We start from the raw sequence: 72089 nt of genomic DNA, 5'->3' as shown, positions 1-72089 counted from the left end.
GCCATTCGGTTGTTATGTACTAAAATTCAAGCGCCCACCAGACGTGTGCTCATTTGGTTTCCTAAAATCAAAGAAGAGCGCGATACAAAAATTGGATATGGGACGGTAGTAAGAATCGAACCCGAGCCACAGGCAAAACAGTCTCGTGCGCTGACACGTACGCTATGATAACAGCTGACACTAACTGTACATGGGGGGCCGCTCGAATTTGCTCACACAACGTCCCGATTGGCTAATTTCATTCCCAATTAACTCGAAAACGGCGAATCGTATCGAATTTTTTTCTCAACAATTATTTCTTAGGGCAGCTTACCCTGCAACACCCTTACAGGCTTTTCAGGCTGTTTCTGAGCACCCTGTATAACGACCCCAAAAAGGTACAATAATTTGAATAATAGAAAATAGCAGCATTTAGGAAAAAGTGCAGCCCTTTCAGTATTTATCTAATAAGATCAATGGAAGAAGCCAATTAAAGGAAGTAACCTGACGTGCACACCCCCTTAAAACAATCTCTCTTTCCAAGCATTAATTCGGGGTCTGCTGGTTAATCAGATGTGGCATGTTAATTTTAAGGCGTGGGTGGATGCCCTTCCTGTTGTCACCCCGTAACCCGTGGAAGGAATTAGTGTACTCCAACTGTCTGCGTCTAGTGTAATCCATGGAACAGTGTGAATGTCTTTAGAAGTCTGAAGCGGAATGTGGGGATCATCCCGGCATTCATCTAGCGGCATGTGGAAAACCTCCTATAAACTACATCCAGGCTGGCTGGCACACCGGCCCACGTTGTTAATCCGCCAGATGGATTCGATCCGGTGCTGGCAAGCTTACCCGAGTCCAGGAAGCAGACAGAGCGTTAGCGCTCTCAGCTACCCTGGCAGGTACCCCCTTAATACATTACATAATTCTCCGACACACTGTAAACTTCAAGTTGGAAATTACACATATAAACTTCAAATCGGCCCCACGTCGAACGTAATAGAAACTCACTAGTATGAGGACTTTTTCACTAGAATAAATTTTCATGTTGAGTCACATTATTGTATTTCTCCAGTGTTGATCTTACGTAATTGTAATCTGTAACGAAATATTTTCTTATAGTTACCAGGTCTTCAGTGGTGAAATATCTTAAACGAAATACTGTTAAGAAATTATTTTGGATAAATTTTTGGTATATTGTTTCTCGAGAAAAATTTGTGTCTGGAGAGAAACAGATTATCACACGTCATTATAAAACACCCATTAAATGGTGAACATTCTATTTTATGAGAGACAAATGTGGCGAGAACAAAATTTGCTTTGCATATATTTGAAAATCGCATTGCACTACCGCGATTCGCTGCAGATAGTAGTAGCTCAGAAATTGAGATACTCATTTTCTAGGTTTCTACGAGACCAATTGGAAGGCATTTTCCATTGCGACACAAGTTAGTAAATACAGGAGATAAGAGACTTAGATTTCATACGATCTATCAACAATTATCATTGTTGGAATTAATTCATTAATTCTCTTTGAAGCTCAGGTTAAAGAAACGAAACAGAAAGTTTCCGTATTACATGTACATTCTCGCAGGCAAATTGGCCCCTACATTCTAGCAGACAAATTTAGTTCTTCACTGAGGTTAGCTCACGAACTTACTTCGTTTCTATGAATATGTATGCAATAGCTTACATTCATACAGAGACTATACTGGGTGTTTGTGTTGTCTTCATCACTTCATCATCATCATCATCATCATCATCATCATCGTCATGATAGTGGCTACATTAGACTAGGTAAAAACTGGAACTCTGAACGGGCGCTGATGACCCAGCAGCTGAGCGCCCTACAAACCAAACATCGTCATCAACATCGTAAAGAGACTATACACTCGCAAAGAAACAGTCCGGAATGTCCAGAAGTTAGGCAGACAGATACACATTCACAAATCTTCTTTATGTTCTATATTTATTAAGATAACTTTCAATATCCGGGCAGTATGATCCGTTAACGATTCCCAATTCGCGTCAGTTCGACACATCCAGCAGGACGTGTCCGTGCATTCCAAGTTGTCTCTGTGGTCTTCACTTGTTTACCACCACACAGGAATTGAGAGCACAGTGCTGAAGCGGCCTCGGTACACCATCCCGGCAGGTTCAAATGTGTGTGATTTCCTAAGGGACCAAACTGCTGAGGTCATCGGTCCCTAGGCTTACACACTACTTAATCTAACTTACGCAAAGGACAACACACACACCCAGGCCCGAGGGAGGACTCGAACCTCCGATGGGAGGGGCCGCGCAATCCGTGACAGGACGCCTCAAACCGTGCGGCCACTTAGCACGGCTTCCGGCAGGTATGGCCCACGTAGGCAGTTGTCTGGTGTCGCGAGCTGGCCACGACGGAGCGTCTGGGCCGGCGTTCAGATCTGCTTGCGAGCAGAGGAACATGGACAGGGCTGCGGATAGGTGGCGCTCGATGGGAATGTGAATCGGCCGTGAGGCATGCCGAGATACTCTGCGCAGTTGTGATAAACAGTATGTTCCGGATGGCGCAGTGGTTGACGCACCTGTCTACTAAAAAGGAAATCCCGGCTTCGAATACTCGTCGCCGCTGATACCGCAAATGTCCAGATGCAGCTGGCAGGAGTGACCCCCTTCTCTTACCATTCCTTTCTTTCCCTCTTCACCCTCAATTTACTTGTAATGTCTAACAGCGTGGATTTTGCATGTCGGCCATTCTTTCAGACATGTCCGAAAGAATAGACACCACGCATTCATATAACATTATAACGTTACACACATATGTTTCGGGACATTGAATTTCCACATACGCGGAATATTGTAACTCATATCCTTTAATTTTGTTAGCAATAAGGATTTTATGTCCGATGAGCTGTCCGGAAAATGGAATATTACTCGGCACAATTTATTCCCCCCCCCCCCCCCCCAAGTCATGACAACATAGCGACATGAAGTCTAACACAGGTAAAGAAGACTTAAATTAATCTTTCACGAAGCTGTGCTGACCTAGAGGTTCCCTACTACACACTTTTACAACTTTAATACATAGTGTACTTGTACAGTTTTGTTACTTTTGTTTTATCCTTATGTAGAAAACTATTTGTCTCCAAATTCGCCAGTTTTTCGGCATTTATTCTGCAGACCATCTTAAAATTCAAATAAGTGCTGGCCTGTACTCATTAAAACAAAATCTAACTGACATGAATGAAGCAAGGCAATTAAACGAAACTGTTACAGACTTGCAATTTTGTCATGTGATGACATGAAGGAGACCGTGGCTGTTGTTTGAAGACAAATGTTGATGGCGTTAGGACTGCAACCAGCCACAAATTTACTTTCAGTTCCTTTATTCAAAGGGTACCGTTACCGGTTTCGAACCGTTGTTATTCATCCTCAGACGGTTTACACGCTTTCTTTATCACATGTGGTGTGTTTTTATCAGATTAATTGTCCTAAAATATAAATAATAATGCCGTGTGACGAGGGCCTCCCGTCTGGTAAACCGTTCGCCTGGTGCAAGTCTTTCGATTTGACGCCACTGCTGCTACTTGCGCGTCGATGGGGATGAAATGATGATGATTAGGACAACACAACACCCAGTCCCTGAGTGGAGAAAATCTCCGACCCAGCCGGGAATCGAACCCAGGCCCTGAGGATTTACAGTCTGTCGCGCTGACCAGTCAGCTACCGGGGGCGGACAAAATACAAATTATATATAACTATAAACACGCCACATACAGATGGTTGCGTTTCAGATTTTCGTTGCATCTGACTTACGTGAAACGTCGGTTTGGTGTGTTTGTTTTCATAACATTCGTCCAACAGATGTAAATGCATTCCCACTGTATTCTTATTGTTGCACACGCAAATTCTCACTGAACACTTTAGATTTGTAATTGAGAAGATTTCTACCACACACCACATGTTTTGATACATACAAAGAGCTTAAAAACATATGAGTATCACAGATGCTATGATATATCGTAACATTTGACGATCATGTCCTATGTTTGGAAAGTATCATATATTCATTTACGCAACTGTACTGCCTTTTATACTAGTACAGAGACATTGAATTTTTGAGTTGATATTGTTAAATTAATTATAAAGTATATATATATATATATATATATATATATATATATATATATATTCTTTCTTTGTGTGTGAGGAAACATTCGTCACACAAAGAAAGAAAATATATTATGTGGACATGTGTCCGGAAACGCTTACTTTCCATGTTAGAGCTCATTTTATTACTTCTCTTAAAATCACATTAATCATGTAATGGAAACACACAGCAACAGAACGTACCAGCGTGACTTCAAACACTTTGTTACAGGAAATTTTCAAAATGTCCTCCGTTAGCGAGGATACATGCATCCACCCTCCGTCGCATGGAATCCCTGATGTGCTGATGCAGCCCTGAAGAATGGCGTATTGTACCACAGCCGTCCACAATACGAGCACGAAGAGTCTCTAAATTTGGTACCGGGGTTGCGTAGAAAAGAGCTTTCAAATGCCCCCATAAATGAAAGTCACGGGGGTTGAGGTCAGGAGAGCGTGGAGGCCATGGAATTGGTCCGCCTCTACCAATCCATCGGTCACCGAATCTGTTGTTGAGAAGCGTATGAACACTTCGACTGAAATGTGCAGGAGCTCCATCGTGCATGAACCACATGTTGTGTCGTACTCGTCAAGGCACATATTCTAGCAGCACAGATAGAGTATCCCGTATGAAATCATGATGACGTGCTCCATTGAGCGTAGGTGGAAGAACATACTGACGAAACTAAAATGAGCTCTAACATGGAAATTAAGCGTTACCGGACACATGTCCTCAAAACATCCTTTCTTTATTTGTGTGTGAGGAATGTTTCCTGAAAGTTTGGCCGTACCTTTTTGTAACACCTATATATATATATATATATATATATATATATATATATATATATATATATATATATATATAGGTGTTACAAAAAGGTATATATATATATATATATATATATATATATATATATATATATATACTGTTTTGGCCGTACCTTTTTGTAACACCTATATATATATATATATATATATATATATATATATATATATATATATATATACTGTATAGGTAAAACAGTATATTATTTAATTACATTTAGCATCATGAGAATTATAGTAACATATAAATTTGCTACTAGGTCTGCAGATACGTGTACTAATATTATGTGCTTTGGAGGCTGGAAAACAATTTTTGAAAATTTTTCAGGAAAGGGGTGTTAGCTAACTCTGTTTGTTCGCTAGGGATATAGCCTGGGGCGCTGTTTATGTGTGTGCGTATTTCTAATTCTTCTAATATATTCATAGTGGCTCCTTTTTCTGCTAGATGCAAAATTTTTAAGTAATGAAAACAATCACACCAAACCGACGTTTCACGTAAGTCACATGCAACGAAAATCTGTAACGCAACCATCTGTATGTGGAGTGTTTATAATTATATACTATTTATATTTTAGAACAATTAATCTGTAAAACATCACACCACATGTCATAAAGAATGCGTGTAAACCCTCTGAGGATGAATAACAACGATTCGAAACCCCTTCGAATAAAGGAACTGAAAGTAAGTTTGTGGCTGGTTGCTGTCCTAACACCATCAACATTTGTTACAGACTTATTTATGTATCTCTACAGTGGAATCATATGCGAAAAGAAACCAAATCACAACACATTTGAAACAATATTTTCCAAGATATGCAATTACATCAAACTGTTAAGACACTTACTTACACGTTTAGTGGTATGAGAGAAAACAAAATCGTGACATATTTAACGCAATATCCTGAGGAATTGTATACCATATTTAGAAACAAAATTATGACAGTTAAAACATTGTATTTCTGATAAACAACTGACAAATTGTCTCTAATTTCATTAATGAGACTTGTCTTCTACAACTTCAATTACTATTACATTTGTTTCTGCAGGTGTCTGTATTATCACAAAGTTACCCCTTTGATCTACTTAAATACTCTCTATCGCTTTCTACAGGCTGAAAAAATGTTAGTAATATTTAACTCTTTTACAGAATAGTCAGCACATGTAACTCATTTGTAAAAACGTACCGCCATTCAGTCGGCTCTTCGGACTTATAGGCAGCAGAAGAAAGCTTCCAAAACACCAACAAACACGTTTTTCCACTTACGAACACAGAAAAAAAAACTTCGTAATCAGCCAACACCTACTTCTAACTTCCACCACAAAACGTAGTACCATGCAAGAACACACCATCGCAGAGCTATTTGCTTCATGTTAATCCAGATGACAGCATTTAAGAACAAAAAACTACAATTTTCTGTTGTCACAAAGTAATACATTATTCACCAAGTTGCCCACTTTACTTGAATACTTTACACAAGACTCCTTTCTGCGTTTACCATCACCATATCACCACAATATCATATACAGGGCGCTTGTGGAGGAAATGTCAATATTTTAAACAGTGATAGCATAACTAATTCGGAACAAAAATGTTATATGAACATAGGTCCGCAAGTGCTTCGTTAGGGAGGTATGGGTATTCAAGGAACTTTAATTCTGCAAAATTGATGTGCACAGCGTGAACGTATACGCAATACAACTGGACCGTAACGTTATTTTCTTGCAAACAATGCACTGGTATATGCCATGTTTACGCTGTGCAACCTACCACGTATTATAGTCATGCGACGTAGGTAGTGTAATCACTCGTTCTTGGCGCAGCTGTGCCGTGTATGCCACATTGTATAGTGTACCGGCGACGGATCGGTTGGCTGTGTAGTGTATGGTATTAACTGTGTTCATACATACCTGCTAACAATGCCACACTTCTACAGTAATGAGGAATACGCAGATATGGTGTATGCTTATGGCTTCTGCGACGGTAGTGCTACCGGAGCAAGAGAAGAATACCACAGGCGCTTTCCGACTCGACGATTACCTGATCGCAGAGTGTTTACCAAAGTTTTTATCACTTTACGTGCAACAGGCTCTCTTCCAAGTAGACATTGTTCGTCAGAGCGTGCACGTCAACAGGAAGAATTTATCAAAATGGTACAAATGGCTCTGAGCACTATGGGACTTAACTGCTGAGGTTATCAGTCCCTTGGAACTTACAACTACTTAAACCTAACTAACCTAAGGACATCACACACATCCATGCCCGAGGCAGGATTCGAACTTGCGACCGTATCGGTCGCGCGGTTCCAGATTGTATCGCCTAGAACCGCTCGGCCACTCCGGCCGGCACGCAATAATCATCGATGGTCACGGGAAAATACACACGCTACAGTGGATAGTAATTTCCAAGTTCGTTTTGGCATAAATGTTTGGTGCGGCATGATCGGTAACTTTTTGATAGGTCCATTTATTATCAATCAGCGATTGACAGAAGAGAGGTACCTGCATTTTTTGGAAAATTCATTTGTGGAACTGTTGGAAGACGTTCCTTTAGCCAAGCGAACTGGAATGTATTTTCAACATGACGGTGCCCCTCCACATGTTTCCTTACGTGTGACGAACCATCTAAACCGCACCTGCCCTAACCGCTGGATTGGCCGTGTGGGTGCTATTAACTGGCCTCCAAGATCACCTTTAGATTTCTTTTTATGGGGTTAGATGAAATCAGAGGTGCACATAGTGAAGGTAAAGACACGAGATGAACAGCTTCGTCGTATCATGGACGCTGCTGAATTGATTAGGAACTAATCATAGGCAGCTGAACAAGTAAGACAAAATGTTGTCGCTATTGCGCAAAAGTGCATTGACGTTTGTGGTGGGATATTGGTATCTGTTCTGTGAACTGTACACCATCTACACAATAAGTGTTAAAGCCGTTTGTAAAAGATTTTGTAGGTCTTTTTCAACTGAATACATGTAACATGCATGTTGAAATGCATTATGTACTAGATGCAAAGAAAATAAACATTATGTAACAATGTGTAACATAATTGTACTTCTCTGTAACAATCTATTCAAAAAAATCACGTTACGGTCCAGTTGTATTGCGTATACGTTGACGTTGTGCACATCTATTTTGCAGGATTAAAATTCCTTTCAATACCCATACCTCTCAAACGAAGTATTTGCGGACCTATGTTCATATAACATTTTTCTGTTCATAATTGCTTCTACACTCAATGTGTAAAATATTAATCATTCCTCCCTAAACAGCCTGTATTTGATAAGTTACAACGTATCCCGTCGTCATAATCTGCTGCAATAATAGCTACAGCCAAGTTCTTCCGTTCAGTTTTTTTTTTCATAAAAAACACAAATCAGACAGGAAAGACAAACAAAAGTATAAGACCCTCCTTCATACGTAATCTAGCTTCATTTAAACTTCAGTAAAGTTAAGGATCCTTAGCATTCATTAGTCGTTTACTAACGTCTCATTTTATAAGCTCACTGCCAACAGTATTTTGATTCTGTATAGGAGAGGAACTAATTACCTCGAATTTTGTTCCATGAACTTCAAAAACAGCAGTACCTTCACAAGTTGTCCTTAGAACTCACTTAAGGCAATTTTAACTGGCTAATTAATAAACAAATCGACTTATCTCTACGATATTATTCATAAGCACCTCTCGGGTTTTCAAAAGGCGACCGCGCAAAAATTACAAGACGTATACTTCACAGAGCGTCTCTCGAATTTTTAAATTCACATTGTAGGTGCTTAAGATGGGCACTGGAAGGCTGGTTAAAATATTGGGGATGGGGGGGACGTGGCAAACTCCAGCACCTGTATATGCAGGCGCGAATAATTCGATGTGACAACATGGACCAGATGATTTGTCTACATGTTCTGACAGGGCTGCCAGTTAGTGGCGCGCTCTTCAAATACACCACGGCTCTTATTATGAATCGAATCTTGGTATGATTTCTTGTCGCTTTCGCCTAATTTTCTTCTGAAACCCCATCGGCCCTTGTGAATAATTTTGTAGAAATTGGTACTGCACGATTCTGGTGCGTGAAAAAGTTTTTTTCCTACCAGAAACATTTTTAGTTTGCTCATGTCGAATTCCTGTGGCAGTCCACAGAACTCAGATTTAACTTGCCAGAGGAAAGGAACATTAAGCTTTAACGAGTCGTCAGCCACAAGATCATTCGAGGTGGCTAAGGACAGACAACTAATGTAAGTAATTTTTGGGCGAAATCACTGAAAACGTAAATCTGGATTGTCAGAGGGACGTTTGAACCAAATCCCTTGCGAATGTGTGTCTACCTCGCTTGGTAATTGCACACGATGTATTCAAGACATAATTAAAGGAAACTTAATTATAGAGGTAAATTTTTGTTTATCAGCTCATAATACGTCTGATTAGAATGTCATTTTAGTGAAATACGAATAATATGATGAAAGAATGAAGTCGCCAGTCTTAAGGCGGTCAACTTGCTTTTGAACTAATTAGTTATGATTAAAAATACTTTTACATAAAATTGAGTTGCACTAGTTAGAATGACAGCGACATTACTCGGACAGAAGTAAATTTTTCCAAATGGGATCGTAAAATTTAACTACGCCAAAATTAGGAACATAAAATTTAGAATTACTGAATTATCGAGATTAACATTAATTAATTTATAACTGTTGTTCGATAAACGGCAAGAATTATACCGTGTGCCTGTTGTTGCTACCCACTGCAATATACAATTGCAATTTTCGAAGTCTCGTTAGTAACATTCCTTGATTGACAGACTTTCCCTAAAATAATATTTTACAGTCCTGGAGTTCGACGGTCAAGACATCAACAAAATCGCAGTTATGTAAAAAAAAAGTTATCTGATTCATCAAAATATTACAAAAAAAAATTTGTCAGACTTCGTTCTTTTCTATAGTTGTTGCAAACAGTAAGTACAAATTTCATTTACTATTACGTTATTCGAATTTGGATTGAGATGGTTAAGCACTTCGAAGTAACGTTAAAATCAACATATAAAGTAACCATAATTTTGGTTTGTCCATGCCTAAGCTTTATATCCACAACCCCCCCCTCCCCCTAGCTCAACGTGTGGTTGCCATTTCAGGGGATCGAGTCGAGTATATTGGGGTCAAGAAAGGGAACCATCCTAATGGACTTCTTACGGGAAGTCGGAAAAGCAGCTGAAAATCGAGTAATCAGGTGGATGAGACGGGCCATACTGTTCTTGAATGTGCTAGAATATTTCAGAGATAATGTTATAGAATCTTCCAAAAGTATCGAGACTGTTGTAGAATGTTTCAGAATGTTCGAGGATGTTCTAGAACGTTTCAAGTCGTTAGAGAATATTCTCGAATGTACGATTAACCTCTTGTGATGGGGATACTATTAAGTTCAAAAGGTTATACACTGAAGCTTATAACGATATGTTTACATAATGTGTATACATAAACATACAGTTATAAATGTCCCCGTTCGTCGTCTGATCAGTCGGAAGTTGCATTGCATAGGAGAGTAAATGCCTATTCAAAATATAATTATTTTTGGATAGCTCAACATGAATTTCCTAAGGGACCGTAGTTTATCATGCATTTACCAGTAGAATATGGCGCGGAGAAAGTATTTCGCCGCATGCAACTTCCGTCCGAACTCGACGAAAGAATTCGTGACTGTGAACTCTCTATTTGGCAGAAACATAAAGAAAATTAAATAACTCCATGAAGGAGTGAGACATAGATTCTATATTAAATAAATAGTCCATACACCAGTTCCATTTAAGTCTGAATTTATGGCAATTAATAGACGAACTTACACTGCAATGAAGGATTTAACATGGATGCCGTTTTGACTGGCACTTCTCTTAATGAAAACAATTCCTTCGACGTTTTCACATACACGTCGCACAATAAATCTACTGCTAGGCACTTTTAGTATTACACATTCACTTTTCACTAAAACAATACTATTTTTAACGATAATAATACGGCGGCAAGACATGCGCGTCCGACACAAGAGACAAGAGAAGAATGAGTAACTGTTCATCGAGAATATCTCGTACCTCAAAAAAAATGGAATAAAAGTGTTCTTCTTCTGTCCGTTTTTCGCGCCGCGGTTTTCAAAGTCAATAACTCACTGCATCTCTGACGGCGCTTCGACAATAAGCAAGTTACGTCACAGGTCGTTCACCTTTTACATTCTCGCAACATTATTTGCTAACTGTAGCTGTTGCCGAGCGACTGCTCGATTAGTGAATGATTTAAAATGATAAGACAATCACATAATGTTACAAGCTCCAAAGAAACTGGTATAGGTATGCGTACTCAAATACAGAGATATGTAAACAGGCAGAATACGGCGCTGCTGTCGCAACACCTATATAAGACAACACATGTCTGGCGCAGTTGTTAAATTGTCAGACCGTTTACTGCTGCTACAGTGTAAGGTTATCAAGATTTAAATGAGTTTGAACGATGCACGAGCGATGGGGCACAGCATCTCTGAGGTGAAAATGTTCCCGTACGACCAGTTCACGAATGTACCGTACTCAAGGAACCCGGTAAGACATCAAATGTGCGACATCTCTGCGACCGGAAAAAGATCTTGCAAGAACGGGATCAACGACGACTGAAGAGAATCGTTCAACATGACAAAAGTGTAACACTTCCGCAAATTGCCGCAGGTTTCAATGCTTGCCATCAACAAGTGTCAGCGTGCGAACCGTTCAACGAAACACCACCGACCTTGGCTTTCGGAGCAGAAGCCCCACTCGTGTTCCTTGAGGACTGCACGACACAAAGCGTTACGCCTCGCCTGCGCCCGTCAACACAGACATTCGACTGTTGATGACTGGTCGGACGAGTCTCGATTTAAATCGAATCGAACGGATGAACGTGTACGCATGAGAGACAACCTCATGAATCCATGGACGCTGCATATACGCAGGGGACTGTTCAAGCTGGTGGATGTGTTGTGATGGTGTGGAGCGTGAGCAGTTGGAGTAATATGGGATCCCTGATACGTCTACATACGACTCTGATAGGTGACACGCACGTAAGCATCCTGTCTGATCACCTACATCCATTCATGTCCATTGTGCGTTCTGACGGACTTTGGCAATTCCAGCAGGATAATGCGACGCCCACACGTCCAGAAATGCTACATAGCGACTCCAGGAACACTCCTCTGAGTTAAAACACTTCCGATGGCTACCAAACTCCCCAGACATGAACATTATTGAGCATATTTGGGATGACTTGCAACATGCTGTTCAGGAGAGATCTCCACCCCCGTCTTACTCTTACGGATTTATGGACAGCTCTGCACGATTCATGGTGTCGGTTCCCTCTAGCACTACGTCAGACATTAGTCGAGTCCATGCCACGTCGTGTTGGGTCACTTCTGCGTACTCGTGGGGCCCTTCAGGATATTAGGCAGGTGTGCCAGTTTCTTTGGCTCTTCATTGTATGTGGGCAATGGCGAGATGCAAGATATTGTATACTTTTGGAAATCGATTGTATACGATCCTGGAAAAGTTAATGTCGTATACAGTGTAATCAAATTAAATATGTTTGTTGAGCAACATTAGCATTTAATGGGATACCAACATTTTCACAGTCTTTCGGTAATTATTATTACGATGTTCTCGAGTTATCGGGATTTTTCTCAGGAAGCATATGAAACTAAGATCAATCGAAGTGGTCTTTTTCAGTTAGTTTGGTCAGGATCTGTGAAAACTAACATTCAAAGCATGACACTCGAAATACAGAACAATAGGAACAGGAATCTGTTGCAGGTAACCATGATATAGAAAAGGATTACCACTCTCTGCATATACAAATACTATACTTCTAGTATTATTCAAAACCCGGTAATCTTTTAACGCACTTAAAAGTCTGTAGCGCTTTAATGCGACAAACCCGAAGCAGTCTCCCGACAGCAACAATGTTCCAATCTTCCTCAGTGTGATAACTCGCTTCCTGATGCTAGTCGTCACTTGCACTGCCCAAATGATTGCTGTTATTCGGCAGTGCTCTTCTTTCTGTGGATATCGGAGACTTACAATTAGCGTGCAACTTACTGTGGCTCTTATGTCGCAATGAAATTCACAATTTCATGAACTTGCTGCTCGTACCCATTTCGCGCCACCACTAACACTATTTCATAATTTTAATATAACAATAAGACCTTGGCACTGTCATTGTTCCCACTACATCGTGTGTCTGCTTTACCGTGTATTCACTACATCGTTCCACAAATTACATCTCGTTTCCCATAAAATATTTCAGTTACAAAAAATGGTTCAAATGGCTCTGAGCACTATGGGACTTAACATCTATGGTCATCAGTCCCCTAGAACTTAGAACTACTTAAACCTAACTAACCTAAGGACATCACACAACACCCAGTCATCACGAGGCAGAGAAACCCTGACCCCGCCGGGAATCGAACCCGGGAACCAGGGCGTGGGAATTCAGTTACAACAAACACAGCTCACTGTTACTTAAAAATGTTAGACTTTATCAGTCATAGTTAAAAACAAACCTTATTACATATATGAATTTAAAGGAAAAAATTAGTGTTTCAGCAGCTAAAACTGTGTTGGAGCATCATAGAAATATGTGATGTCTAGCTGACGTGGAAATTTGGTCGTATAAGTTTACTGTGTGCTTCCTGGTAGTTGGTGCATGAGGGTTATATATTAGTTTATGATCAAAGCATAGCCTCGGATATTGTAGTGTATTAGCAAGATGTGATGGTTGTGGATGGCGAGTGTAAATAAAATTGTCTGAAACGATATCTTCTCAGTTCAATAATTGTGGCATGTAAGAATACAGCCAAGTGCCAAGAAACTGATTTACAGATAATTTACAAAACTTGTAAAACAATTACACAAAAGCAGTGTAAAACTATGGGATCACGATATAGATACAAAAGCTATACAGATTTCATGTCATATACGTGTTTTTATTCTACATTAATAGGTTTAAGAACAAAATGATACACAATTCGAAGAAAATGAAACGTTAGAGAACGGCTGTAACATAAATGATGATACAAGTGCCAACATGGCTATTTTCAGTCATTTAACATGATTCTCGAAACACCACTTGGTCTCCTTGTTGGAAGCATTGTAGATAAATCCCTTCTCTTTCCTTCAGACTACCTAGTTTCACAGTGTAGTGTTTTCAGCTGCACCTGCTAAACGTCAGTTCCTCTCCATAACGTAACTCTTCAATTGGACTGATAGCTGACTGAAATTGCAGTACCCCTAGCCACTGTGCTTTTTAAATACTTGTGATAGGGTGAAATTCATATTTTTTCAGGAGCTGACTTAAAGTCTTAAAAATCTCTTTCTCGGATAATAGTCAATGTTAGTGGTATTGTGTAGATTCAGTGATGATATCAACTAAATCTTCACACTCTGCTAGCCTTGTCTGATTCTCAATATGAGCAAAATTGCGATCGTGAGACAAACAAGAGCATCCTTTCACCAAAAACTTGTCTTTTGTTTCCGTTTTCTGTTAGATAAGTAAAACATTCCATACAGGTAGTTGCGTATAATATAATAATCAAGACAATGATTTTTCTCGATACGAAATTTCTGCCACTAATAAATTAAACGCATTGAAATACTTTAACATTTCTCACGTTAATTCCAAGCCTAATAACACATGTGAATATGATTGTCAACGTCTGACTGGTGCTTACAAGGCTTTTTGCTGGAACGACAGTATTGACTTTTCCAGTATATTGCTTTCTTTTCTTCGCATCCTAGTTATCTTCCATTCAGATTGAGCACAACCTCCACACCTCGTCCTCTGTTTTGGTAATCATTACTTGAGCAATGCTCTGTTGTTGTAAATAAACGACAGAACTCCATCAATTGTCAGCACTTCACACAAGTGCGCACCCAGACAATAACAGTGTTGACACATGACAGACACGAGTTCCATCTTTAGGTAGCTGTAACCACTGCTTTCTCGCATTCTGACGCTCGTGTCAGAATATAATTATGTTATTCGTCTTTATATTTACAGTGGAATTTCACCAACAACTCTAATTTCCCTTTTTTGGCACTTGGTTCAAAATAGCTCAAATGGCTCTGAGCACTATGGGACTTAACTGCTGTGATCATCAGTCCCCTAGAACTTAGAACTACTTAAACCTAAGGACATCACACACATCCATGCCCGAGGCAGGATTCGAACCTGCGACCGTAGCGGTAGCGCGGTTCCAGACTGTAGCGCCTAAAACCGCTCGGCCACTCCGGCCGGCTTTGGCACTGGACCTGTTATTTACTTGCATGCCACAGTTATGCTTTAATATGCCTCTATTGCGGAGAATTCAAGGATGCACAAAATAAGTTCTTCGTTTAATCTGATTCAGTGTAGTCGAGGACTCTATTCAGCGTAACAGTTAATTTGGTGCCTTAAACCTGCAAGCTTCGGCGAAAGACCATTTGATCACTGTACGAGTTTTAGAAGGATGACATTTCAAATCCCCTTCCGAATCGAGATTTTTGTTTTTATATCGTTAAAGCATTCGCCAGGACTATTAACTTGAAAAGGGAACCTCAAATTTTCTTTCTCATCTTTTCCCAATCGAAACTTGGGGTCCATCTATAAAGGCCTCGACAGTGACGGAATGTTGCATTGATAAAACGTATACAGGGTGGTCCATTGATCGTGACCAGGCCAAATATCTCACGAAATGAGCGTCAAACGAAAAAACTTCAAAGAACGAAACTTGTCTAGCTTGGGGGGAAACCAGATGGCGCTATGGTTGGCCCGCTAGATGGCGCTGCCATAGGTCAAACGGATATCAACTGCGTTTTTTCAAATGGGAACCCCCATTTTTTGCTACATGTTCGTGTAGTACGTGCAGAAATATGAATGTTTTAGTTGGACCATTTTTTTCGCTTTGTGATAGATGCCGCTGTACTAGTCACAAACATATGGCTCACAATTTTAGACGAACATTTGGTAACAGATACGTTTTTTAATTAAAATGCAGACCGTAGGTACATTTGAACATTTTCTTTCGGTTGTTCCAATGTGATACATGTACCTTTATGAACTTATCATTTTTGAGAACGCATGCTGTTACAGCGTGTTTACCTATAACTACCACATTAATGCAATAAATGCTAAAAATGATGGCCTTCAACCTCAATGCATTTGGCAATACGTGTAACGACATTCCTCTCAACAGCGAGTAGTTCGCCTTCCGTAATGTTCGCACATGCATTGGCAATGCGCTGACGCATGTTGTCAGGCGTTGTCGGCTGATCACGGTAGCCAATATCCTTCAACTGTCCGCACAGAAAGAAATCCAGGGACGTCAGATCCAGTGAACGTGCGGGCCATGGTATGGTGCTTCGACGACCAATCCACCTGTCATGCAATATTCAATACCGCTTCAACCGCACGCGAGCTATGTACCGGACATCCATCATGTTGAAACTCCATCGCCATTCTGTCATGCAGTGAAACGTCTTGTAGTAACGTCGGTAGAACATTACTTAGGAAATCAGCATACATTGCACCATTTAGATTGCCATCCATAAAATGGGGGCGAATTATCCTTCTTCCCATAATGCCGCACCATACATTAACCCGCCGAGGTCGCTGATGTTCCACTTGTCGCAGCCCTCGTGGGTTTTCCGTTGCCCAATAGTGCATACTATGCCGGTTTACGTTACCGCTCTTGGTGAATGACGCTTCGTCGCTAAATAGAACGCGTGCAAAAAATCTGTCATCGTCCCGTAACTTCTCTTGTGCCCAGTGGCAGAACTGTACACGACGTTCAAAGTCATCACCATGCAATTCCTGGTGCATAGAAATATGGTACCGGTGCAATTGATGTTGATGTAGCATTCTCAACACCGACGTTTTTAAGATTTCCGATTCTCGCACAATTTGTCTGCTACTGATGTGCAGAATAGCCGCTACAGAAGCTAAAACACCTACTTGGGCATCATCATTTGTTGTAGGTCGTGGTTGACGTTTCACATGTGGCTGAACACTTCCTATTTCCTTAAATAACGCAACTATCCGGCGAACGGTCCGGACACTTGGAAGGTGTCTTCCAGGATACCGAGCAGTATACATAGCACACGCCCGATGCGCATTTTGATCACAATAGCCATACATCAACACAATATCGACCTTTTCCGCAATTGGTAAACGGTCCATTTTAACATGGGTTATGTATCACGAAGCAAATGCCGTCCGCACTGGCGGAATGTTACGTGATACCACGTACTCATACGTTTGTGACTAGTACAGCGCCATCTATCACAAAGCGAAGACAGTGGTACCACTAAACCATTCATACTTCTTTACGTGCTACACGAATTTGTAATAAAAAATGGGGGTTCCTATTTAAAGAAACGCAGTTGATATCCGTTTGAACTATGGCAGCGCTATCTAGCGGGCCAACCATAGCGCCATCTGGTTTCCCCCTTCAAGCTAGACGAGTTTCGTTCTTTGTAGTTTCTTCGTTTGCTGCTTATTTCGTGAGATATTTGGCCCGGTCACTATCAATGGACCACCCTGTATAGTCTCATACATGAATTTCATATTATGCTGAAAGTAATAGTAAATTTAAATTGCAGTTATTGTCATGTATTTCACCCAGCGATACATGAGGGGTTGTTGTAACTGAATGCTACTATCAATTCAGCCCAGACACCTACGGTAGGGGAAAACGAAATTCCTGTGATTGTTCCCTACAAGGTGACAGTATATGCATGATAACAAATTTCTAAACATATTCTGATGTTACATGGTGGCAATGAACATAAATGTGAAACACAGTTTAAAAATATGTATATTTATTAACACTGAAAATCTACAATTTATCAGGTGGCCCACGCAAGCCGTCCTGTGTAGTTTTTTGTATCCCACATACGTTAGTGCAAGAAGGGTTGCCTCGTCACTGCTGCTCGAAGGGGAAGTGACAACGTCAAGCGAGGTTGCCGCCATCTGAATAGGTTTTCCTCCTGGTTCTGTTCTGGAAAGGTAGTTCGAGTCAGGTCTTACAATCAAACAGATAACAACTGCAATGTACTCCAGCGAAGACTACACCGATATGATACTGATCTATGGGGAGACGCACCGAAATGCAGCTGAGACACGAAGGTTATGTTCACAACGTTTTCCAATGCGACATCTACCTTCTGCGCATGTTTTTAGACTTACAGAGATGCGTTTAAGAACAGAGGGAGATTGCCAGATACTACGTGTCGTGAAAAGACCAATCCGCGATGCACCCGATGTTACCCGGAACGTTATTGAGTATTTTGCAAGCTATAACAATAATAATAACGTGGCCTTTCTTACTATTAGTATGAAAGTCATTAGGTCTCACCCAGTAATATCTCTTTCTCATCGTAATTAGGACAAATAAGAGCTGCAGCGGACCTGGGAATAACGAGGTCTACGACCACATCACATGCAAGCGCACTGGGATGTTAACGTATGGTGTCGCATTCTGGGAGATCACATCATTGAATCAATTTATTTGGTTCCAGATCAACTGATCGGCTGTATTTACAGTTTCTAAAGAATGAGCTGATTCTTGGGCTTCCTGACATCCCACATCATTTAGCTATGAGGCACTGCATTAAGCACGGTGGTTCACGAGCGCATTCTTTTAGTGGGGTTAGGGAATATCTCAAATGCGTGTATCCCCAACCGTGGATAGGTCGTGGTATTTGCGTTCGATGGCCAACGAGATCGCCTTATTTAACGTCCTTGGATTTTTTCTGAAGGAGTTATATCAAAGCTAGGATTTGCGAAACGGACCCGAAAATTTCGAATGTGTTACAGTAACAAATACGTCATGTTTGCGCTTCCGTATCCGCAGAAATATTAATGGGTGACCATGCTAATACCGAAAGGCGCTTACGTCAGTGCATCCAGCAAGGCGGATATGCATTTGAAGATCTGTCGGTCTATAACATACGTTTATAGGAATATCAGCTACGATGTTCATTATATTCATTGGTCTTTACTGCATTCAGACATATCATAGCATTTATGAAATACTGCCTCTTCTGAAGCACGAACTGATGCGTTGTGTGTTGTTAATAAATTAGCTGTCATATGTTGATATGCCTTGAAAAAGATAAGTACTGTGATTTGGCCCTTGTATTTATTGTTTTGGTCAGGAGGGACAAACATTCTGCATCTTTCTCGAGCCGAGGAATCGAACACGGCACCCCTCCCACAGCAAGCAAGTTTTCTAGCGACGATATATAGCACCAGTTGTAGCTGTAAAGTATTTGTTTTCAAGCGCTGGTCTTACTTTTATCATGGTCTCCTCTCTGTTGGTGTGGAGCCCCTCTTGTATGTACTTAACATTCTTAATAGTTACCTGCATGGCATTGGAGTCTTATACCTAATATAAATGAATCGAAGTAGCTTAGCGGTCGTTGATTTAATCACTATTGGTGAAAGTACTTTGCATACTATTGTAGTTCACTGTTCCTATAGCTACGCAAGAGCAACTGTTGTGTCACCGAAGTAGTCACTATAGAACTTCTCAACCGTCTGCAGAAGAGATGGAACTGTAGTAGCCTCAGAACGAAACCACCGGAAACTTGCTCCGTAGTGTTACTGTAAAAGTTGTGCTGGAGCTGTAACGCAACTGGGCGTGGATCTCCATATGCGCCAGTATTTAGCGGATATGGTAAAAGATAAAAAATTCAGAAATATCCACTTGCGAAAATGTGAATACACACGTTCAAATTACTCGTCTTACAAAATCAGCTGCTGGTCACTACCTAGCGGGAAGGACCTGAGTCTGGTCACGTACTCTAACGTTGCAAAGAAAATAAAGAACAACACATAAAATACAGCCTTTACAATAGAGTCTCGAGTTGCTGACATACACTGATTGCTCGTACTTATAGTTTGACGATCAGCAGCTCTATGGAATTTTATTCTAAACTATTCGCCCAATGCGAAAATCGTGACATCAGCTGGATGCGTGTGACATATGAAAAGATGTGCCTGACCGCGACTTGAATCCGGATTTCCCGCTTAGCGTACGCGTTCTCCTTAACAACTTCGGCTATCTCTTGCAGATAAGACTACTATATAAGGATGTAGATAGAGACATGTGGAACTTTGGATTGGGCTGGCGAGCGCGTACAGGAAGACGACGCTGTTAAGGTGACCACTTGCGCTAAGCGGGGATTCCAGACTCTAGTCCTGGTGCAGCAGAAATAGTCACATGTCACAACTGGGTGTTACATCTATTCCCCTTGCAGGTGACGTCGCGAATAATTTGGAGTAGTACAGTGACCGGCAAAAGCATAATAACTACCTGCTTCGTAATGTTGGTCCACCTTCGGAAAGCAGTATGGCATTGATTCTGTGAGTCATTCATTCGAAAAATCCTGTGGTATGTTTCCAGAGGCGTGGATCACGTACAACGTAGAACCGACGATATTCCCGTACATTACGAACCAGCTGTTGTGGAGATATAGCTGACGCCCGACAGCATCTCAGATGAGGTCCATCGAGTTCAGATATGCCACAGTTGGTGACCAAGACGTCGACGTGAATACACGACATGCTCCTGGATTCAAATGGTTCAAATGGCTCTGAGCACTATGGGACTTAACATCTGAGGTCATCAGTCCCCTAGAACTTAGAACTACTTAAACCTAACTAACCTAAGGACATCACACACATCCATGCCCGAGGCAGGATTCGAACCTGCGACCGTAGCGGTCACGCGGTTCCAGACTGAAGCGCCTTTAACCGCGTGGCCACACTGGCCGGCACGACATGCTCCTAAAATCACTGTAGCGCTATTGCGTCATTGTGACACGGGCAGTTATCCTGCTGGAAATTACTGCCTCAGTTCGCGCAAGACATTAAACATGAAGAAAGGCTCGTGGCCCGCAATATTGTTGGCGTAATACGTAGTTCTCATGCTACCCTAGATTACTAGCAAAAAAAGGTGGTTTAATAGCCGTGATAGACAAGCGCTACGTAAATAAAGAGCACTTCATCTCAGATTCAAGACAAGTAAAAACCTAGCTGACAAACAAAAGCTGAACGAAGCGAAAACGATCGTAAGGAGAGCAATGAGAGAAGCCTTCAATGATTTCGAAAATAAGACGTTGTCAACCGACCTGATTAAAAACCGTAAGAGATTTTGGTCGTATGTAAAATCAGTAAGTGGGTCGAAATCATCTATTCACTCTCTCAGAGACCACACCGGCACCGAAACGGAAAGATAACAAAGAGAAGGCCGAAATCCTGAATTCGGTCTTCCGAACTTGTTTGACCGCGGAAGATCGTAACACTGTCCCTCTTTTCAATCATCGTGTGTACGTCGAAATGACAGATATTTAGATAACCGATCGCGGAACTAAAAAGCAGCTACAATCGGTTAGTAGTGGAAGGGTTTCAGGACCAGATGAGATACCTATAAGATTCTATAAGGATTATGGGAAAGAACTTGCTCCCCTTCTAGCAGTAATTTATCGTAGATTGCTTGAGCAACGAAAGGTATCTAACGACTGGAAAAAAGCGCAGGTCATTCCCGGTTTAAAGAAAGGCCGTAAGACAGATCCAAACAATTATAGACCTATATCGTTGACGTCAATATGTTGCAGAATTACGGAACATGTTTTTTGCTCAAGAATTATGACGTCCTTGGAAAATGAACAGCTCCTCTATAAGAATCAACATGTATTCCGCAAACAGAGACCCTGCGAAACTCAGCTCATTCTCTTTCTCCATGAGATCCACAGCGCAGTGGACAACGGCGCTCAGGCTGATGCGGTGGTCCCTGACTTCAGTATTGCCGTTTAATTAAAAAAAACGAGCTTACTGAGTATCGGAGCAAACCTGTGATTGGATTCAAGACATTCTTGCAGACACAACTCAACACGTCGCTCTTAACGGTACTAAACCGACAGATGTAAGGATAATATCCGGAGTACCACAGGGAAGTGTATAAGTAGGCTGTTTAGGTTTTCTTATTGGTAACGCCACGTAGCGCTCTGTATGAAAATCACTGGCTGTGCTGTGTGCAGTCTGCGGCTAGTTTGCATTGTTGTCTGCCATTGTAGTGTTGGGCAGATGGATGTGAACAGCGCGTAGCCTTGAGCAGTTGGAGGTGAGCCGCCAGCAGTGGTGGATGTGGGGAGAGAAATGGCGGAGTTTTGAAATTTGTAAGACTGGATGGGATGAACTGCTATATATATTATGACTATTAAGGTAAATACATTGTTTTTTCTCTATTAAAATCTGTCATTTGCTAACTATGCCTATCAGTACTTAGTGCCTTCCGTAGTTTGAATCTTTTATTTAGTTGGCAGTAGTGGCGCTCGCTGTATTGCAGTAGTTCGAGTAACGAAGATTTTTGTGAGGTAAGTGATTTGTGAAACGTATAGGTTAATTTAGTCACGGCCATTCTCTTGTAGGGATTACTGAAAGTCAAATTGCGTTGCGCTAAAAAAATATTGTGTGTCAGTTTAAGCACAGTCATGTATAATTTTTCTAAGGGGGACGTGTCAAGTGTGATAGGATTCTTGTTGTTGACAATATATATACGTGATCTAGTAGAAAGCTTCGGATGCTCTTTAAGGCTCTTCAGAGATGATGCAGTTGTTTACACCGAAGTAGCAACGCCAGAAGATAGTAAGAATTTGCAGAACGACCTGTAGAGAATTGATGAATGGTGCAGACTCTGGCAGCTGACCGTGAACGTAAATAAATATAACATATTGAGCATACATAGGAAAAGAAATCCACTACTGTACAGCTACACTATTAATGACAAACAGCTGGACGCCGCGTCTGCCGTAAAATATCTAGGCGTCACTACCCAAGCGGCCTTAAGTAGAATGACCATATAAAACAGATAGTGCGTAAAGCAGACAAAAGAGATTCATCGGAAGAATCTTAAGGAAAAGTATCTCATGCACGAAAGAAGTGGCTTATAAGGCGCTTGTTCGCCCGATTCATGAGTATTGTTCATCTATCTGGGATCCCTATTCGAGTGCTGCAACGCTCCGTGTTTGACCGGTCACGGCTCGCCTGTTGACGGGGGGACCGAGCCGCTCGTGTCCGGCCCCATACGACGCGGCTCGGCCACGTACTCGCCCCATGTCTGATGTCCGGATTCGGGACACGCGGATAACCGAGCATGACCGGTCACCGCTGACGTCTCACCCCGCCTCGCCCCGGCTCGCTGCTCTGTACTTTACTGTACAAATCCAACGCCTCTCTCCATCTCTCTCTCTCTCTCTTTTAATACAAAAGTAACATTTCCAAGAACGGGTACGTGACACAGCTAAATTCATAAAGCACCTGGAAAGTAAAATGATATTTCAATACAATCGTGGATAGAAGACGAGTCTCATTTCCAAACAAAAGAGATATTTTTCCTTTCATTTATAGGAAACATTAAATAAGTGCTTTCCCTGTAATCTAGAAGACAACCATCTTCATAAAGGAAGCATACAAAGAACATTAAACATTTACAGACGTAACTTGACATACGTTTCAATTGTTTGCAACATAAACAAAATTATAGTTATTGTTGATCAGCAGGAAATCACTAACGCGTTCCGGTTTTAATTGGCTGCGGCAATTTGTTAGTAACATGCCGGCTTTACTAAAGCACCTTTCACTATGTGCGCTTGTTGCTGGGATACATAAAATACGTCTTGCAACTGCAGCCAAACCCGGCAGATCTGTTTCATGTCTGCTCCACCACTTTAAGATGTCATCATCATCTCCGGGGTGCATTAAACTGTACAGATCTACTTCATCTGCTGCGGATGATCTGTTGTTCCTCCATTCCTTGAAACGAGCTCTCTTTCTGGGTGGTGATGACACAGTACTTGAAGGATCTATGATAATAAACAAAAGAGACTAGTAATACAGAACTGATATGGAAATCATCGAAACATTCCCGTAAGAGACCGATGACCTCGCTGTTTGGTCTCTCCCCCCACACAACCCGACCCCTCGTTCCCATAAAAACGAGATGTTTTACGTTAATGTAATATTATACGAGTCACAAATGGTTCAAATGGCTCTGAGCACTATGGGACTTAGCATCTATGGTCATCAGTCCCCTAGAACGTAGAACTACTTAAACCTAACTAACCTAAGGACATCACACACATCCATGCCCGAGGCAGGATTCGAACCTGCGACCGTAGCAGTCGCGCGGCTCCGGACTGAGCGCCTAGAACCGCTAGACCACCGCGGCCGGCTATACGAGTCACAACATTCCCGTTTCTCTATAATACACTTTCCACTAACTATGCAAAAACGGTTATGTTAATGATTGAATGTTGTACCTGCGTACGTAGCACACATTTGTCGCACATTGTTAAGAATTTCCTGCTTTTCACTTATTTCAAGCTTATTAAGATAACGGAAGGACGGCCAAAGAAACGATCTTTGTGAGGTTCCTTGCAACTGTGTTTCTTTAAATGAGTGGTTGCCGACTGGAAAAACAATAAAGTTGAGCAGTTTATGCACGATACGTACCCAGTAGACGCAATGTTTTCATCTACAACCAACAGAAATGTACTCCATACTTGGCTTTTTAGACCTTCCCGTTTCTTTAATGTGTAAACATTGGTTTCAATCTTACGTCTTACTACACTGGCTTCCTCGCGCTGCATGATTACAGAGAGAGACACACCACAAATAAGAAGCCCGTACTGGCTGCAGTGTCACACGGATAATAACACGTGTAATGTGTTTGAAGTTATGTGCTACGTATTCGGTCACGGTTTCTATGCTCGGTCACGGGAACTAGTGCGGGTAGCCTTTCCAGTTAGGGAGTGCTCGCCCCATCTCGTATTTTGTGCTCGCTTACTCGGTCATGCAGGACTCTAATCCCTATCACGTAGGACTGATAGAGGAGATACAGAAGATCCAACGTAGAGCGGCGCGTTTCGTCACGGAATCGTTTAGCTGGCGAGAGAGCGTTACGGAGATGCTAAACAAACTCCACTGGCAGACGCTACAAGAGAGGCGTTGTGCACCACGTAGAGATTAACTATTGAAATTTCGGGACAGCACTTTTCAGGAGGAGTCAGACAACAAATTACTTCCCCCGACATACACCTCGAGTACTGACCACGAGGAGAAAATTAGAGGAATTAGAGCCAATACAGAGGGCCGGCCGGAGTGGCCGTGCGGTTCTAGGCGCTGCAGCCTGGAACTGCGTGACCGGTACGGTCTCAGGTTTGAATCCTGCCTCGGGCATGGATGTGTGTGATGTCCTTAGGTTAATTAGGTTTAAGTAGTTCTAAGTTCTAGGCGACTGATGACCTCAGAAGATAAGTCGCGTAGTGCTCAGAGCCATTCGAACCATTTTGAACCAATACAGAGGCTTAGCGACAATCATTCTTCCCACGCACTGTTCGCGAGTGGAACAGAATTGGAGGGATCAGATACTGGTACTGAAAGTACCCTCCACCACACACCATTAGGTGGCTTGCGGAGTATGATTTACATGTAGATGCAGGTGCCAAGGAAGCACCGATGAATCTATTCTGTAACATAATACTGCCCATAGCGCGCTGCGTCCCTGGTTCAGTGCTTGTTTCCAGCATCTACTCGCCTGGATGACGGCGTATCTGGACACCACCATCGACATGGAGCAACAAGAAACGTGATGCATCCCACTATGTGGCAGGGTTCCATAGATCCACTGTCAACTCCCGGTGACCCCGTGCCCACAACAGATTTGACTGATTATGTCGTTGGATCCACAAGGAAACAGCACGTCTCGTATACTGTGAAACTTCATTTTCAACAGCGTGCGCTAAACAGCATGCACACTTGTGCGAGCATCAGCATTGCAGTCTCTCGTTAGATCAGCCATAGATCGCCGCCTACCCTACCTTACAAAGCAAACACTTCTGCGATCTCACGTTCTGTGATGAGGCGTGAACGTCGAACAACACCGTGCGGCAGCCTGTTTCCAAACATACTCACGGCAGAAGCCCGCGAACAGACCATCAGCTTCGACATTTTCGAGATCCCAGTTCCCAGGTGCCGGCCCATAGCAATTTGCCTTTTCTCAAAGAGGCTTACGTCAGACGATTGCCACATTTGCGGCTCGTACTCTCACTAGAATGATCCCCCATTCGTCTCCACTCCACTAGCACCGATTGATTCAAACTGAAGCAACTGGGCCGGCCGGTGTGGCCGTGCGGTTCTAGGCGCTTCAGTCTGGAACCGCGTGACCGGTACGGTCGCAGGTTTGAATCCTGCCTCGGGCATGGATGTGTGTGATGTCCTTAGGTTAATAGGTTTAAGTACGAGGTGCATTCAAGTTCTAAGGCCTCCGATTTTTTTTCTCCGGACTGGAAAGAGATAGAAACATGCGCATTGTTTTAAAATGAGGCCGCGTTCATTGTCAATACGTCCCAGAGATGGCAGCACCGTACGGAAGATGGAATTTTACCGCCAGCGGCGAGAATGAGAACTGTTTTAAATACTTAAAATGGCGACGTTTTCCTTACTTGAACAGCGTGCAATCATTCGTTTTCTGAATTTGCGTGGTGTGAAACCAATTGAAATTCATCGACAGTTGGAGGAGACATGTGGTGATGGAGTTATGGATGTGTCGAAAGTGCGTTCGCGGGTGCGAAAGTTCAATGAAGGCAGAACATTATGTGACAACAAACCAAAACAACCTTGGGCTCGCACAAGCCGGTCTGACGACATGATCGAGAAAGTGGAGAGAATTGTTTTGGGGGATCGCCGAATGACTGTTGAACAGATCGCCTCCAGAGGTGGCATTTCTGTGGGTTCTGTGCACACAATCCTGCATGACGACCTGAAAATGCGAAAAGTGTCAACCAGGTGGGTGCCACGAATGCTGACGGACGACCACATGGCTGCCCGTGTGGCATGTTGCCAAGCAATGTTGATGCGCAACGACAGCATGAATGGGACTTTCTTTTCGTCGGTTGTGACAATCCAGAAACAAAGCGCCAGTCAGCTCAATGGAAGCACACAGATTCACCGCCACCAAAAAAATTTCGGGTAACCGCCAGTGCTGAAAAAATTATGGTGTCCATGTTCTGGGACAGCGAGGGCGTAATCCTTTCCCATTGCGTTCCAAAAGGCACTACGGTAACAGGTGCATCCTACGAAAATGTTTTGAAGAACAAATTCCTTCCTGCACTGCAACAAAAACGTCCGGGAAAGGCTGCGCGTGTGCTGTTTCACCAAGACAACGCACCCGCACATCGAGCTAACGTTACGCAACAGTTACTTCCTGCTAACAACTTTAAAGTGATTCCTCATGTTCCCTACTCACCTGACCTGGCTCCTAGTGACTTTCGGTTTCTTCCAAAAATGAAAGACACTCTCCGTGGCCGCACATTCACCAGCCGTGCTGCTATTGCCTCAGCGATTTTCCAGTGGTCAAAACAGACTCCTAAAGAAGCCTTCGCCGCTGCCATGGAATCATGGTGACAGCGTTGTGAAAAATGTGTACGTCTGCAGCGCGATTACGTCGAGAAGTAACGCCAGTTTAATCGATTTCGGGTGAGTAGTTAATTAGAAAAAACATCGGAGGCCTTAGAACTTGAATGCACCTCGTAGTTATAAGTTCTAGGGGACTCATGAGTGAAGTCCCATAGTGCTCAAAGCCATTTTTTTGAAGCATCTGGTTGATGAGTCCATATGCAACAAGTTTGGAACAGGAAATTACGTGCTTGTAAGTAATCCTGTAGCAATGAGAGGTATGGAATGTCAGGAACAGCAAGGACAACAACATACTCGCCACCTGATTCCAGCAAGGATAATGTACTCTTCCTGCGTAGGGACAAATGCTTCTCTTTCAGCGGCGTCCTGTCCGTCGTTATGCCACTAAGACCAAGTGCGTCAGTTGTGTACATACACCCACTTTTCGTTCTTGCGATCTCAAGCAAGTGGGTTGTTTGCTTTGCAGTACTGCTGTCTGTTGATACTGTACACTGCAGCGATACCGAAGACAGAGTGTTTGCGACACGTACTGCAATTTGCGAAATGGAATGGTACATGTTTGCAGGGATGCGACACATGCATTTCATATATAGAAGAGCCACTGGCAATGTCCACGAAATTCAACGCTTGTACCTCGCACGGTATCAGAACAGACGTTAACCATAATTTTGTACGTTTCAAGCCGTTCACAACCGAATCGCAGGCAGGTACCTTAACGTCCAGCAAGGCTGCCCATACCGGTGGCAACGGGGAAAGGGGGCTCTTCTCCCTTTTTATCTCTCAGGGAAAGGAAAAGTATTCAGGAGTTTTTCTTTCAGGAAAATGATGAAAAATTCGGTGTTACACAGGTTCTTAAGAAAGTCGGAATTGGAACACTTTTATGGCTACTTACTGCTCTCCATTCGTCTTCCAGTATATCAGAAATACTCCATATACCTAGATCTAGAAACCCGCCCCCCTAAAAACCAACGTTTAGACGCCCTTGAAGCCCAGTGCATCATGCGCACCGCCTATCGAATACGCAAACATTCGATACGCAAAAGGAAATACTTCCACATGGAGAAGAATAGCCATCAACAAGCACGGGTGCCGTCGCTCGTAGCAGTGGTATGTCTCAAAGTCGTGTGTGTCTTTTTTCTGGACGACAACCAGCTGCACCCCCTTCGCCCACAGCAATTTTTGGGTTTGAGCGAACATCGTTACCAACAAAGAATTCGGGTTTTTTAATAGATTATCTAGCGTTGGGAAATGAACTCAATTTTTTAAACAATGTGTTGTTCACAGGTGAGGGATCGCTCACCAGAAACGGCCTCTTTAATTGTCTTAACGGCCGCGTCTGGTATTGAAGGAACACGTTCTTCTAGCATTGTTAGAGAATATACTGCTTAACACTTGTCGTCAATGTGGAAGCAACTTTACAGAATAGCTTTTTTGTGCAAACATGTGACGTACTCAGCGCAACTTATCCCAGCCTTTGGATCGAAAGGTGATCTCTGAATAAATGGCCACTTCGTTCCCCATATATGAATATTTGATGCTCTTGGAAATTTCTTCTGAGGGGGTATCAAAAGCCTCGTGTACGTGACACCAGTTCCCAACGAAGAAGTACGCCTCGCAAGGATACTTGCAGTGTCTGATAAATGTGTGCTATGATTGGTGTACATGGCACAATGCACCAGAAGTTTTGCGCCAGTATTGAATGTGGTAGTTGCAATTAGGAGCACCCTCAATTACGTTGTTGATTAAACAGTACATTACCTTTGTTTAAGTTATGGTGCTAGTAGAATGACTGACGTTCATGTTGTTGTCGTTGCAAAGCTTTCGCTGGTACAAAATTACTTCCTGCATCACAAGATTCTGCTCCAGAGTCGTTGATTTTGACTGATCTGGTGCACAATTAGATGAATACCCAAGATGAGGCTCAGGTTGCGTCGATGCTCGTGAATGTCTTCCTCCCTTACACTATATGGCCCCGATTCGTCCCAGTTAAGTGTGATTTTACAGTTCTTAGGAAATTCGATTGTATAAATTTTGTATCTTCTATTTATTCTCTGTCTCTATCTACTATATATACACAGGCTCTCTCACACCTTTTATGTCAAATCTGAATAGGTCTATCAGACCGTTTGGATCAATTCTGAATAGATGATAATGGTCACTAGTTACTATGTAATGCACTGAAAACAAAATTCAGAAAGTGAGCTTTCTGAGTGGGACCTGCCAGTCAACAGAAGTTTGAGGTTGTATACATTGGCTGATGCAAACGTCATAAAAACCCGGAAATGAACTTCATTCCTCATATGCCACGCTACCCTAGGTGATAATGGCTGGAAGAAATGGCCACAGTTCGCTTCACAGTGTCAAAGGACTTTTGTATCAAAAACTTCAGAGCTCCTGTGAGATAACAATTTATCGAGCTACAATTCGAGCGTGGAAGATTTGAAGATTATGAAAGGAGGGAAGATGGAATAGATTCCTTCCGGTAGGTATAATGTTCTTATTACTGCCCCCACAAGGCATACCGAACGTAACCATTCCATTATTTCCCTGTGACATACGACACATGTAAGCTAGCGAAAAGGTTCAAATAGCTCTGAGCACTATGGGACTTAACAGCTATGGTTATCAGTCCCCCAGAACTTAGAACTACTTAAACCTAACAAACCTAAGGACATCACACAACACCCAGTCATCACGAGAAAGAGAAAATCCCTGACTCCGCCGGGAATCGAACCCGGGAACCCGGGCGTGGGAAGCAAGCACGCTACCGCACGACCACGAGCTGCGGATTGTAAGCTAGCGGCCGTCGCTGACCTATCTGGGAACTTGTCACCAAAGTAGCTTCTTATTAACAAAGAACCGTCAAGCACATTCTTATGAAGTTGTTAGATCCATAAGTCTCTTATGACATAACTCTTGGACTCTATTCCATTGCTCTACTGTATCACACAAGCAAATACAAGAATAGATGGCCTGGATTGGATTACATGTAATCTACTATAAAAATGATATGTACTGTGTTTAGAACACTGTGTTTATTCAGTAGTGCATCCAGTGGAACCATGGAGAAAGATTCTGAGTATTCCTAATTACATCCACGAAAGTATGGGAATAAATACATGTTTTGACATCATCCGATATCTTTTATAATGCTTTGAGAACATAACACTACAATGAAATTACGGGGATAACCATTTCGCATTGCTCATCCTGTTATGATCGACCAACGATCAAGTGTGAGCGATATGCTGGTGCCTGAGTAAAGACTCCCCTTCGATTCGACACTCAATTCAGTCCTTTCGATTTTTAATTTATGTTAATACAGTCTTGTAGAACTTCGTGATACATTATTTGGCAGTACGACTGCCACATGTTTCTATTAACCTGGATATTTTGATATCACTGAACAACAGCGGCACGTTTAATCACCTGAGAATTTTCCTGAGCCGCTCATTAATTGGTGTAAGCTGATCAGGTTACAATATTAACTGCAAAACGTTTGGTTTGGTAACTACAGCGACTGCGTCGCGTGTCCTAGCACGTGCCGGCAGCAGCATTTGCTCACACCAAATAAACTCTGTCCTAATGTGGCACGGCAACTTTGCCTGGCAATCAACCACGGTATTAGCAATAGCACATCTTTTTCTTCATACGTCTGTTATAAGCAAAACTTTTCCAGTGCGTGGAAGGCGGATTATGCCAACACAAAATAAATTAAATAAAGTTCAGAAAAAGAAACTGCGGAATTCAGAAAGAAGCGTCACAGCGGCTAATTAAACGCTTTTCTTTATCTTTGAATCACGTTGTTCTAAGCAGAGGCCACTCTTTTGCTATAGAGACAGAAGAACTCTGGTCTGGGAGGAAATCTACGCCCCTATTTGCATCCATTTCTAATCATCTCGTTGCACTCTTCTGCCTTACCCTATTATCGTTTAACTTCTGATCTCCCGTGTTAGTGTACTGGACCGACACGCGGCGCTGTCGCAGCGGCTGTCGAGTGTGCCAAATCCGCTCTCGGAAGGCACACACCCCGGTTCTCCCAGTGCGTGAATTCTCCATAGCCTCGGGTCCCAGCGACCGTTCACCGCGGGTAAACAAACTTGTTGACGATCGCACAGCCCGATCCGCCCTGTGGAGGAGAGCGCCTCCGCTAGAATTCAACCTATCACCAGGATATTGCGTTTCCTTTGAATGACAGGAAATAAAACCCAGTCAAGACGACGTGTTTAAATATTATTTGTGAATCATGTTTAAAGGCTCAGAGTAACGTTTCCAACTCCTGTCGTACGTTATTTTGGCACATACCAAAGCGTTAATACAGTCAAGTGTGACATCCGAAATATTTCGTTACGTCGCAATAACGGTCCTTCGTTCTTAGTTATTACAGCTTGAAACGTCCCCTTAGAAAAATTGTACAGGACTGTGCTTAACCTGACACACAATATTTTTAGCGCAATGCAATCTGACTTCCAATAATCCCTAAAAAAGAATGGCCCTGACTAACATTAACCTATACCTTTCACAAATCACTTACCTCACAAAAATCTTCGTTACTGGAACTACTGCAATACAGTGAGCGCCACTACTGCCAGCTAAATTAAAGATTCAAACTACGGAAGGCACTAACTACCGATAGGCATAGTTAGCAAATGAAAGATTTTTGTAGAGAACAAACAATGTATTTACCTTAATACTCATAATATATATAGCAGTTCATGACAAATTTCAAAACTCCGCCATCTCTCTCCCCACATCCACCACTTCTAGCGTTAAAAGGTTTTTTCTGTTTGGCTTTTCGTATTTAACCAAATATAACATTGATGTTGATAATTCATGGCAATGTTTTCCGACAAGATAAAGAATGCAACCTTTTAACACTAGATTGCGTACTCACGCCAGTTCTCCTTGGCCGTTTCTTGGTACGACTTGGAAAAAGAGAAAAATTAATGAATGATCGATGATGCGTCGGTTCTCGATTGTGTTTAGGAGACGTACGGATTGATTGCGTGAAAATAGTTTCTCAAATGACCTCTTAACCCGGATTGCTTTCACGCAATCAGACTCTTCAATGAAATTACCTAAGGGACCTATTTGAATAATAAAAAAAAATTGGAAATGAATGCAAAACAGTGAAATTTTGAAAAAAAAAAGTTGTCAGATCGTAAATTGAACACGTTAATGGTCTCCCAAATACAATCGACACACCGCGATAAAGAGTGAACCTGTAACAAAGTTCATTTAAACATAAACATTATTTGTGGTTAATTTAAAGAAAAGAATAAGCATAGATTTTCTGTACAGTGGAGGAAAAGTATATTTTCAAAGAAGAAAGGCGTTAAACTATAAACATTACCAAATTTACAATGAATACAAAACTTACATTTTTATGTTTTTCTCATACATGGAGCAGTCCAACAATCGCTGCTTCTGTATGTGTGATATTTTGTAAAAATTAAATGTCCTGGCGTGCGCGTAAGTATTTTTTATCGTCACTAGGTTTACAAAAGCGTTTTCTTTCTTGATGATAACGTGGTTTTTCACACTAAACTTGTAGCGGTGCTACACAACACGTCTTAACAAGTCGGCAACCAAACATCAAAGGTAATGAAGTACATGTTAACATATCGGCGACCAGAAGTACAACCAACTATAAAGACTCTAGAATTTTCCTAACAAATGACAAATTGTTCTTTCTTCTGTTTCGCAGCTTCTTGCTATCAAGCGCTGCGGCAATGATTTTAAATATCTGCTCCCAGCGAGTCATAGTATTTAAAAGTACCTTTTAAACGCTGGCCGCGCGTCTTGGTGTAGGCGAACGTTATAAACAGATTTCGTTTTTTTTTTTTTTTACTCTCGTGTTGTCATGCTTAGTATCACTGCAAACTACAGCTTGGTGGCTGTCCTTTTCTCATATGCAAAATGTCTGAAATCCAATAATATCACATTGCTTCCCGCGTGAGGAGCGATGACTCCGTCAGGATCATCGAGACTCACGCGTAGTCGTGATATTATTGCTTTCGTGAAACAAGTTAGTATTACTTGCAAAAATTCTTTACAATAGATTTTACACATTACATCAAGCAAAGTGGTTAACATACAGAGTATCAGGTAAGTATATTCGTACGACTGAAATTGATAGTAATTTGTCCATAGGGTAACTACATGACAATTGAACTGTGCCCTTTCTAATGTATTGTACAAGGATAACAAATGTTCATTTCTCGGTAAAAGATAATGAAATTAAGATAAAGAGACACATACATAGATACATTATACATGGCATAATAAATATAAAAAAAACAAAGAAATAAATTACTTGACTTCGCAGGAAGTCTGGGTGCTGTGTGCACTCGTGGAAAAAATATGTTACAAAAAATTGACATTCTTGTTTTACAGTGACATACTACAGGAATATTTTTCTCGTTGTTTCGTCGAAGATTTCTTGCAGTAAATACGTAGCACTTTACTTATTTGTGGCTTTTATGACCTGCAAAAAAAAAAAATGTTTCACTACACTTGGGTAGGTATGAGTTGCACTGGGAGTGGTAGAACTTCGGGTATAAATGATAGCACTGCACTTGAGTGGGGAAATTGATTACACTTTCACAGTGGAGGAAAAGTAGGGCATCACTTTCACTGTGGAAGTTGGAGTAGTTGTCGGGGTGTGATGTTGCGTTGGAAATACGTCGTGGGTCAGGAACTGGAAGACTGGTTCTGCAACATGTTGAGCCATATGGTGGCGGTCTCTATTTCACTTGACACTTGTCCGTGCTTCCATTTATGTTTTCGTACATGAAAAATACAGAAAAAAAAATCTGTATTAGAATGTGCTTACTTACTAATAACTTAGTCTAAAAGAAAATTGGATTAGGTAAGGATAACAATTATTTATGTACATAAGGTCTCATTCTTTTAGGAATGCTTAGTTCTCATATTTATCTATTTTTCTGGTTTTACTTGGTTCGACACGTTTTCGTCATTACTCGGCCTGGTCAGTGAATTCGGTAGCAATTGTGAAAATCGAGCTTAAGACTCTTCCGATTAGTGTCTTTATAATTTCACAAGGTACATGAGTGCTTAATTCATTGCTTTATCATATTTTATTTTGAATGCATTTCAAACACATTTGGCATCCGCGCTCGTTGTGCAAAGAGAAATTGATTGTTGAGCGCTCAGCGTACACAGTGTTACGTCCGTTGGTCACAATCACGTGATAATAACTTGACAGTTCCACAACGCTAGCAGCAGTATTCTGCGAGAAGCAGAGCGTTTGGTGTCTACTAGCCGTGGTGTGAGTTTTTACACAGTTTTTCATCGACTCTGGATTACGGAAGCAGCCAGATGCGGCGACTCCCGCAGCTGTTTCGGAGAATGTGTCCGTGAAAAGGCGTACAGTACCGTTTGTGGTAAGTACAACACTTATTCACTTTCAATCTTCGGCTTTCTACATCGTGGTTTCGTGGTACAAGTACTTATAACATTACTTCACACGCGGTATTTCACACGTGCCCTTGGAGTTATCACCTTTTCAGTTCACACTTTATTATTAATTCGTGTTCACATTTATTTGGTCGTCATGTTAAGGTTCACACGCACCACTTTTATACGTGTCCATTAATTACTTGTCTATAGTCGGTTCACACGCAGCAGCATATACGTGTCCATTTATTACTGACTGCATTAGTACTACAAAGTACAGTTAACATTTAGTATACATATCATGTCTAAAAATTATTTACAAAGAAATATTTAGTCTCTGTGACTACAAGGCCTGACGAAAACCGTGTCTCTTGTTCGTAGTTTGTGCTTCCAAGGCACTTTAGGTTTACACTTTGTTCGAAATCTCGTTATTCTTTTCTTTTTACAATAGTTACTCTTTTCTCAAGTTCAGCTCTTTTATTTTCTCTCTATTACGTCGTTAGTTTGAAGACATAGTCAATGTGGCTTCGTTTACGTGATGAACAGTTCGTGTTCAAACTACCATTAGGGAAACTGGGAAGCTTGGTGTTCCCTGTCGTGCAATTGCACATAACAAATCTTAATTGAACTCGCAATTTGCGGAGAATAAGCATAGCCCGTCGACAACCAATGTGTCACGACTATCCATTCGTATAGCCTGTATGTATCAATCATGCAACCAGCTCGTAAAACTCACTTCTCTACTGGATAAGGTAGGATGGTAAGGATACTGGTTAGAGGAAAACACAAAAGACTTTTATGGAGTGAAGAGATTTGAAGACACAGTGTTAATGACGTATGATATGATGAGCTTAACATAAATTATTATCACCTTAGTTTTTCATGACAAATAGTATAATTAAATCGATACAGTAGTTTCAGTGTCGTCTGATCCAGCTCTCTAAACAATTTTCTATGCATATCTAAAATTACTTAAACCTTGCATTAGCAGTGAACTGTGTCTGTTAACTGTCTTCTGTTCCATGTATCGTAAAATTGGTTTTCTAAAAAAAAAAAAATCGTCGTATCTCGAGGACCTGAAATAGATATTTCTAGTACTAAATTAGTTTATTTATAAATGATCTTTGTAAGTATTTCAGCTGCACTGTGTCGTAAAATTGTTATGAGCGTATACGGTTTTCTCCGTATTATAATAAAATAATTGAGTTGCGCACTTCTTTCCTGCTACCTGGATCGTTATTGACTTACTTGATTCTTATATGTTAAGCTGCTGCTTTTTGCCTGCTGCGTTTCATAGGTGGTCTCATAAAATTTGTTGTCACACACTCCTTATGCATAACATAACATTTACCTCATTAGAGTAAGCGACCTTGATATTTTTTTTTAATTTTTTTATTTATTTTTTTTTAACCTACGAGCAATCATTCTGGTCTGAATGATCATTTTAATTTATTTCATTCAAGAGGAGAGAGCTTTGCTATACTTAAAACTAGTGGTAGCAGGTGGCACTTAGCACGTCCCTACTATAATATATGTCAGCTCTTTCGGCTGTGGCCGTTCATGGCTCAATTAACTTAAAACTAACTTACATCTAAGGCAAATCTTGCTCTCCTACAATAAATGTGTTTTACTTAAGGTGCTCATATAAATTACTTATCTTGTTGTGGCAGGTCGACAGGGTGTTAGTCCTGTGCACTACTCTTACATACGTTGGTACTTCACACATAGCATAACAACTTCTAGTGTGTGTATATTTTATTTTAGCAGCTTAACTTAACAGATATTTTCAATGGTTGACTCGGTATTTCTTCAAGTCTGCGTGATGAAACAATCCTTTTATTCGTCCAGATACAGGGTCAGCTAATAGATAGCAACCAATGTGCGGCTTTCTTAAGATAATATATGGTCCTTCATACAAGTGCTGCCACTTGCGATTCTTATGATGAATCAAAGATGGTTTGAAGTGGGTCTTTAATAGCACTCGTTCATTTATACGATACTATAAGACTTTGCTAATGTGTTTGTCATGCGCCTTTTTTCTTAGGTTGGCATGAGTGGTTAAAGATATGAGAGCTTATTGGTTCCGCAGCTTCCCCGTGGAGGCCTAAAGAAGCTGCTAATGGTTTTCCAAATGGGGTGGAGCTGAAATGTCAGTTATTTTTACTTGACTAGTATTTTGCGACCTACCAGGTCGAAAATTTGCGTTCGTATCCCATACGACTTGTGCATCTGTTGATTGCGTGTTATTTGACATCGCGTTTGGTGCTTGGTTCGCCTGTGTGTAAAAAATAGTCGGATTTCCTTGGCTATTATAACCGGCGGTGTCAGGAAAAGCATCCGACGAATTGTCCTGACTATTGTTCCTGAACTGTTGGTTGGGTTGGTGAGAAAATGTCGCATTTTTCGGCTGTGAAAAATTTATTTGCTGAGAGGGAGTGAAGTGACTCCGCTGACTGTACTGTGGTGGATTGTTATAATTGTTCCATTTCTTTCCCTTGTGACGATTTCCATTATTCGTCTTGTTGTTCTGGTACTGGTAATTACCGTTATGATTTATCGGTGAATTACCGTATTGTTGCTGTGTGTTTTGATAAATCGGATTGTACCTATTCTGGTGTGGATGTTTGTTATATTGTTTTCCATTACGGCGGTTGAAACTGTTATGATTGCCGTAAGGGTGAGCGTTTGGTTGTCCCGTGTTATGTTGGTACGTCATTCCATTGACACAGTTTGTTATGTGCTGCTGCGGAGCGGGCGGTCCATTATTATAATTATTCCGCGCGCTCGCACGCACATCCTCAGAGATCATATCCAAATTGTCAAGAACAGAAAGAAAGGCTTCTAGGTCTTCTTCACTCACATTAACTAGTTTTTCTCTTATTGACACAGGAAGTTTTGACTTTAAGATCATGATTACATCTTTGGTTGAAATGGGCGTGTCCCAATACTGAATTTTACGTAGATATTTTTCAAAATAACGTCTCAAACCTCCTCCTTTGGTGTTGAAAGGTTCGGCGTTGTAAACCTCCTTTCGGAGTCTTTGTTGTATACCTGAACTCCAGAATTTATTCAAAAAGTGCTTTTCAAAATCTGCATAGGTGTGACATTTGTCTATTATTTCTGTACCCCAAATTGATCCTTCACCGTGTACATAGCCTAAGATGAACTGTATCCGCTGCCTGTCGTTCCATGATTCCGGAAAAGCACCTGTGAATGATTTTAGAAATACCATGGGATGTATATTTCGTTTTTCAGGTATAAAAGGCTGAAAAACTCTGTGTTTTAGCACACTCTCGTCTCGCATTAGTTCAACGAACGTTAGTTGATCGGCATGACTACGTGACGTAGAAGTTTCGCAACGCGTATTATTTACTGTTGGTGAGAATTGTACCTGACACTCGGAATATTGACGATTATCGTGTTCTGGCGGTAGCGAATACTCACTTTGATTGTCACCTTGCAATTCCGTAACTTGTCGTTTTAGTTGATCTATATCATTGCTTAGCTGACGTTTCCATTCCGGAAGATCGTGGCTAAATGCTTGTCTGATTTCACCTAATTCACTGGTTAAAGTGTCACCAGAAGTACCGGAAGCGGTTAAGATTTCTGCTGTAGCAGATTTAACCGTACCCTTTAGTTCAGCGTGTACCTTGCTGACAATGTACTGTTCTTTGGATTGCATCCACTCTTCAAATTCCCTATTAAGTGTATTGCTTATACCGGTGTTGACATCTGCGATCTTTTTGTCAATATTGACATCGGATATTTGCTGAGCATGGTCTTCGACTCGCTCGCCAACGTGGTTGACACTTTCTGTCAATTGGCTTACTCTCTTTGAAACATCACTGTAATGTTTCAAAGAGTCACTCGCAGTTGATTTACACACATCTATTTGGGCCTGCGTATCTATGAACTTGCTACCAATATTGGTCTCGGCGGATTCCACCATAGAAAGAACACTATCAATTTTTGCGTGTACGCTTGCGTTTAGCTCGCTTGCGTAAGCAGTGGTAATGGCTTTAATTTTTTCCTCCATGGTGTCATTCGATTTTTTGATTTGTGCTTGGATGTCCTCTATCCTTGATTCTAAACTTCTGAACCTGCTGTCACTTTGATTTGCTAACTGACTGATTTGCGTTCCAAGATTGTCACTTTGGTTTGTTAACTGACTGATTTGCGTTTCAAGATTGTTACTTTGGTTTGTTAACTGACTGATTTGCGTTTCAATATTGTCACTTTGGTTTGTTAACCGTGCCATGTTTGCTTCAAAACTGGTTTTCATATCAGCAAACAATTTTAGTATATCTGACAGCGAGCATTCACGTGACTGCGACGCGGTCTGTGGCGCCGACAGCTCACGTGTCGCTTCGTCCTGTGTTGTTCCCTCACTACGAGATTCAGGTTTGTTTACACCCGCGCGCGGTCTAAGTTGCCTTGGTTGCTCATCAGCCATCGTAAATTTAAAGTAGTTACACTGCACGAGCTAGAAAAGATATTTTTTTTTTTTTAAATTATGATTTTCACTTGTCAGGTGCGCCAAGGATTTCGCGTCCTGATTTCACAGATATTGCTTGCGCGTTATAAACATTTGAAACTCTGACACACGAAAATGCCAATATGGCAACGGGAGTGACAAAATAAATGAAAAACACTTATGGAGCACTGAAACTGGCACAGATAGCGGCCATTGTGATTCACTTAAATGCACAACAATGGAAATTCTTGCTAACTATTTCTAACTATTGTAAGCGAAATGATGAAATAGAGGCGGATCTAATAGCAAAAGGAAACAGAAATTTGAAAATTAAATTGCTTGAGGAAAAGGAAAAAAAACGTAGAGAGTGAATGTCACGAGCCGACTGAATGCTCGGTACGCAAAGCTTCAAACGTAATGAAAAATCGTACTCACATTAGTTGTCTTGCGTGCTGCTATTTATTGCTGTTGTGGATTCTTGCTGCGATTTTCTGCATATGCGTCCTTTTTTTATCACTGGTTTTGGCGTCCAATTATCTCCAGATGGTAGCATGAAAATAAAAAGAACAAATTAGTTTTTTAGTTAGATCCCTGTTCGGGCGCCACATCTAGCGTTAAAAGGTTTTTTCTGTTTGGCTTTTCGTATTTAACCAAATATAACATTGATGTTGATAATTCATGGCAATGTTTTCCGACAAGATAAAGAATGCAACCTTTTAACACTAGATTGCGTACTCACGCCAGTTCTCCTTGGCCGTTTCTTGGTACGACTTGGAAAAAGAGAAAAATTAATGAATGATCGATGATGCGTCGGTTCTCGATTGTGTTTAGGAGACGTACGGATTGATTGCGTGAAAATAGTTTCTCAAATGACCTCTTAACCCGGATTGCTTTCACGCAATCAGACTCTTCAATGAAATTACCTAAGGGACCTATTTGAATAATAAAAAAAATTGGAAATGAATGCAAAACAGTGAAATTTTGTAAAAAAAAAGTTGTCAGATCGTAAATTGAACACGTTAATGGTCTCCCAAATACAATCGACACACCGCGATAAAGAGCGAACCTGTAACAAAGTCCATTTAAACATAAACATTATTTGTGGTTAATTTAAAGAAAAGAATAAGCATAGATTTTCTGTACAGTGGAGGAAAAGTATATTTTCAAAGAAGAAAGGCGTTAAACTATAAACATTACCAAATTTACAATGAATACAAAACTTACATTTTTATGTTTTTCTCATACATGGAGCAGTCCAACAATCGCTGCTTCTGTATGTGTGATATTTTGTAAAAATTAAATGTCCTGGCGTGCGCGTAAGTATTTTTTATCGTCACTAGGTTTACAAAAGCGTTTTCTTTCTTGATGATAACGTGGTTTTTCACACTAAACTTGTAGCGGTGCTACACAACACGTCTTAACAAGTCGGCAACCAAACATCAAAGGTAATGAAGTACATGTTAACATATCGGCGACCAGAAGTACAACCAACTATAAAGACTCTAGAATTTTCCTAACAAATGACAAATTGTTCTTTCTTCTGTTTCGCAGCTTCTTGCTATCAAGCGCTGCGGCAATGATTTTAAATATCTGCGCCCAGCGAGTCATAGTATTTAAAAGTACCTTTTAAACGCTGGCCGCGCGTCTTGGTGTAGGCGAACGTTATAAACAGATTTCGTTTTTTTTTTTTTTTTACTCTCGTGTTGTCATGCTTAGTATCACTGCAAACTACAGCTTGGTGGCTGTCCTTTTCTCATATGCAAAATGTCTGAAATCCAATAATATCACACACTGCTGGCGGCTCACCTCCGACTGCGCAACGCTACGCGCTGTTCAAATCCAGCTGCCCAACACTACAATGGCAGACAACAATGCAAACTAGCCACAGACTGCACACAGCACAGCCAGTGATTTTCATACAGAGCGCTACGTAGCGTTGCCAATAAGAAAACATAAACAGCCTACTTACAAGCTCTACTTGTTGAGTACGCGATAGCAGAAGTGCTCAGGGAAGATCGAATTTGACAGTCCAACTATACCGGTTGTCCATGTGCCGTTTTTTCTTCCTCTGACTAAGTATTAGATTGGTGCATAGGTTCGTAACGTTTTTGTTTTACATGTTGGTATTCCGGTTGATGTGAGTTTATTTATCACTTTTTATTTGTAGTTCACCGTTACTATTTGGCTTTAAGTATTGTTATTTTGTCATCTGGAGAAAGTGAGTGGAGGTGGTGACGCTAGAAACTGGAGTATCAGGTGGAGAAATCGGAACACTTCCGACATATTTTTCTGTTTACGTTAAGTAGAGTAGTGGCTGCAGCGTTTGCAGCCAGAGGCATTTGCGTCATGTATGGGGATACGGCCGGCTGGGGTGGCCGAGCGGTTCTAGGCGCTACAGTGTGGAACCGCGCGACCGCTACGGTCGCAGGTTCGACTCCTGCCTCGGGTACGGATGTGTGTGATGTCCTTAGGTTGTTAGATTTAAGTAGTTCTAAGTTCTAGGGGACTGATAACCTTAGACATTAAGTCCCATAGTGCTCAGAGCCATTTGAACCATTTACTTATGGGGATACTGCCACTGGACAGAACACGGTAAGAAACAGATTTTATCGTTTGAAGGAGGATCGTTTTGAAATTAGTGACTCTCCACATTGAGGAAGCCCTTAGGTGATTGGTGAAGATCGTTTAAAGGCATTAAAAAATGTTCAAATGTGTGTGAAATCTTATGGGGACTTAACAGCTAAGGTCATCAGTCCCTAAGCTTACACACTACTTAAGCTAAATTATCCTATGGACAAACACACACATCCATGCCCGAGGGAGGACTCGAACCTCCGCCGGGACCAGCTGCACAGTCCATGACTGCAGCGCCTTAGACCGCTTTTTTTTTTTTTTAATCTCATTTTGTTCGCTTTCGTTCTGCTCTGGGCGGACGTCGTAAGACACCCCTTTAAGTTCGTCGTTGATCGGTTAACTCAGTTTTTTTTATTACAAAGGGCAGGTAACCCTCTGACCGAACACGCTGAGCTACCGTGCCGGCTGTCCGCTCGGCTAATCACGCGCGGCTTAAACGCATTAACCCACAATAATCCACATCAGCGTACGCGAGAAACGGCAGATCTGATGATCTGTAATCATTCCATCTCCGTGAAACATTTGCATGCAGTGGGGAAGGTTCAAAATTAGGGTGTATGGGCACCGCATGCCCTAAGCCAAAATCATGTGCATATCTGCTTGCTCGTCATCAACTGGCTCACGAACAACATCGACCATCCTTGTCCTGTATCGTTACTGGTGACGAGAAATTGTATCTTTATGCTAACATAAAGAAAAGAATGGAATCGTTGAACCCAAACAAAGCAGCAACTCCAACTACAAAGATCTGCGCGTACTCACAAAAGTTAATGTTATGCATCTGGTAGAATAGCGACGGTGTGATGTACTACGAATTGCTTCCCCGAGGTGTAACCATCACTGGAGACATGTACTGTCAACAACTGATATTTTGCATGAAAAATGATCAGGAAGACTGTGTGAAGTGACGCTACTTCGGAATAATGGCCGCCTCCTTTCTCGTAGACTGACAAAAATACTGTACCCGAGTAAGGTTGGCAAATCATTCCCCACCCGCTTTATTCACCTCTTCTTTCACTTTTTCGGCTCTCTATCGAACAAGGAAATTTTTCGGGATGAAAGTGCACTGCGAACATGGATCGACGAGTTCTTCGCCTCAAAACCACGTGGCTTCTACAGTCACGGAATCGAAAAGTTACCCCAGCGTTGGCAGACGTTTATAAAAAGTGAAGGAAAATATATTATTGATGACTTAAGTCTCTCTTACGTGTATCTGCTGCGTTTACTAAACTTACGAAAAAATGCTACTAACTTATGCCCCAACAACGCTAGGGCGGCTTGGAACAGTATTTGCTGAGCGACAGAATTAAGCTGTAAGTGAGGGATAAATCTTGTACTAATCTTCCTGTTGAATGTCATGGTAAAAACAGCATTCAAAAAAAAAAAAAAATGGTTCAAATGGCTCTGAGCACTACGCGACTTAACTTCTGAGGTCATCAGTCGCCTAGAACTTAGAACTAATTAAACCTAACTAACCTAAGGACATCACACACATCCATGCCCGAGGCAGGATTCGAACCTGCGACCGTAGCGGTCGCTCGGCTCCACACTGTAGCGCCTAGAACCGCACGGCCACTCCGGCCAGCAAAAATAGCATTCCGCCATGCAGAAATTCGAGTAGGTGGAATAACAGTAACTAGCGGTAGCAGTGTGCACAGCGACATTAGCTAAACAGAGGATCTACCCGACATAGTTTAACTGCAGATTTACAAAACTCAGTTAAACGACGGACTTTGTTTTAGGCAAGTACCCGAAAAGGCGAAATGTATACGTTGCACAAGGCCAGATAATTTGAAAGAAATTGTTCTAAATACTTACAGAATTATTTCAAGAGTAGTTAAGGAATTATTAGCTGTAATATTTGTGTCATTTATTTCGAGATTATAGTTGAAATAGCGTTTCCCAGTACTTCGTCGTTCTCGTTATTAGTTTGAACTGATAAGATTGTTTGTGTGGATCTTCAGTTGATTATTTGTTTAATTGAAAATGCATTTCCCACAGTACGTTTAACCAGTATTTCAATTTTTGTTGCATACAGTCTTGTACTCCTTGCTTAATTCTTTTCACATGTTCACATCTCTGCTTCCGGAGCCGTTCGATGTTAAGAGACTTCTTTTACCTTTACTTTCTTCATTGTCACTTCAGACCACTCTCTGAATTTTGTTCCTAAATAAATTCCCTTTATGTGTGTCCGTTATGTTGATGTCTCTGAGGTCATTTCGTGTCTGTGTAAACCATGATGGTTGTTCTGTCAGCTGCATAATTTTGCTAAACATTTTCTACACCAGTCTGTCAACATCCATTCTAAACAAATGTCCGAGGAAGAACATGCTTCCTTTGCAAATTCTGTGTATTCTGTTCTCTAAATGTTCACAGATTTCTTTGTTAGCTTTCGGGTTGTTGTAGTGTTTTTCTTGACCTAAGAATACATCTAACTAGTCTTCTTTGCATTTTCATAATTTTATTTGTGTCACCCTCCGTACTAGGTGTAGTGTTTCGGCACTGTACAGAGCCTTACGTCTCACTAGTGTGTTGCAGTTTTCAATTGTGGTGTCCCACGATAAAGTCTTTTACTTGAATACGTCTCTGCTGTTCTGGAATGCAATGTTCATCTTACTTGCTCTCATCTCTTCCTTGCTCTCAACTTTCCTTGTCACTGTTGTTTAAGCTACTCACTCACTCGTCTAAATATTTGACTTTGCTGAATTTCTTGTATCTGTTTCAATTCACAAGTAATTTCTGTGTGTGGGAAAGAAATTTATAATCCGATTTTTCCTGCTTGTGCAGTTTTCCAGGTAGGCAGTTGAAATAGGTATTTTCTTTATGGTTTCCAATTTGATGGTTTTCGTGTCGGAATTTCTCCGCTCTCTAATCACCTACTCCAAAGCTTGGTTGAAAAGAAATTTGTTACAAACAGTGCAAACTTTTATTTCATGATGTGAAAAATATAACGAGAACTGATGGTAGGAGTTTTTTATTACGAAGAACGTATACATTTTCCATGCGTCTGATAGGTTTACACATTGAAGAACATTATTCATAATTCAGCTGATGTATAATTTGTAGTTGTTGTTCTGGTCTTCAGAGACTGGTTTGACGCAGCTCTCAATGCTACTTTGTCCTGTGCAACCCTCTTCATCTCCGGCTAACTACTGTAACATACATCCTTCTGAAAATGCTTACTGTATTGATCTCTTGGTCTCCCTCTACGATTCTTACTCTCCGCGCTTCCACGCTAAATTGGTGATCCCTTGATACCTCAGACTGTGTCCTACCAACCAATCCCTTCTTGTAGTCAAGTTGTAGCATAAATTTCTCTTTTCCCTTCATTAGTTATGAGCTCTCTCCATCAAATTTTCAGCATGCTTCTGTAACATCACGTTTCAAAAGTTTCTATTCTCTTCTTGTATAAACTGTTTATCGTCCATGTGTCACTTCCATACATGGCTACACTCCATACAAACACTTTCAGAAAGGAACTACTGACACTTAAATCTATACTCGATATAAACAAATTTCTCTTCTCTAGAAAAATTTTATATCCTCTCTACTTCAACCATCATCAGTTCAAAAATGGTTCAAATGGCTCTGAGCACTATGGGACTTAACTTCTGAGGTCGTCAGTCCCCTAGAACTTAGAACTACTTAAACCTAACTAACCTAAGGAGATCACGCACATCCATGCCCGAAGCAGGATTCGAACCTGCCACCTCAGCGGTCGCGCGGTTCCAGAATGTAGCACCTAGAACCGCTCGGCCACTCCGACCGGCCATCATCAGTCACTTTGCTCCCCAAATAGCAAAACTCATCTAATACTTTAAGTGTCTCATTTCCTAATCTAATTCCATCAGCATCACTTGATTTAATTCGACTACATTGCATTATCCTCGATTTTCTGTTGTTGATGTTCATCTTTTATCCTCCTTTCAAGAAACTGTCCATTCCGTTCAACTGCTCTTCCAAGTTCTTTGCTGTCTCTGATGGAATTACAATGTCATCAGCAAAACGAAAAGTTTTTATTTCTTCTCCCTGGACTTTAATTCCTAATCCAAAATTTTCTTTTGTTTCCCTTACTGCTTTCTCAGTATACGCTGTCTCACTCCTTCGCAACCACTGCTTCCCTTTTGTGCCCCTCGACACTTCCAACTGCCGTATGGTTTCTGTACAAATTGTAAATAGCCGTTTGCTCCCTGTATTTTACCCTTCCTACCTTTAGAATTCGAAACAGAGTGTTCCAATCAACACTGTCAATACTTCTTCTAAGTCTACAAATGCTACAAACGTTTGCCTTTCGTTATCCTATCTTCTACGAGAAGTCATAGGGTCAGTATTGCCTCGTGTGTTCCTACATTTCTCCGGAATCCAAACTGATCTTTTCCGAGGTCTGCTTCTACCTGTTTTCCGTTCTTCTGTAAAGGATTCATGTTAGTATTTTGCAGCCGTGACTGGAATGTAATAACATATAGCAATTATTATTCCAACATAAATTAGCACAAGCGCCACTAGAAGGATTAATATATTATTTGTTAAGTACTTTAGTACGAAAGTGAAAAGTTATGAAGCAGATGTCGTGAAAATACTTATATATGGAATACCAGATAACATTTGTGACTAAATTGTCAATTTCTTCGATATGAGGACACACAATCTTACCGCGAAAGGAGATTCATATGCAGAAGAAGCAGTGTACCAGGTACACGCTTTGAGATCTTTGTTATTCCCGTTGTTTATTAATGACCTGACAGACATTATTACTAGTAACTTCAGGATTTTCGCAATTAGCTATAGTGAATCTCAAAAAAATTACAAAGTTTTTGAACCAGGCCTTTATAAGATTGAAAAGCGGTGCAAAGATAGGTAACTTGTTTTGAAAGTACAGAAATGTAAAATTATGTGTTTCACAAAACTAAAGAACTGAAGAAAAGAAACTAATAGAAACAGGTGATAACCTATGATAACAATTAGAATAAATCAACTCATAGGAATACCTATAACAATTTGTAGCCGCAAAGGGAACGGCTTACTAATCATTTGTGGATGCCGTCCTAGAATATCGTTCAAATGTTTGGACTGTTTGCATGTAAGGAAGAGCGGCTCGCATAGTCACAAGATTTGTATGACCTGCGGAAAAGCATCATGGAAATGCTGAAAAATCTGAATTGGCAGAATTGAAAATAGATGAAAATCATCTATCGAAAGCCTACCTAGAAAATTTCTAAAACCAGTTTTAAGTGAATAGGCAGAGATAAACCTTGGGTATCACGACACTTGAAATCGTGAATACGAGAACAGACGAATTTCAGCACACACATAGCACTTTAAGCGGTCATTCTTTTAGTACTCCATACGCGACTGAAACGAGAAAAACCTTATAATGTCGTAACACGCTAAATACACTTTGCCGTGAATTCCCCAGAATGATATTGTATCATTCAATAAACTGATTTATTATGTATGTAGTCGCTAACATTTTATGATTGGCAAGCCTGACGAAAGTGTAGACATACATCGCAATGCAGGGGACGAGGTGTGTCCGCTGACATCATTGATTCTAACGTAAAAATCTATGAGAGTACTATCTGAATTTACATGCTGAATGATTCAGTCAATCAGCCCTAGTGAAACGGCTTTGCGATCCTGATTCTCATAAGTAGGGGTGGATGTGGCAACTGTACGAGGCTGAGGAGTCGTACCGAGACCAGCACCCACATAGGGGGCTACCAATGCACAAAACCTTTTCAAGATTCCAACAACGACGGCGGAAAATAGTGCAAGTGGTATTAGAATATAACAGTCGAAGTTGACTGACTGCACGGACGTTCCCAATTAGAAAGAAGCGCTTCTGGCTGGCGTGTGAGTGCAGCCTTCAGTCAGCAGTTGAGTGTTTACACTCGGAACGTATATGAAAAATTGTCTAAGAGTAAAAAATTTTTCTTACAAAAAATCTTTTAATTGCTTAGACCGCGTATAAATAAAAAGGTAAAATATGATGGGTAGACTAGCTCCAGTCGTGCATGGAACCATCCTCAGACCTGCGAACAAGAACAAATAACGAATGACTAAATAAATACTTAGATCAACTGTTTTTTTACAAAGTAAACTTTAAACTTAAAAAGTCTGAAGCAAAACAAATTCAAAGGTAATAACCTAGTACTCGTGCGGAATGAAGACCAATGGTAAACACTATATAAACATAAATCAATGGCAACTATACAACCTTAAACCGAAAAAAAATTATTTAACCCCGTAGTTGAACCAAAATTAGATGTACCAGTAACAAGCATTTGAAGCAAAAACAAACACTGATATAAGGGGAAAGTTAAATAAGAAATATAGAGGTAAAAGCAAACATGAAAGTGGTTCTATACCTGCAGGAATACACAAAAACGTACGAGTGTTACCGGCTGCGAGTTTTTTTTTTTTTTTTTTTTTTTTTTTGCAATGTAATAGACCAGTTTTAAATGTTTGAACGGGAAGCAAATTACTAGTGGAAAAAATGGCACCAAATGTTGTATGGAATGAACACCACACGTAAATACTATCCAAAACTGAGCTACATGCTAGTTTAAAGTGTAACACAGCGGGCAAATCTTCTAACAAACCATGCTCGTATGAGACACAGATTGAACAAAAAGTAGATGTAGCAGAAAATCCATGTCATGCAATAACTTGCACCTGTAAAAGAGATAAGTACAGAAACAAAAATTTTTGTTGTATCAGTACAACAAAAATAAAAACTCCTCTGCACCTACAGGAATACATAAGTCAGAGAAATGTATATTAAATTGTACAACATGAGATCTAAAGTCAAACGCTGTCACTAAATTAAAAGGAAACATATACCATGGGTAATAAAATCTTAGTCAAACGTAAAATGTAAATAGGCTATCGTTACACCATGTAACTTTGCGACAGCAAATTGAAATGTTTGCGTGTTCAGTAGGACTAACTAGACTATTACCCATGCAAACACACAAAAAAACTGACCTCTGTGTACACTCGCGAAGGCTGGAGAAAAAGTTTGCAGAAGAAATGGCAGGTGGCGCGCAAGTGCATATAGTTATGTAGATTCGACAAATAGAAAGTAATAAGGGGTAACATAGTTACGATTGTGTGTAGGAAGGACGCAGCTTTATTCAAATTAGCTTGACAACGGAAACTAACTACAGAAAGAGAAGGCAGAAACTCGAGTCAGTATCAAATACAAGCAGAGACTGAAATAGCCAGTTACAAGCAGATAGTTAAACAGTAATAGGGCCTATTGCCACAGTTTAACAAGGTTTTACAATGATTACTCTGGGAACATATCGAATTACAAAATCAGATTATCATCCACGGCTAGAAGACAGCTGATGAAAATGGAACGCCACCTCCCGTGGAGTAAATACGATCCACATAGCAGTCAACGCGGCAGGCGCCTCTATACGGCGGACGACAGGGGCAGAAGCACAGTGTCCTACCACGGGTGATTAAGCGGTCTATCATCAGTATAACTTGCCATAAAATCTACAGCAACTCGTAAAAAAATAGTAAAAAATTAATTGTGGTTAAACTCCTTCTGCTCCTTTAACACTCAATAAGAGGCTGTCTGATCCAACTGTACATCTCCAGGTCCTGGAGTAAATGTAGATGTTTTGCTTTAGGTTCATTGTGCCGCGCTCAAGACCCTGAATCGCGTGTTTTTCGTAGCTATCAACGTACCAAAATCTGTTACATTTTGGAAACAAGTAGCTGATGTTGTAAACACCCAGCTTACTAAAACATTTAACTTTTGGACCGATTCCGTCTCATAAACGTGTTCTAAGCGAATTTGTTCTCTGAATATCAGTCCTAACGTAAGGTTTATGGTAATACTGCCCGACTTTTTGCGACATCTGACTACTGTCGGCTATAGCTGTGTATTTGGTTTTTTTTTGTCTTTCTTGATTGCTAGTATTTTTAAGCGCAGTCATATTGTTATGCTACGCTATTTTATGTTTTTATTTTTATTTTGTTAACACAGTTTGTAACATCGGATATTTCATAATCATTGGCCAAGTAATCTGTCTCAGAAAAGCAATTTCCTTATCAGTTTCCAACTCCTGAATGGCAGGACTGTAGTCCGTGGATCATTGGCAGAAAGTTTTTTTATACCGTTATGGCTGCGATGAATAGTCGCTAATAAATATATGAGTGCGTATTGGTTTACTGTGTATACCAAACACGTGCTTGCTATTTTTCGTTCTGATGGTCAAGTCTAAATAGTTTACGGGGAAATGCTATTCCGTTTCCAAGGTGCTGCCCGTTTTAGGATGCGTAACACTCAACAGAGCTGCTAAATTAGTTAAGTCAGCGTCATTATCTGTAGATAAAACTAGAACAACTACTACATACTGCTTATAATGTAGTGTGTTCTCTTTAAAGTCATCATAGTTTTTGAAGAATTTATTTTCTGTGCCATTAATGCCACCCACTACATTGCCCTTCACCTGGCTAATTTTCTGAAGATAAATTTTACCGTAAAATTTAAAATAATTATACGACAACGACAATTCAGCCAGTTCTGTAACTTCAACAATACTAATTTTCTTTTTTTTGCAACAGTAGACTGATCCTTATAAAATGGAGAAGTTGTTTAATGTAACTTAACTTTGTGTTCTCCCTTACGGCAGGTCTGGTCATGGGTGAAGCTTCGTCAGAGAGGTCCACCGCATGAGCGTCTGGGGAAGTGATTCCAGTGGTGATTTCCTGTTGCCTTCCACTGATGATGATGAAATGATAATGAGGACAACACAGCACCCAGTCTCTGAGAGGAGAAAATCTCCAACCCAGCTGGGAATCGAACCCGGGACCCTTGGCGTGACAGATCGCCGAGTTGACCAGGTCAATGTGAAGGCCGTTATAAAAATTACTTATATCGAGTGATGCTAATTTAGTGTGATTCGGTATTTTAATGTATGGCAACGCGTTAACTAGTTCGTTAATGTATTTATACATTAAACGAATCTTTAAAAGCGTACATTTATTTCAATTTTTTTTCAGTACTTTTTTAAGCTCTTAGTTGGGGTGTGTAGTTCTGTAAATGACAGGTCTAACACATTTTTCTTTCTTATGAAGCGTAATTTGCGACAGTAATTCAGGGTTACTGGGATTCAGCAGTGACTGTGTCAACTTCCGTAGTGCAGCGGTAGCGTTACCGCCTACCACGCAAGGGGGGACCCGGTTCGATTCCCCGTGGGTGCTGTGTGTCCTTCATCATCATTGACACGCAACTCACCGATATCCCGGCCAATAAATGCCATACGATCATTTCATACCATTTCACTACCAGTGACTGACATTACTTCTGTCTTCCAATGTAGCTATAGTCTGCTTTGTTGCACCCTTGTTTTCGAGGTTATTTAATGTCCGAAGATCTTTATCAAATGAGATTTAGGGTTCGACTGTGTAGGAAATTATTTCATATTTCTTATGGCAACATTCGAATCGTTAAGCTTGTTTATTTTAGCTACCTCCGTTGCCACGATTGTCTCAGAAATTATTTCCTTTGTTTGATACGTCTACGGTCAGGGGAAACTTTGAAATTCAAACCTCTTTTTAGCAATTCCCCTTCACCTTTTGATAAGGTAATGTTAGTCAAAGAACCTACTCTATCGTAATTTGATGCATTTTCTGGCCTTCTTATTCGTTAACTGCATTGTGTTATAGAGACATATTAGCAATATTCTTTTTATTCCCATTACGAATAATTTCGAGGTATATAGTCACGCACCGATGAATTTTAAGCCCAACACGATTAATCTCGTCTCATATTGTGACAATCCTCTCTGTAACCGGATGTTTATATTCATTACTTCCGTAGTTAATAGATCTTTAATTTTATACGATTCACGCGTTTGTAGTGTTAGCCATAATTGTTGACTTGTGCTTTCGATGATTTGAGCTGCTGGGGACACATCAGAAATTTTAATTCCGGCATATTTAGGGGTAAAAAGTTAGATCCTCCATTCCAAATATTCTAGTATGTGTACAAAAATTTAAATATAATGACTAGACTAGTTTCATTTGTCAGTGTGGCCGTTCTCAGATTTGTGAAAAGGCACCAAAAATTCTGTTATTATCCCCGTCGTGTTCTTCCCTTTCATTTTTCACAGCTTTTAACTGCAAGGTTCATGTTTTCTGTTTACTACACATTTGTCTAGTTGTTGTACTAAAGGTGTGGAACCAGTCTAATCTTCATCGTGCTGTTACGACAAATATTTTTTTCACTGAACTCGTCTCTTACACAAGTGCAACTTGTTGCATGATACAGATTTTACTGGTACATGCGGTATTTGTTCAACCTGCATCTCAAACAATCATAGTATGCTTAAAAAAATTTCCTACGGTGTAAAGTTGTGCGTAGCTCAATTTAAGAGACCATTTATATATGATGTTCATGCCATTTTACCATGAGTGACAAGTTGTTTATTTTTGCTTCACGTAATCTAAACTTGAGGTTTACAAGATAAAAAAATGTGGAATGTATGTTTTTTGTGTATTCGTACAGATACTGGATGTCTCTCCTAAGAGTCGTCAGGCACAAGTTTTCTGGAGTTTCAGCAGATATCTACAATTTCATTTTTGCTTTGTGTATATGGAGTCAGCCCAAACAAATAGCGCTTATCACATTTTCCATGCGACACCTTGTGTCAACGGAAAGTGTCAGCTTGTTTCCAATAACGAACAAAATGATTTTTAAACGGGAATTTTGCGTGGCCATTCAATAGAGCGGTCCCAGATTACTCAAGTGCGATATTCGTTTTATGGATATCTGTTAACAGGTACAGTAAAACACGAAGAATTCCAGTACTCCACCAGTGAGAGCATCGGCCAGGCGTTCGCTGCCTGCTACCGCCAAGCACGCAGCGCTACTCAGTCGCTGCTGGACTGCAGTTTATTCTTCGTGTTTTACGGTCCCTGTTCATAAATAAATTTCTGGTCGCTCTATCGAATGGACACGTAAAATTCCTGTTTAAAATAATTTTGTTTCTAACTGGCAACAAACCGATGGTTTCCTTTGACACTAGTCATCTCATGAAACATGTTGTGAGCAGTATTTTTTTGTGTCTGATGTATACACCGCAAAAACGCAATTGCAGGTGTCTGGCGATACCGCGGTAAAAATAAGCCTGACGACAATTAGGGGAGTCATCCTGTGTAGAACCAGTCTGACTTCTGTTGTTGTTACCGTTACCACTAAATTTCTTATTTAACTTGCCTCTTACAGAAGTTACAAGTTATTGAATGCTATGGTTGTTACTGGTATATCTTTTTTATTATTCAAATTGCGTCTAATACGAGATGGTGTGTTCGAAAAAAATTCCAGTGATGTTAACATTGTTAAACAGCCTGTGATCCACGCTCATATAATATCTACTTTTGATGCTCGTTCCGTACGTTATATGCTGTCATTTTTACTCTGAGTAGTCCGAGAATGTCATTACCATTGTATTCAAGGAAATACTTTCAGCTTGAGGTTTACTTTATTAAAAGAAAAATGGCTTTTCTAAGGCGTTTTCCTGATTTTTGTGCTTGTTCACGAAGCTGAGGATGGTTGCACTGACAACTGAAAGTCATTACGTTGTAACTTTTATGGAAGACTATGTAAGAGATCTAGGCAATAGAAAGATGTGTGAGAAAAGGAATTTACATTCTAACACATTACATAAGATCGCTTTCTCATCCCCTGACAGTGTGAGGCATTAGTAAGGTGTGTAGTCGATTACAGGGATAGCAGCTACAGCTCTGTCATTTACAGAAAGTCATAACTTAAGACAGCGGGTATTGCCCAACTTTGTGGATGATCCTCACTAACCCGCTTAGGTACCTATGTTAGATGGGCCCTTGTCACCACGGACAATAATCAATAGACACAATATTCATGTACTGTCTTTTGAGAAACCACACGTGATTGTTGCTTAGTCATCAATACAGATTTTCGGTGAACTTCTGAGCGAAATGATGAATAATTATATTGCATTTTTGAGAGAACTCATACCACCTACTTTATCAGAATATGTCGGACTTCATGATCATGTCTGTATGTGGTTCCAACGTGATGGAACTTCAGCAGCCATTAGACTTTTTGCCAAGATGTTCTGTGTCAGTCGTTCTGTGGTAGATCGACAGGAAACGGAGATCCAGTTTCCCTGCCAATACGTTCACCTGGTGTAATTCTACTCACTTTCTTCTTGTGGACTGATCAGAAAGGTTCTGATTATAAGGCACCTGTCGAGAATTATAGCGACGTTAACCTAGTTTCGAACTTCATTGCTCCGTTTCCCCACAAAATTTCTTATCCGTTTCTCTAATTCTTTGCTCGGACGCTGTGTACTCACGAAACTCATAAACAACAACAATTGAATCGAAAACACTGGAACGTTCCTAATTCACTGGTTGGAAGTATTAATGGTTTGACTCCTATAGATGAATTACTTTATGTGTCCTTTGTTAAAAAGTATTAACAGGAGAGATTTATCCAGAATGAGATTTTCACTCTGCAACGGGGTGTGCGCTGATATGAAACTTCCTGGCAGATTAAAACTGTGTGCCCGACCGAGACTCGAACTCGGGACCTTTGCCTTTCGCGGGAAAGTGCTCTACCATCTTTACTTTTTTTTAAATCTCATTTTGTTCGTTATAGTTCGTTGCAATTGTTCGTGGTGGACGTCTCCTGATGTCCATTGAAGTTCGTTATTGATCCATTAACTCAGTTTTTTTATTACAGAGGGCAGCTAACTCTGTGACCGAACACGCTGAGCTACCGTGCCGGCTGCATCTGAGCTACCGAAGCACGACTCACGGCCGGTACCCACAGCTTTACTTCTGCCAGTATCTCGTCTCCTACCTTCCAGAAGCTCTCCTGCGAACTTTGCAGAAGGTACCTTGGAAGGTAGGAGACGAGATACTGGCAGAAGTAAAGCTGTGGGTATCGGTCGTGAGTCGTGCTTCGGTAGCTCAGATGGTAGCGCACTTTCCCGCGAAAGGCAAAGGTCCCGAGTTCGAGTTTCGGTCGGGCACACAGTTTTAATCAGCAGGAAGTTTCATATCAGGAGAGATTTAGTCAGAGAAATATTTATAACTTTAGGAAAAAATTGTTTTAGGGCTTGTTTCACATATAACCGATCTGAGTGTTTTATCTGTATTTTGATCGGTACCAAAGTTCCATCACACCAGATGATGGACCGATGGGAATAAGACAATCTGTTGAAGTTCTTTCACTTCGGAGTCACCGCACATAAATAGTCCAAGGTGACGCTGTAGATAGAATCGCGACTCGTCTGAAAAGTGGACGTGGTGCCATTCCTGTGCTCCGTGTTGTTGGCCACATTAGTGTCGCACCGTTCTCTATTGCAACTGCATTGAAAGCACTTTCAACGCATATTGTAACTGTGGCTGAATGGTAAAGCGCGTATTAGACAGCAGTCTCTGTAACAATGCAAGTTTGAATAAATGGTCTCTAGCATGGAAACCATGCAATTTCGGACGTAAGTTCATTAGACCTTCTTTTCCGTATCCTCTCATCGATCAATCCCTAGAGTTTGTACACGGTGGAAAAAATCACCCTGTACATTACTGAGAAGAAAGATCGTCAGTCTACAACAGAAAAAAGTGTTCGCTGTATCCGGCCGCTGTGGCCGAGCGGTTCTAGGCATCCAGTCCGGAACGGCGCTGCTGCTACGGACGCAGGTTCGAATCCTGCCTCGGGCATGGAGGGGTGTGACGTCCTTAGTTTAGTTAGGTTTAAGTAGTTCTAAGTCTAGGGGACTGATGATCTCAGATGTTAAGTCCCATAGTGCTTAGAGCCATTTGAATTTGTTCTCTGTAATTATCAGGGTTAATATCATGAAACATCAACATCTGAATTACCCACTGATGTAAGTGCCTGAATATTTAGCAAATGGGCTAGGGATTCCAACCAATAAATCTAAGTTTGGAACAGGTGGATGAGCATGAGAAAAGCATAAATCAAGAGGATAATTCGTGGATATGGCCAATGACACCAAGATTGGTTAACGAATAAAGAAAGAACAAAGAAAAATAAGCCTGAAGACCAGTAAGCTAGCTGAAGTGCACGATGAAAACAGCTACCTGGGTGTGAAATGTTAAAACTGTACATCACGTCCCAATGGTATCGATGGCTGCAGTACTTGCCCATTCTTACCACAGTCGTGCGGAAGGCGGCGGTGGTAACGGTTGAAGCTTCTGAGTCCAGCTCATCCTCTTCATTCAGTACTAATATGGAGTCGTCCTTCTTTACGACAGCAAGGCTCGTCTGACAACCAATCTTTGCTCTTCCATTCCCTAGCGACAAGTTTTCTTTTTCTTGTCGTTCTGAAACTTAACTGTTGTTGCCAGAGCAGAAATCACGAGAGCCAGCAGTGGCAGACGTTGCGAGCTCTGTCCAGTTGTAATTTTATGATAAGGTTAAACGAACTCCTACTCCTGCGGATTTCGTTGTTACTAACATATAGTTCTGTGGCACGAGGAGCAGGCCAGGAACATCTCCCAGCCGTCGTAGGACTGCGTAGCTGACAAATAGCAAGGCTTACACACAGACACACATAAGAAAGCACGCGGTCTGCAGGAAATAACACAATGAACCAATGTGCGAGCCTGTTCCAAAAGTTTAAACCGAGCGTTCTTCCGTAGAGTGGCTGTTGATACAAATGGCGTTTGTCACGCTGCAGCATCTCTGAAACACTACACCTGCCTTAGATTTGTGTCCTTCCAAAAGGATTATTCGGACAATATTGCTCTTTTGGCAGGTAGCAGGCCCTGTCTGCCGCAAGGAGTGCGGTGGTGGACGAAGCGAATTTCGCTCTCGGCTACCTACGCCGGGAGGCAGCCTCTAAGTAAATTCCTATCGTGTCACATCCGGCTTGCAATATTTCAGCTCTGTAGAAAAATAATAAGCCCTCACCGTAATGAAACCAGGGAAGAAAACAAGCAATTAGCTGAGCTGTCACTGGTAGTGCTGGATATTTTCTGCTTAATGGCACTGCGTAAGAGAGCGACCACATTGTCCGACGATGATGAGCGTGTGATATGAAATGTGCTGTGTGACAGATTTGACGGGAAACGTGCTAGTAACAACTCCATGCCAATATGACGTCTGTCACAAGCCGCCTCTGTTGTGCTTCAACTTTAATGAACAGCAGCTGCTCTAACCGAAAAACGTAAAAAAAATCTACTTACACTGTTGCGGGCAGGAAGAAAGATTGAGAGCTTAATGTCCCATCCATAAGCGCACGATGGTCGGGGTAGGAAAGTATGGGGACGGAAATCGTGAGTTTTAGAAAGTAAACATGACGTCGTTTCCTCCGGCGATTTAAGAAAAAACGTCGGGAATCCTTGATACAGAAAGCCGGATGGGGATGTGAACCGTTCGTTATCTTCCAGAATGAAAGTCCTGCGTTCGACTTTTTACCTTATTTGTTACCGACGACTTAAGAACATCTTCTGCTAAGAATTGTAGTTTTGTATGATATTCTAACAACACTGGTATAGTTTTAAGGGATACAACACAAATTTAGCGTTTTCCGTACCAAGTTTACTATTTATGATTAAACATTCTCCACCTCCCCTGAAGGTTTGCTCTATCTTCACGGAAATATAAAACTCGCTTTTCGCCGGAGAAACAGTTTGCTGTTATAGACGTGGCATGCATGATCTCCAATCACTGACAATGATTAAAAAAAGGATAAAAAGACAGCGTTTTCCGTATCTACATTTGTTCTATCTTTACGGAAATATGTAAAGTTATCATTGCCTTACACCTGAGAAACAGTTTGCTTTTATAGACATGATGCTTGCCGTCTAATCACTGACAGTAATAAACCATAGGACCGAATCGTCACTGACGTAAAAGAAAGTTGTAACTCAGTGACAAACTTGTCTTCTTTTGCTAAAATGCACTGTCATATGGTACTCGACAATGATGCAGTTGTCATTCACACCCTCGGATTTTAAATTCAGTACCATCTTTGGAAGTGGAACTCAAAACCGTAGGTTCTTTGTTGTTAAAGCAGCCACTAAAGACACTGCGAGCACGTAGTATGAAACAGGTAGCTATATCAACACATGTAAAACGTTGTCGCTTGAACACCCATCCACACTGAAGCGGCAAAGAAACTGCTATAGGCATGTATATTCAAAGAGAGAGATATGTAAAAAGTCAGAACACGGCGTTGCTGTCGGCAACACCTATGCAATACATGTGTCACGCGCAGTTGTTAGATCGGTTACTGCTGCTACAATGGCAGGTTATCAAAATTTAAGTGAATTTGAACGTGGTGTTATAGACTGCGCACCAGCAATTGGACACAGCATCTGTGAGGTAGCGATGAAGTGAGGATTTTCCATACGACCATTCCACGAATGTATCGTGAATATAAGAAATATGGTAAAACATCAAATCTCCGACGTCGCTGTGGCTGGGAAAAGATCCTGCAAGAACGGGACCAACGACGACTGAAGAGAAACGTTCAGTGTCACAGAAGTGCAACCCTCCAGCAAATTGCTGCCGATTTCAATGCTGGGCCATCAACAAGTGTCAGCGTGCGAACCATTCAACGATCCATTATCGATATAAGCATTCGGAGCCGAAGGCCCACTCGTGTCCCTTGAGGAATCCACGAAACAAAGCGTGACGCCTCGCCTTGGCCCGTCATCACTGACATGGGACTGTTGATGACTGGAAACATGTCACATGGTCAGACGAGTCTCGTTTCAAATTATAACGAGCGGATGGACCTGTACGGATATGGAGAGAACCTCATGAATCCATGGACACTGCATGTCGGCAGGGGGCTCTTCAAGCTCGTAGAGGCTCTGTAATGGCGTGGGGCGTCTGCAGTTGAAGTGGTATGGGACCCCTGATACGTCTAAATACGACTCTAACAGGTGACGTAGTTAAGGATCCTGTCTGATCATCTACATCCATTCATGTCCATTGTGCATTCCGACGGACTTGGGCAATTCTAGCAGGACAATGCGATACCCCACACGTCCAGAATTACTACCGAAGGACTACAGGAACATTCTTCTGAGTTTGAACACTTCTGCTGGCCACTAAACTCCCCAGGCATGAACATTATTTAGCATATCTGGGATGCCTTGCAACGTGCTGTTGAGAAGAGTTCTCCACCGTCTCGTACTATTGAGGATTTATGGACAGCCCTGCAGGATTCATGGTGTCAATTCCCTCCAGCACAACTTCAGACGTCAGTCGACTCCATGTCACGTCGTGTTGTTGTACTTCTGCGTGCTCGCAGTAGCCCTAGACGATATTTGGCAGGTGTACCAGTTTATTTGGCTTTTCATATGTTTCGGAATTGCGCCTGGACGCTTTTCCAACTAAAGGAATGAACGCAAATACTATACAGTTCGTATATTGTCTCTGGTTCCAGGGTCAAATCAGGCCTTAAACGCGTTATATGAAACTTAACCTGCCATTTTTTTGTCCAAGTAACTCAGGTGTCTTTGACTCTGTCATTATGTGAATATGAAGATGGTATTTGTTCTTTCGGACATGCAGCCCTCGAAGAACACCTTACGGGCGTTGATATATATGAACGGGGACAGTTGAAAATGTGTGCCCCGACCTGGACTAGTACTTAGGATCAGCTGCTTATATGGCAGACGCTCTATTCGACTAAGCCACCGAGGATACAGAGGATAGTGCGACTATAAGGACTTATCTCTGGCACGCTCACCTTGAGACCCACTCTGTCATGTTTTTTATGTAAATGCTACAGAGCAACGTTCTGTAAGGATTCTCTGTCCATCTTTGTCTTTGTCTCTCTCTCTCTCTCTCTCTCTCTCTCTCTCTCTCTCTCTTTCTCTCTCTCTAACCCTCACTCCCTCCTTCCCTCCTCCTCCTCCTCCTCCTCCTCCTCCTACTCCTCCACCACCACCTCCCTCTACGGCTCCTCTACTACTACTACCACTACTTTCCCACCTCGTCCTTTCTCACGCGAGTGATGAGATATTTGACATAAGAAGCTGCTCTCCCTTTGGTGCAACACAGAACCAAGTCGAGCTCCCTAGCTAATGTAAATACCTACTTTCCCATAAGAAGCTACTGCACACGTAATTTTTTATTTTCTGCTATTGATTCCACATTGCATATTTCATCCACTTACTTTCCACCGTTGAAGACTATATTGAGGGGACCCTAAACAGATTAACATTGCACAGAGTGCGCCAGAAATGTAGCAACAAAAATCGAGGGTTTGTTGAGGATGTCTTGCGGTACAAATCGAGGCTAGGAGCCCGTCTCCAGTCACATCATCCAACGATACTACAGAGCTTCAAAGCTAGAGGCGACATCACCTGACACTAAGCCAACCCTTCGTCAGCAATCGTGACTTTGTTCGCTGCGGGCAGTAGCCGGAGCGTCTCGCAATGTCGTTTGCTTTTTATGGGTCCACTTGAACGTTCAGCCCGATTTTGTATTAGAATTCATGAAAAACGACCTGAAACCGTTGTCATATGTAGAAGAGATTGTATTCAGAATGAGATTTTCACTCTGCAGCGGAGTGTGCGCTGATATGAAATTTCCTGGCAGATTAAAACTGTGTGTCCGACCGAGACTCGAACTCGGGACCTTTGCCTTTCGCGGGCAAGTAGAGCACTTGCCCGCGAAAGGCAAACGTCCCGAGTTCGAGTCTCGGTTGGGCACACAGTTTTAATCTGCCAGGAAGTTTCAAGAGATTGTATCTTTGACACCACTGAACTGAAGATGTTACCTCAGAGGCATAATCGATTACAAGTAGGAGCGCATGGAGCGCAGTGGCAGTTGTCGTTGCACCGTGTCATAGGTAGGATGTAAGACTTAAAGCTACTGGCTAGCTGTGAGAATTTAGTTTTTGGTCTATGGACGCAGCATAATCAGTTTTTATAAAATGAAGTGATGGATGATATTGTTTATTCTCACACACAGCCAGTAAATGTTAGGACATAGTTATTTCTAATAAAGTGTAAAGAGTGTATTAATACTATGAGAAGGAAAGCTGTTACTCACCATTTAGCGGACACTGAGTCTTAGATAGGCACAACAAAAAGACTCTCACAATTAAAGCTTTCGGTAATTAAAGCCTTCGTCAACAATAGACACACATACGCGCACACACACACACACACACACACACACACACTCAGTGGCAGTGTGGTTTCTTTTGCCTGAGACCGCAGTCGTGTTTGTGAGTTGCGTTTTGTTTGAGTGTGTGTGTGTGTGTGTGCGCGCGCAAGTGAGCGCGCGCCCGCGCTTTTGTGTGTGTGTGTGTGTGTGTGTGTGTGTGTGTATTGTTGACGAAGGCCTTAATGACCGAAAGCTTTAATTGCGAGAGTCTTTTTGTCGTGCCTATCTGCGACTCAGCATCTCTGCTATATAGTATGTAGCAAAGTTCCTTCTTATAATACTGTTACGTTCCATCCAGGATTTCCTAAAGAGTGTATTATTAATTTGTGAGGCTATAAGATCATCAACCTCCCCTCATGAACCATGGACCTTGCCGTTGGTGGGGAGGTTTGCGCGCTTCAGCGATACAGATAGCCGTACCGTAGGTGCAACCACAACGGAGGGGTATCTGTTGAGAGGCCAGACTAATGTGTGCTTCCTGAAGAGGGGCAGCAGCCTTTTCAGTAGTTGCAACGGCAACAGTCTGGATGATTGACTGATCTGGCCTTGTAACAATAACCAAAACGGCCTTGCTGTGCTGGTACTGCGAACGGCTGAAAGCAAGGGGAAACTACGGCCGTAATTTTTGCCGAGGGCATGCAGCTTTACTGTATGATTAAATGATAATGGCGTCCTCTTGGTAAAATATTCCGGACGTAAAATAGTCCTCCATTCGGATCTCTGGGCGGGGACTACTGGCGTTCTACGGATCGGAGCGTGGAATGTCAGATCCCTTAATCTGGCAGGTAGGTTAGAAAATTTAAAAAGGGAAATGAATAGGTTACAGTTAGATATAGTGGGAATTAGTGAAGTTCGGTGGCAGGAGGAACAAGACTTCTGGTCAGGTGGCTACAGGGTTACATAGTGTCTTGAAAGGTGGATATAAGATGAACATCAACAAAAGCAAAACGAGGATAATGAAATGTAGTCGAATTAAGTCGAGTGATGCTGAGGGAATTAGGTTAGGAAACGAGACACTTAAAGTAGTAAAGGAGTTTTGCTATTTGGGGAGCAAAATAACTGATGATGGTCGAAGTAGAGAGGATATAAAATGTAGACTGGCAATGGCAAGGAAAGCGTTTCTGATGAAGAGAAATTTGTTAACATCGATTATAGATTTAAGCGTCAGGAAGTCATTTATGAAAGTATTTGTATGGAGTGTAGCCATGTATGGAAGTGAAACATGGACGATAAATAGTTTGGACAAGAAGAGAACAGAAGCTTTCGAAATGTGGTGCTACAGAAGAATGCTGAAGATTAGATGGGTAGATCACATAACTAATGAGGAGGCATTGAATAGAATTGGGGAGAAGAGGAGCTTGTGGCACAACTTGACTAGAAGAAGAGATCGGTTGATAGGACATGTTCTGAGACATCGAGGGATCACCAATTTAGTGTTGGAGGTCAGCGTGGAGGGTAAAAATCGTAGAGGGAGACCAGGAGATGAATACACTAAACAGATACAGAAGGATGTATGTTGCAGTAGGTACTGGGAGATGAAGAAGCTTGCACAGGATAGAGTAGCATGGAGAGCTGCATCAAACCAGTCTCAGGACTGAAGACCACAACAACAACAAGATCATCAAGAATTGAAGGGATGATGATCGTTAAAAAATATTGACCATTATCCATAGAAATTATGGAAGAGTAATGAATTTATACTATAACTCAAAGGGAAAGCAACTGGAAAAAATTTGTAAGGTAATGAAATTTTGTCTATTTAGTTTTACGTATGCAGCAACGAGATATGCCGATTTGGCTGAATTTTTACAATACTGACCCTTGAATGTATTAACCAAGTATTTTACATCACATTTAATATATAGGTTGATTAGGTACACGGAATTTGTAATATTTTGTGTGTTCTGTAATCCTGATACAGGTAAGTTAAATTTTTGAATTCATTTTGTCAAACGATGTCAGACATTTTATCATGTAACAATCCAAATGTTTTTAATTACGACAGTGAGTGAGCATTGCAGAACAGCTGAGAAGTTCACTAAGATTTTGAATTTAATGTAACATGTTTCATAGCAGATTTTGTAAAGTGTAACTTTACTTTGAATACAGTTTTCAGACTGAAGCATTCGCTTGTAGAATATTCCCTTAATTGTACCTCGTCCTCTTCCACGTCGTGTTTATTTAAATCCAATGAGTATTTTTTTTAAAAGAAATCATTTTTCAATCAGAATCACAAAAATATTACTGTGCCAGAATCGGGAAAATATTAATGTTTGTAATAGTTTCAATGCGGGCAGCACTGCACAGCGCTCAGCCAATATCCAGTATTTTCACTGAAAATTTGCAATGTTACTCATTTATCAGCCAGTCTAATGATATTATTTGAACGGAGATATTTTACGGCCAGCATTGCACTTGCCTGTGCCAAGATTGAATAATTTCTGTGCCTACTGTGGAGAGAACAGGACACCAAGATTACATCCATTGCGACTGTAGACTTAAAGGTAATTTATTATATTGTTTATTTGCACAGGGAATTTTGTCAGTTTATGGTACAGGGCCATAGAACTCGGTGTTCACTACACTTGTTAAATTTCAGAGGGACTGGTTTCATTATGGTCCTTGCGTATTGGTATTCCAAATTCAGTTGTTTAACTTTTTGTTTGGATTACAGTAAAACTGATTAACACACGATTTGCTCAGGAACACATCACACAGTAAATTTGCGTAACACAAACATTACGCATTTCATATTCATTTTCAAACAAACACATATATTTTTTTAAATAACGTTACGCTTTTATAAAAAACGTTACACTTGGTGACAGCTCTGCCAATCTTTCACTTTGAGAATATTCTTTGATATTAAAATAGTCAGATATATACATTTTGTCCTCTCAAGCACTCTGTCCCGACGCAATTTTTGGCACAACGCAATTTACTAAATTGTACAACATTTTTTCCACGTTTCATCGGCGTTCTTATGCTCCGCCTTGTTTGTCATTGATTTGGTTGTTGAATATTTTTTGTCTTTGGTTTGTACTCTGTATGTGTTTTGTGATGCCGCTTAAAAGAGTTATGATTCCGGCGCGCACATTGACCGTTAAAGATGCCGAAATGGAATATTCTCCGATTATTGACGACAATGTTGAGAATGATAGTACGCACTCTGTGGTGCAATATTTGCAAAGCACCTTAGAATATGGAGTTGCGTTTCCCAAAACAATATACAGTTTACTGACAATATGATTTCACCTAGTTTACCATCTGCTCAAAATGTCAGTTCCGGCATAGCGGACGAGGCCGAGGTAGATGTTGCTAATACGCAAGTGTCAGAACACGATCTTTTACCGAATCAGGTCATTGAACTTCCAAATTCTTTAACAGTCAATGAGAATGCCAATAGTGTGTCAGAGAACACAGGAGTGCAAAGTACTCAGTCTGTTTTTAGAAATCCGTCAGATTCCATTAGCGGTAATTATGCAGATAATGCAACAAACGAGACGTCCACGGTTGTAGATAATGTCTCCACACCACAAAGCACAACACAGGTGACATCCGACGCAACAGTTCAAAAGAATATGGAAGGTATACTGCGAAATCTCTGCAAATGACGGTTAAACAGAATAACAAAACTAATTAACAGTTCGGCAGCATATGAGAAAAATAAGATGACACCACTTCTCAGTTCAATGAACGGTTTACTCAGTACAGTGTACAATTTTCCAGCACACGTGACGAGCTTAAATCGTACCCAGAATTGACTGATAACCGTTTCAAATAGGTAGATACAGATATTAAAGCCAGAGAAAAACGTCTTTGCGATAAAATTGAAGTCATAGTCAGACAATGCGCAGACAGCATCAAGCCTTTGAGAGATCACCTTAACGCTGGATGTCAATGTGCTGAAACGTCTAAAAAGCTTACAGATAAAATCAAATCAGTTAATGAAGGAATAGATCAATAAAACACTCGGTTAGACGCACTTCTTGAAGTTCACACTCAGACCTCAGGAAAGCGATACAAGACTTTGTCCATAAACATGCAGAGGAGACAGAGGAGAACAAACAATTTTTACAGTCAATTGCGGTAAAAAGACAGGAAGTAGAACAGCAGTTGTTCACTAGCCTTGCAACCCATGTTGACGCTAGTATAAATTCTGTTGCAGACGAGGTTAACACAGTAAAACAATCACAGAACCAAATACAGACAGACGTAACTTATTTGAAAACCATTGTTGACACACGATTCCAGAAAATTGAAGAAAAGTGCACAGATGACACTGAGTCGTCAAGCTGCCGTCTTGAACAAATAGAGTTGGTGCAGGACGCATATTTGAAAAAGATGAACAAAACTACACGTAAACTACACAGGCAAGTCTACGCTGTAGATTCATACAATTCCACACACATTCCTACGATCTCGGAAAGATGTGATGAGCTATCAGCAAGGTTAGGAATACTTGGAAACCAAACTGAAAATAAATTATAGGACACAGCTCCCGTTCCATTTACTGAGCCTTAGGAATATCAGTTCTTGCAGCAAACATTAAACCAGCTTGGTGCACATAAATGTTCGCTGCATAGGAAGGTTAATAGTTTATATCAGGAAGCGGCCCGTAACAGAAACTTTTCTCTATGTCATTCGTTTCAAACTAACATGGCTAACGCGCAACGGCAACAGTCACATAATTTTCAGCCTCACAATAATATGAGCAGAATACAAAGAGCGCCTGACATTGATGCAAACCAGTCGTCAGACAATCGGTTCTTTCACATCGCCGAACCTTCTCAAGCACGAAGAATTCGATTATAAACATATTCCATTTGTAAAGAAATTCAATGTATTTAGAAATAACTGCTCAGACCGGCATCGCCTTGATTGGGTGCAACAATATCCAGTTTCGCTACCATAAAACTGGCCAGTGACGTATAAGATCGAATTTTCTGTAGCTTTTTAGAGGGCGAACCTTCGATGAGTATGAGACCCATGGCAAGGAACTGCTACTCAGTCGAGGAGTGCCAGAATGCATTTCTATCTGCGTATTGGTCGGTAACGACTCAGCTAATCAGTTTACCCAATTTTTAACACTCCAGTTTCCCACTATCACCCGGTTTTTTGAGTATATGGTTAAACAAAACAAGCACCTGACCATACCGTATAGCCGACTGCACTCATACAGTTATGCATCTCAAATATTCCGCCCTCATTAGGAGTTTCCATTCTCACTGGACAGAAAAAGAAAAGTGGTTCATCATTCAGGGACTTATTGCGACTATTAGAAATTCTGAAATCGAACTACTCATTTGTCAACCAGGAACTTCAATAGCAGCAATCAAGGTAACAGCTCATCGGTTACAACGAGCAATCCAGCCCATTCCATAACAAGAGAAATAAAAGATTAGACTCCGCTAACGGTTTTTATGGACATTTTATGAAGAGATAACATTTTGATGACCAGAATATTGAGCAGCAGCAACAATATCAGAATTTCGACGCCAACAGTCACGGTTTCCAGCCGCAATTCTTGCAGCAGCCAGGAAACATTCAACAACAATACGGTCTACAAGCTGAACTGAACTTCAATGTGCCACCGCCTAGCTTTGTCAGTACAGCCCAGTCTAATAACTTCACGCAACCGCAAGGGAATAATTTCTCCCACAAAAGCCAATGATCAAAGTCGCATCGAAACGATCATCAGCAAAGTAGTTTTCACTGCAAGCATAAGGGGAATAATCAACAATTCAAGCGTAGCTTGAGCACCAGAAACTTTAATCAGATTGGGCATCAGCATTCTCAATTCATTCTTAATGAACCTGATGTTCATTTGCATCCACCGCAGCATTCTGCAGACCACAACAACTGTACAGTACATGTAATTGAACTACAAACAGAAATCTTGTGCCACCAGTCAGCCTCCTCGTGATGCATGACTAAAAACTACCGACGTTGTTCAATCGGAAAACGTACAGTGCCATTCTGCTACTAATCATACCGTTCAGGAACACGTCATAACTTACGACGAAATTAGGGACACACTATTACAGTAGAACACCAAACTCAAAAGAATATTTCTCATCCCACAGTTGACATTAAAATTGGCTTATATTTATTTTCTCCAGAGATCGACTTTGGTTCACTCGTAACGGTGATAAATGAAACAGCATTTAAAAAATGTATCGTCGACAATAACTGTCCTACTTTTGGACTTGGTAAAACGAAAGTTCGAGGTCCAATCTGCAACAAGAGAGTACATGTGAAACTTCAAACCCAACTATCTTTTATACTTACTGATCACACACTTCATGCTAATTTATGCACCGTTCCCCTCTTTACAACCGACGTCATCCTTTCCATGAATTTTCTCGTAGAACATGATGCTTAAGAAGTCATTGCTTATATTGAAATCTGATATGCAGTAACTAGTTGTTACTTTTCAGAATACTTTGTCAGCTGAGAAGCAAAACATTAACAGAGTAGAGGTCGTTTCAGCATCTAAGAATACCAATTGGCAGACAAATTTTTTACAGACACGTGTTTCCATTGTAACAATGCCTGTAATGAATTTGATTATGGTGTTGTGCAGACGATCAACAGTAAGGTAAACGAATGTAAAGCTACGACCAACAATTTGCGCCAACAGTTGCAGGATATTCTTTTACAGCACTCTGAAATATTTAACAATGAACCAGGAACCATGTCCAGTTTTGTTTGCGAATTCCAAGTAAAACGGCATGATACATTTAAGGCAAAACATTACTCATCTACAGCGCTCAAATCAATCAAGAACTTCAGGCTATGTTAGACCCTGGTATCATTGAACCAGCTGTTAGTCAATATATTAACCCTCTTCGCATTGTTAACAAGAATAATGGCTCACTTCGTCTTGTGCTCCATTCGCGTCAGATCAACGAAAACGTCATTACTGAAACCGATCGTCCGCAAACGCTGGAAGAGCTCTTGTACAAATTTCACGGAACGTCAATCGATACTAATTTGGAACTAAAATCTGGCTTCTGGCAAATTCATCCACATCCGAATTGCGGAAAATACACTACTTTCCTATGTTTCGGTAACTGCTACCAACTTTGGAAATTGCCTTTTGGTTAAACAATTAGCTCCGCTGCATTCATCCGTGCAATGAATACTATTCTTCCAAATGAATTAAAAGACAGATTCACCACATATATTGAGGACATTCTAATTACAGAAACTGCTTGGTCGGAACATAATTCCGTTATTCGCATGCTATTGCAAAATTTTCTTACAGATGTTGTCAAGGTGAACTTCAATAAATCTCATTTTGGCAATGATTCCATTAAATTTCTAGGTCGCGTAATTTCGGTAGACGTCATTCCTCCTGATCTCGACAAACTACAAGCCATCCGTGACATTACAATTCCGTCTATCAAAAAAACCTTCGCAGCTTCCTCGGTTTGATCAACTTTTTTCACCGTTTCGTATTCCACTCAGAGCTAGATATCACTAGATTGAGTCATCGTACTGGAAAAAGTAATATCTGGTCGTGGGATGACCAAGCACAGTCCGAGTTTCTCAATCTAATAAACGCTTTACTTAATGTTCCACTTCTATCAAATCCTAACCCGACAAAATATTTTTCGATTGCTACAGACAGCTCCAAGACTGTTCTTTCTGTCCATATACTTCAGGAAACAGAGGAAAATAGTCCAACTGTTAAGAAAATCATCGCCTTTGCCAGTCGCATCCTCACATCGGCTGAGAGAAATTATTCTATAGGCGCACTCGAAACATTATGTGTCGTTTGGGCTTTCACTAAGTTTCGTTACTTTCTCTACATCAGACGCACAACAGTGTATACAGATCACAGAGGTGTTCAGTTTCTTTTTATCAGCTAAATTCATACATGACGGACTTAGTAGTTGGAAACTTTATTTGCAGGAATTTTATTATACGATTGCCTACACTCAGGAACCCAGAATACTGTATCAGATGCACTTTCACGCTCTCTGTGCAGTAACCAGAAAGAAATCGCCGCTAATTTCTGTCAAACCTATTTCAGCCTTCTTTACGTTAAACCGGTAGCTTCTTAAAATTTTATTTCAGCATCGTTAAAAGACATCGCCAGAGAGCAGGCCAGAGATGACGTCTGGAAAGCGATCAAACTCCTGTGGTGTCACACAAGCCAGATAACGATCAGAACTTATTACAACGTGCACAATAATATTGTGTTTCGTCGAACTCACCCAGACAGTGTCAATTGGGCTCTCTGTATACCTGAAGAATTTGTTAATAAATTAATCTGGTATACAGACTTGAGTTACTCCCATTATGGTGCTCGAAAATGCTTTTTGATACTACGACAGAACTGTTATTTCACAAACATGGAAAAGCGTATTCGACGAGTCTTGGCGACTTGCAAAATTTTTCAAAAAGCTAAATGTTCTACAGTATCTCACATTGCCCCTCTGTACCCCACTGTATCCATGAAATTAAGACTGAAACAGATCCATTTCAAGAACTAATAAAAGTTTCTGTTATATATTCGTTGCTGTAGAACTACCTTCAAAATTTGTACCTTTCAGTACGTTACAATAAGCCACTGCTAGAACTGTTTCTAATGCTTTTACTAAACATTTTCTGCCTCATATTGGACACGTTCAGATGGTAATCTCCGAAAATGGATCGCAATTTCGATCAGTGACATGGAAACGCACACTGCAAGCTAGAAATATTATAGGAATATTACACCCACTTTTATCTCCAGATACCATGCTTCTTCCAACCCATCAGCGCAAATCATGAAAGAGGTTGGAAAACTTTGCCGTATCTAGAGCCACAGAAAACGTATTGATTGAGACAAGCATATTTCAGATATTCAGGTGTCTTCAATTCCATACCAAACGCCTCCGTGGTGCTTTCGCCGTATCTTGTGTTGAGAAATACAGATCCACCTAACAAAACTCGTGAGACCGTCTTTTCCTGCCACAAGAAGATTACGTCACCATGGTCTTATAGACATTTCACTTAACATTATAAAGCGTTCAGCACAGCGCCGCAAACGTCCACAAAAACAGGTGAGTAACGTCCAGGAAATTCGCGTAGGATAAAAAGTGTTGGTACGCACTCCCTACCTGTCCAAGAGATGTTGTAGTAAACTTATATTCCGGACTTATTAGGACACGTAATCTTTTCTATCTCAATGTGGTTCATATTGAAACTTTACGGACGAGAAAATCGCATGGAAATCATCACATCAGCAACGTAAACCTCTTTATAGAATAGCTTTTGCATTGGTTCATTTCACTTCGCTAGACAGCATTTTTTTGATCACATGACGCAACTATTTACTTCTCCACCTTTCATCTTGATATATAAAATATTTTGGTACTTTTCAGGAAATATGATACTCGGCATTTGTCTTGTAGAATTCGTTACTTGCATTACCAGTAAATCTCAACTTATGCTTATTTTGGTTCTACATGTGAGACCCCAAACCTATAAAACACAGCAGACATTTTACTTGACACATTTCCCCTGTTCACACATACTCTACTCGTACCTTGTTTTCATGCATATTTCATTATTCAGCCTTTTATTAGGTGGCGACAGGCCCGGTAAGGAATCTTGCAGGTCGGTTCTCTTGTCGTACACTTAGGCCTTGCACATTTTTTTCGTTTTCGTAAGAATCTGTATGAAAACACAACTCAGGGAGATGTTTTATTTTCTACATATGCACAGCAGGTCAAACACTTTGGGGGGTCTGACCGCTGCGCAATGTAACCGAAATCATTTTTTCATCATAAAAATTTGTGTCTTTTTGTATGTACCGTTTGTTCACTTATCTTTGATTCCATGTTCTATACCTTAAGTTCATTTACATCTGATGTTATTTTGTCTTTACTGTTGCCATGTAATATGCAAGTTTCCTGATGTTATACTATGTCAATTTACTATCACTGTACTCTGAACAAAGGTATTGTCAATACTAGCATTTATGCTGAAACTTGTGCTAACATCTGATGTTTTCACTATTCTTTTACTAGACTTGCTATTATTTGTATTTTATAACGTTCCAATGTTCCATTTATGCTCTACTTCATACTCTGTTTTGTTATGCAATTCTGTATTTGATGATGTCACTACTTTACCGTTTTTTCTTTCACCTGCGTAGATTTAAGAGACTACTGTACCTTACACATCATTTCATTACACGTGCTCGTCCAACTTATGTTTGTAGAATTAAATACACAAAAAATTTCCACTGTATCAAAGATAATCAATATTCTCATGAATAGCCACTATAATGACCTTCATTTGGGCACAAACCACATGACAGGATGATTGGTTCCGCATTCGAAGGAGTATAGAAAACTCCTCCTATAAAAGTATGATATATGCAGACCATGAGGAGGAAACACATCACTTACACTTCCGTCACTGTTTCTTGGCAGCGATTTATGTTCATATTTTTTTTTTTTTTTGCAGCATTAAGAGTAGGTAGGGCAGATTGCCTGTAAAGTTTAATATTAATTATTTTCTTTTATTTGTGTATTAGTTTTAAGAATCATTGTGGTATGTGTGGAATTTGGTAGGCTTTGCGCTGCACCAATTTCTGGTATAATGAAATGGGAATTTAACTGTGTTCATGCCCCGAGCTGCACAAAGATAAAGTGAATTATTATGACATTATGAATGAATTTTACTATGCTATATATATATATATATATATATATATATATATATATATATATATATATATATATGTGTGTGTGTGTGTGTGTGTGTGTGTGTGTGTGTGCGAGTGTATACCCGTCCTTTTTTCCCCCTAAGGTAAGTCTTTCCGCTCCCGGGACTGGAATGACTCCTTACCCTCTCCCTTAAAACCCACATCCTTTCGTCTTTCCCTCTCCTTCCCTCTTTCCTGATGAGGCAACAGTTTGTTGCGAAAGCTTGAATTTTGTGTGTATGTT

The sequence above is a fragment of the Schistocerca cancellata genome, chromosome 1 (genome assembly GCF_023864275.1).
Source record: "Schistocerca cancellata isolate TAMUIC-IGC-003103 chromosome 1, iqSchCanc2.1, whole genome shotgun sequence".
Classification (NCBI taxonomy): domain Eukaryota; kingdom Metazoa; phylum Arthropoda; class Insecta; order Orthoptera; family Acrididae; genus Schistocerca; species Schistocerca cancellata.
Note: the sequence above shows the minus strand (reverse complement) of the source record.